This window comes from Eucyclogobius newberryi, unplaced genomic scaffold (genome assembly GCF_026437365.1).
Source record: "Eucyclogobius newberryi isolate DKJ021-1_F unplaced genomic scaffold, fEucNew1.0.hap1 SCAF_18, whole genome shotgun sequence".
In the NCBI taxonomy this organism is placed as follows: domain Eukaryota; kingdom Metazoa; phylum Chordata; class Actinopteri; order Gobiiformes; family Gobiidae; genus Eucyclogobius; species Eucyclogobius newberryi.
Genome location: NW_027315812.1, coordinates 31,227,303 through 31,299,391, shown reverse-complemented (window position 1 = coordinate 31,299,391; position 72,089 = coordinate 31,227,303). Strand labels below are relative to the sequence as shown.

Here is a 72,089-nt window from a genome sequence, read left to right as displayed (position 1 = left end):
ATTATAATTGTGCCATTAGTTTGTTTTTGCCATAACCACTCAATCGATGTGAATAATGTTAAAAAAACATTTAAACCAAGCCGCATACCTGCAACATGGTAACACTAACGCCAACATTTCATTACCATTAAACGCACATGTTTTTCTCCTTCCAGAACCAGAGTAACAGCTGCTCATATCTGCCTGACATAAACAACATTTCCATGACAATTAGAGTGGTGGTGCTAGGATTCATGTATGCGTGGACAGGTGGCTCTACGGTTGCAGCGCCACCTACCTCCTGCTCAGGAGAAGGAGGAGAGGGAAGAGGAGAGGCTGTGCTTTAGTGTATTATAACCTACAATGTTCAGAACCCGACGCCTGGTTATTGTGGAGAGAAAAAACCTGAGGTGTATCCTACATCTGAGTCATTAAGACTATAGGCGTTACCAGCTAGCCCCAAATCCAAATTGCTGCGTTAACCCAGCTGTAGAAGAGACCTGCAGCTGTAGAAGAGACCTGCAGCTGTAGAAGAGACCTGCAGCTGTAGAAGAGACCTGCAATTGAAGAAGAGACCTGCAGCTGTAGAAGAGACCTGCAGCTGTAGAAGAGACCTGCAGCTGTAGAAGAGACCTGCAGCTATTGAAGAAACCTGCAGCTGTAGAAGAGACCTGCAATTGAAGAAGAGACCTGCAGCTGTAGAAGAGACCTGCAGCTGTAGAAGAGACCTGCAATTGAAGAAGAGACCTGCAATTGAAGAAGAGACCTGCAGCTGTAGAAGAGACCTGCAGCTGTAGAAGAGACCTGCAGCTGTAGAAGAGACCTGCAGCTGTAGAAGAAACCTGCAGCTGTAGAAGAGACCTGCAGCTGTGGAAGAGACCTGCAGCTGTAGAAGAGACCTGCAATTGAAGAAGAGACCTGCAGCTGTAGAAGAGACCTGCAGCTGTAGAAGAGATCTGCAGCTGTAGAAGAGACCTGCAGCTGTAGAAGATACCTGCAGCTGTAGAAGAGACCTGCAGCTGTTGAAGAGACCTGCAGCTGTTGAAGAGACCTGCAGCTGTTGAAGAGACCTGCAGCTGTTGAAGAGACCTGCAGCTGTAGAAGAGACCTGCAGCTGTGGGACTGGCCTTAACACCTCGAGTCCCAGCCCATAAGATCATGTCCCACATGTCCCAAAACCATCAGATTGACCCTAAGCGCCGGTCTACAGGAAACAGTGGTGACACACAGAGCAGTGTTGTATGGATGTGTGCGTGTGTGAGAGCCTGTCCTCTCTCTGGAGGACAGTTGCCTGACCAGCCATTCCCAACACGTTTTGACAGACTACTTAACAAAACCTGAGGGTCTGGGATCCAACCCAGTCGCGCCAATTTCCAAAGGGAGTGATTGACAGGCGGATTAACCAATCAGACAAACGCATTGTCCGTTCGTGTCCAAACAAACATGGTGGATTAGAGGAAAGGATAAAAATAACACAACAAGCGACGCACTAAACTCTGTAAATCTCAAGCAAATAAAGTTATATATTTTGTTCTGAATGTCCCGAAAATATTTGAGAGATTTCTTCCGCATTTGAGACACGTGACACAAAGTCTTCTGCATTTGAGACACGTGACACAAAGTCTTCCGCATTTGAGAGACACGTGACACAAAGTCTTCCGCATTTGAGAGACACGTGACACAAAGTCTTCCGCATTTGAGAGACACGTGACACAAAGTCTTCCGCATTTGAGAGACACGTGACACAAATTAGCGGCGATGGTTGGAGCGGTAAATGCTGGAAAGTTTTTTTGACGCCCTCCAATGGTACGATTCCAGACCGAGACGCATTCGAACAGAATGTAGGCGGGGCTAGCGGGTCAGGCAAGGAGGACAAAGCACGTGAGACTGAGGAGGAGAGCTCTGAGCAGCATCAGGTGGATGTAGTCTATTATCACAGGTTTACTCTTTGAACTAGAGCTGTAATTGGGCCATAAAGATGATGCCTAAATCAGCTAAGATAAAACATTGTAAAAAATAACACATTTGGCTATTTTCAACAACTGTATGCAATTCAAGTTTTAAATAGGCTGAATAAACTGCCCTCTACTGTATTTAAATGGTATGTGACTTAATTTTGGGCCTAACCCACAATTTGGTGACCAGTGGCCTAAACCTCTGCATAAGCTCTTTAATGCAGGGGTCCCCAACCTTTTTTGCATCTCGGACCGGAAAAATTTAGGTTTTATTTTCACGGACCGGTGTGCCAGTTTATGTCGCGGTCAGGTTAACTTGCTCGGAAGTGGGCGGGGCTTCAGCTCAGAAGCGAAATGTTCTCAAAAGACGCGTTTGTACATTATTAAGTGTACCATAACAAAAGATCCAAATTGGAGTAACATAACGTACAGTTACACGTGTCCTCACTGTTCTTCTGACTGGTGGAAGCTCATCAGATAAATATGGCAAAAATAAGTGCATAAAAATTACGACTCACCACACGCTGAATCATTTCTGTGCAATGAGATGGTCCCATCTAGGACTGATGGGAGACAATGACACCAGCAGTGTGTTTGAATACAGTCTGCTTCGTAGTTTTGTCTTGTTACCGTCACGGCGCGGGAAGTAGCGCTCAAACTCTTGTAAAAGTAAAAACAGGTGATCGCGTAGCAGTTGCAGAATTAATAATAATAATAATAATAACTTTTATTTATATAGCGCTTTTCAGTGACCCAAAGACGCTGAACATATATAAAAAAGGGGGGGTATTTACAGACGGGGGGGACAACACGTACAATACACATTAATATGCAGATAAAATGAACAAGACAGAAGAAGTAGAGAGAAAAAGATGGGGATGTAACAGGGGGTAGAAGAGTAGGCAATGGGGTAGAGGAGGCTAGGGGTAGGAGAGGTCATAGGCTTGGGTGAAGAGGTATGTTTTTAGGCGGGATTTGAATGTTGTGAGTGAGGGAGAGTGGCGGACAGGTTGGGGGAGGGAGTTCCAGAGTCGGGGTGCTGTTCGGGAGAATGCTCTGTCGCCAAAAGTTTTGAGTTTGGATGTTGGTGCAGTCAGGGTGAGAGAGGAGGAGGATCGGAGAGCTCGGGAGGGGCGGTGGGGGATGAGGAGGTCAGACAGGTAGGGGGGGGCAAGGTGGTGAAGAGCTTTGAAGGTGAGGAGGAGTATTTTAAAGTTTATGCGCTGCTTGATGGGGAGCCAGTGGAGAGAGCGGAGAAAGGGAGTGATGTGATCACGGGACCGGGTGTGGGTGAGGAGGCGGGCAGCGGAGTTTTGGACCATTTGGAGTCTATGGAGGGAATGGGAGGAGATGCCAGTGAGGAGGGAGTTGCAGTAGTCGAGGCGGGAGGAGATGAAGGCATGGATGAGGGATTCAGCAGCGGGGAGGGTGAGGCAGTGTCGGATTTTGGCGATGCGGCGGAGGTGGAAGTATGAGGTCTTGACGATGTGGCTGACATGGGGAGTGAAGGAGAGGGTGGGGTCCATGATGACACCGAGATTGCGTACCAGGGTAGAGGGGGTGATGGTCGAGGTATCGATAGTGAGTGAAAAGGGACCAGTTTTATTGAGAGTGAATTTGGTGCCAATGAGGAGGAGCTCTGTTTTGTCACTGTTCAGTTTGAGGAAGTTGAGAGTGAGCCATGATTTTATTGTAGAGATGCAGGTTTCGATGTGGCTGAGGGGAGGGTTTTGGGTGGATTTGGTGGTGAGGTATATCTGGGTGTCGTCAGGGTAGCAGTGAAAGTCCAGGTTGAGTTGGCGGAGGATGTGACCAAGGGGGAAGATGTAGCAGATGAAGAGGAGGGGGCCGAGGACTGAGCCCTGGGGGACCCCCTGTGTTACTGGGGAGAGGGTGGATGAGTGACCGGAGAGGGAAATGAACTCTTGCCTGTTGGTGAGGTAGGATGTGAGCCAGTCAAGTGCAGAGCCCTCAACACCGAGTTGGCGCAGCCTTTGTAGAATTCTGGCCCAGGAGACGTGTCCTCCAAAATCCCCGCTGGCTCCTCATCTGCTCCTCATCTGCTCCTCGTCTGCTCCTCGTCTGCTCCTCACTTGGCCTTTTCCCCTTTGCAAAAACGCTCTCCAAAGACTTTTGTTTTTCACTTATTTTCACTGGCTTGTGGTTCTACTTTTGGGCAGCGTGTTTGATGCAACGCATCAACAATGACGGATCATGTATAATGCACCTATCAGTTATGTTCTCAGGCAGGACAAGAGCAGAGATATAATATACTTGCCATTATATTTAATGGATTTCATTGACCATTTCCTATAAGGCTTTTCATGATATATCCACAAACAAGCTTATTAGCATGTTATGAGTGACAGGCCAAAGTTACTTCAGAGAAGATGAAAGATTATTTGTACGGCCCAGTAGCAAACGCGTTGCGGACCGGTACCGGTCCCCGGCCCAGTGGTTGGGGACCCCTGCTTTAATGAACATTTCAATGCCACAACACTCACTGACCAAACAATGCAATAATACTGCGCATGCACACTACAGATCCAACAGTCTCTGCTTTAATCAGCAGCACCTCAGGACAAACACAAACTGTCCAAACTAGACCTCTGTGGGACACACACACATTTGTGACTGGCCACGGTAAAAACCGCCACAAGGTAAAAACACACACTGACCAAACTGAGATAAAGCCAAAATAAAATATTTTTTTTTTTCAAATGTGTGATTTTCGTTTTTTTGCAGAATGTGCTAGTTGAAGTTATGGAGCAGCCATTCCATGTGTCAGATAACAGTATTTGCAGCATTAAAAGCATAAATAAAGCCGTTAAAGTGTGGTAGTTTCTGTACAAGCTACGGATCGATTCTCTAGCAGCAGAAAGTGGTAAGATATGAGGATCATTGGACATATTGAGGCAAACAGATGGACTGTCGTCACTTCTGAGCTGACGACATCAACCAAAAAGTCCCATACAAAGCGAAAGTCTGCCCGGACCACCTATTTCATAGGAGGCAAAGAAGTCTGTAGAAATACTTTCCTGTTCCTCATGGCGTAAGTAATGATTAGCGTCACAAACTCGCTTGAAAGTACCTGTTTTGGTGTGATTTTCTGCTTGTATGTTTGTGTTTTTTACTATTATCTGTGAAGCGTGTTATCCCAAGCTAGCGCCGCTAGCCTCCGGCCGTTTCCTTCATTCCTCCGCGTTTTCATATTAAATACAACGTAAACGTCACAATGTGAATAATGCAGATTAATTGGCATCACAAACTCGCTTGAAAGTACCTGTTTAGGTGTGATGTTCTGCTTGTATGTTTGTGGTTTTTACTGTTATCTGTGAAGTGTGTTATTCCCATATTACTGTTAACCCTAACCCTTCTTTGTTTCCCTTTTCAGAATTGGCAAAGACACCCTGGCTGACATAATCAAACACAATGAGGCAAATGGAGCTAGACCACGGTTGAGGAAGAAGCGCGCACAGCCACATACAGCCAGCTTCCACAACCATCAAGTGATCCACACAGTTGTGGATTTTATCAACAACTATGCAGAAGTCCATTCCATCATGCTGCCGGGCCGACATCCGGGCCATGAGGACTGGCATGTGAAGTTGCTCCCAACCCATGTGACTAAGGCCTCAGTTTGGCGTCTCTACGTGAAGTCTGCTAAGGAGCTTGGTAAACGTAAAACATTATATTGGTGATTTTCATGTTTTAATGATTAGAGTATAATTAACCATAAGCAACATCTGTTTTTCAGGTGAGCCTGCAGTTTGTAAATCAAGCTTCAGATCACTGTGGAAACAGCTTCTCCCACACATCAGAAGCTGCAGGCCACGCACAGATCTCTGTTGGCAGTGTCAGAGCAACAACGAGCAGCTGATACGAAGTGCAAATGTCCCAGATGAAAGAAAATCTGAAATTGCCCAGAAGCAAGTGCATCATCTTGCCCTTGTGCAAAATGAGAGGACTTTTTACAACACTTTGATTGTTGCAGACAGACAACAGAATCTAATCTCTCTCTGTCTTTCGGACCCTCACCGCCAGCAAGCAAAGACATCAGGATGCATTACAGCTTCCACTTTGCACAGCAGGTACTATTTATCACACACCATTTACTTTATCTATAAAGTGCTTAGAGAATAAGTTGCCTAATAATAGTGCAAATGCAGAATAGCAATTATAGATAGTTACTGTATGAATGGACATAAATGTCTTAATCAAATGTCACATGTCTTAATCTAATCTCCTTTCCCTCTCTCTCTGTCTTCTACAGAAACACTTTCCCTCAAACCCTCTGCAGCCGAGGCCAATGTATTTCCTGACTCCACGAAAATGTGGCCTTTTTGGTGTCTCCTGTGAAGGGATGCAGAAGCAGGTCAATTTCCTGATCGATGAAGGCATGTCGTCAAGTAAGGGAAGCATTGAAGTCATGAGCTACATCCATCATTTCTTCAACAACTTCGGTGTAGGAGAAAAATACGTAGCTCTTCATTGTGACAACTGCAGTGGCCAAAACAAAAACTATTTCATGTTGTGGTATGCTGCCTGGCGTGTTGGACACAAGCTTCACCAGCTTCATTTAAGTCCAGGCTTAAAACGTTCCTCTTTGAAATGGCTTATGGTCAGACCAGTTAGGAACATAAGTATAAACCCACAGTTTCAGCTACGCAGCCCTAGGAGTAACTATGCTGGGGGAAGTATGGCAGCTTGAGCACTATCCTCTTTTTCTGACTACTTATTCTATCAAACAATATTACATTTTTAATTCCACTTGCAAACTGTTCACTGCCTTCTTTTTCTTTTTCTCACCCGTGAGGACTTGTGGACCCAGATGCCCCTCTCCTGGTGAAATGGTCCCTGCCCCGTGTGGACGGTCCCTCATCTGCCTGAAGAGTGGGTCCAGCTTGACTCAGACGGTCCCTCATCTGCCTGAAGAGTGGGTCCAGCTTGACTCAGACAGTCCCTCATCTGCCTGAAGAGTGGGTCCAGCTCGACTCAGATGGTCCCTCATCTGCCTGAAGAGTGGGTCCAGCTCGACTCTGATGGTCCCTCCAACTGCCTGAAGAGTGGGTCCATTTCGACTCTGATGGTCCCTCATCTGCCTGAAGAGTGGGTCCAGCTCCAGTCTCCCTCGCGTCCGTCTGTGAGAGTCAGATCTCTCCTTCACTCTGGAACTCTTCCAGGTTTCCACTTTTTCCCAAGGAGGTTTTTTTGTAGTTTTTCCTGGCCGAGAAGGAGAGTCTAAGGACAGAGAATGCTGAGACATCGTCCCTCGCCACCACAGACATTGCATGAAAAAATCAGGCCTTTCTGTGCTGACGAGGCAAAAGACATCACATGCCCAGCACCAAGAGTCACAGCACAGACAAATGTGCAGAAGAGGATGCGGATGTGATCTCTGATGTAATTGGACTCTTGGATTAATACATTTTTATTATGTACATATCACCACTTCCCATTGCACTGCATAACTTTATACCTTTATATTTTATTATGTACATATCATGCCGTTTAGTGCTCCGTGTTCAATGTTTTGTTGTTTATGTTGCACTGAATCACCTGTGAATTCTGTTTATCAACAAATGGCAATAAACCCTATTCTGATTCTTTGATGCTATTCAGGGCCTTCTGTAATCCAAGTATTTCCATTTTAATATAGTAACTTCTAATTCTGATTCAAGTCCAGTTCACATCAATAACAACACTCCTCTTGAGTCTTCAGTGACAGCTGTAGGGGAAGGTGGTGTCAGTGTGACAAGGGGGAGGGCTTATCTCAATGAGATGCAAATGAGCCCCCCTGTGACTCTGGGCTCACTCCGGTGAGAAACTTTGAGCCCCGTTTTCTCAGTGAAAGGTTTTGAGAGTTGTATACATTCAAATGACCACAACTTACTCAAATATTATCAGATCTACATGGGTGAGACATTATTGCATAGCTTTGAATTACTATTTGAATAACTCAAAATGTCTCCGGGGAGACTCCACGGTCAGTCACATTTAACGCCTCTATGGTGGGACACATGAGACATGACCTCTGGGGTGACACACATTTACTGCCCAAATTACTGGGCACAGAAAGGGGAGGGCACCAGGAGAATGAAACAAGCAGAAGTTACAGCTTCAGTCAGGTATATGCATATATTGATCATGACAAGTGCATGATCCCTACATGTAAGTGAATAGGAGTAATATTACTTAGGCTATAGCTCAGTCCTCTGAAGCTCAGCTCACCCTATTAGCCTGGCAGAAAATAAAGGTTTTATTAAGACTATTCCCATGTTGCACGCTTCATGTATCTTGGGTTTACGTACTGTTGTCATTTAGCCTCACGTTAGTAAAGACTCCTCTGTATCTCCTCAATGCGTGTCCTTGGTGTGTGTCAGGAGTCTGCTTCATCCCCGTATCCAACACTTTATATAAAAGTGATCACCCTTCATTTCGATTTTTTTCTTCATCATATCCACAATCCAAACCACAGGAGCTGAATCCGATACTGACAATGTTTAGTCATGCCTACTTTCTACAGCAGTCCAATCCTGCCGCCACGTCTTCCGATGAGGAGGCAGAGACTGAGGACTCAGAGGCAGACTCATCCATCACCCAAGCTGAAGTCACTGAGGTTGTTGGCAAGATCCTTGGTGGCAAGGCTCTGGGGGTGGATGACATCTGAGCATCTCAAGTATGAAATAAATACTTCATAATAAAAACTGCCATACCACAAATACAAATAGTATACTCTATGTCAACTGTTGACACAAAGCAGATATCTGATTTCAAACACTGCCAAGGTTAAATTTGTCTCAATGAAAACAAGAGCAGCGATGAGGGAGCAGCTGGCTGAGTGCATGGGCTTTTGAGACTTGGGGATGAGTTAATGGAGGAGCCGCCCGTGGGAGGGTGGGACTCACTGGGGAAAGACACTCAGACTGGCGTAGCATCAGGCAGTTCAGCCAGTGTGACCGGGGACCACAAACTGATCTCACAGATCTGCAGAAGGGCCCACTTGGGCCCTCAATACAGAAACGCTGACCAAGGCCCAACACATGGATGTATTAAATTATTTGGATAAGATGCGCCCCCTTTGCTCCGCAGTACTGCACACTCACAGTCGCCATAGAAGAATACGCAGTTCTTTTTAGTCTAAAAATAGAAGGAATTGGACATCTTTGGGGGGTGCTCCGGGAGTACGGGGTCCGGGGCCCTTTGCTCAGGGCTGTCCGGTCCCTGTATGACCGGAGCAGGAGCTGTGTTCATTGCCGGCAGTAAGTCAGACCTGTTTCCAGTGCGTGTTGGACTCCGCCAGGGCTGCCCTTTGTCACCGGTCGCCTAGAAATTAAATAAATAAAAACTATGGACAGAATTTCTAGGCGCAGTCAGGGGTCGGAGGGTGTCCGGTTTGGGGACAACAGGATCTCAACTCTGCTGTTTACGGACAATGTTCCATCAACGCTCCATCAAACCCGAACCTGCAACATGCACTGGGACGGTTTGAGCCGAGTGTGAAGCAGTTGGGATGAGAATCAGCACCTCCAAATCTGAGGAGTTGGAGATCTGGGAGTCTCTGCTTGGACTGCTGCCCCCGCGACCTGGCCCCTGAAGAAGATAGATGGATGGAATAGAAAGTAGCCCATTGATGTATTGTTTTTTCTTATTATTTTAAAACACCAGAGAGAGCATACCAAACATAAAAGAAAATCACGACAAAACACATTCAAAGAAAACAAAGGAACATAAACTCCAAAAGGAATGTCCCAGTTGGTTCAAAATTGGTCAAATTTGTCCAGTTTCACATAAGTCCAAATGTGATCTTCTCCATATTCCGTATGTCAATTATGTTGGTCCAGTCCTTGATCGTCAGTGCAATTTGTGTGTGATGAATTGAATTTTTTGTGATGGCTTTTTACCCTGCTGCTAGGAGTATCCAAATATATCCATTGATTGTTTTTAATGCTATTAGGCGGGTGGCTGCACAAATTGTTAATACATTTATACACTTTTGATAGTATTCCCCTTGAAAGCTCTGATTTATAAGCTTTAATAAATAATTCAGTCAAAGGGTCACAGCAGTCGTTGCTTGGTTTAATTTCTTGGTTAAAATAAATCCTTATTAGTAAATACCTTTTAAAAGTCATTTTTCTCCAAGTCAAAGGATTTTTTTCAACATATAGAAGCTTTTAATACTATCAATGCATTAACTGATCAATTTTCCCCGATTCACTTTAACAGCAGGAGTCTCTACAAAAAATGCCTAAAAAAGATTATTTAAAACATTTCAAGTTCAAATTTAGTGTTGCTGGACAATTAATTAGAAGGCTATGATTTATCTAATCAAAGCAGGGGGAAAAGGAGAGGAGGGGTTGGCCTATTTGTAAAAAGAGGTATCAAATGCAGAATTATTGAAGAAATTACAATATATATGACTATATATATATTGATTGGACTCTATAAGCTCATGCATTGATACATTTAATAAAAACAGTTCTGAGTTATATTCCAAGCAAAATAGTAAGGGTCTTTTAGTAAGCAGGAATTTACATTTTTATCTTTTAAATCATGTGAACACATGAGAACAGATTTTGTAAACAGTATGTTCGATTTGGGTTTATACCCATTAATATCAACACCTAGTAGAATAACTATCAACCTGTTCAGAGATAACAGATAGTACTAGGTTGTGGCTAAAATCTGGCATATTTATCATATGACAATTAATATGCACCGTCCCTTTTCTAAATAAATAAATAAAATAAACTAAGGATAGTGCTGCTTTGATTAATAATATTTTTGTTAACGTAAAGAATAGAAAAGTTAAAAGTGGATTATTTTTGACAGATCATGTCCGGTTTTTGTGGTGTTAGAAATTAAGTTAAAGATTTACAAAAAATGAGACTTCCGGTGATGGTGTCGAGCTAAACAGACGCACTTGCTCTGTAGCTGCAGAAAATTGCTTTAAAATCACCGGGTGACGCACATAATGTCAGAAAAGATGAACAAGAGATGAGTAAACCGGGTAAACACAACACAGGTAACGCTACAGGCCCCAAACAGTCAAAGCTGACAGTCCAGGCTCCAGTGGAATACAGCCCGCCTCACAAGTTAACGAGGCTAACATGGCTAACAGGTACTTAACCCACGGCAGGACGAGATTCAAGCGGCCCCGACGTGGAAATACACCCATGTCGGCTGGAGGAGAGCTGACGTTACAACAGTCATGACGTGTGAAATGAAACACGAAAGACAGCGTGACATGGCGTCACTGAGAGCAGAAATGAGAGCTGCAGGTGGCGCAGCCCGATTCAATCAATTTCAACATAAGGGAGCTGAAAACAGAAGGAGGAAACGGAGCGTGCATCATTAAGCTGAACAGCGTACTTCTGACAATACAGATGATCTGCTGACACTGAGGGCCGAGATGGTGGCACTGAAGGCTGATGAGGTGATGCTGCAGGCAGTCACCACATTGGTGACCCATGCAGTCCAGATCACGTAGGAACAATCTCAGACTTGTGAGGGTACCGGAGGGAGAGGAGGGAGACAACACTGAAAGTTTCCTGGAGAAGGTGGTCCCTGAGCTCATTTCAGGCTCTGGAGTTATGGTCCCCCCATCAAAACAAGTGATAAACTAATAAACCAGGACTGACAGTTTATCACGAGGACGGATAATGACATTTCTTAACAATAGTTTGAAGGAACGTGTCATGAAGGCTGCAAAGTTAAAGGAGACCTCCAGCCCAAAGGCAATCATGTCTTTTTTGCCCCAGACGAGGTTCGTCACAAAAAAAAAAGTTCCACCACATCAGAGGTGCTCCTCAGTAAGATGGGAAACACAGAGAACTAAAAAGTGAAAAGAGATGGAGCCACCATCATGGGGTATGTGAGTTCAGGTTGTGGTCACATAATAATACATTTCTGTTGATTTGAAGAGATTGATGATAATGATGTGATATATTTGTTTTATACATCAGACGTTATGCTCCATGTTGGCTGTCTGCTTTAGTACATAAAGTCTGTGTCTTGTTGCATCCACTCAGAGTGCCAAATGTGGGAGACTGGATTTGTGGGGGAAAAAAATAAATACATTAGAAGACGGCTGGGGAAGTAGTGTATCCAGTTTTTTATGAGGATTGTATTCATTTACACGATTAGGTTTGGGGTTCAGAGCATGTTTTTAGCAGGAACCCCTTTTGTTTTCTATGTTATCATTTCGTCTCTTTTCTGTTTTTTGCAGTTCTTGTATTTATATGTTGTGTTCGACCAGAGAGGTTAAAGCCAAAATTCTTAATGGCAAAATCAATACAATCAACCGAATTGGAAGTTTGACAAGTTTTAACAGCATATTGAACCCAATTAATGAATCAAAAATTTAAACCAAAAAGAGAAAAGAATGAATTGGCATTATGTAGTTACAAGAGACCCATTTGAACATCAAAAACTAACCAAATGTAGCTATGGAAAGTTGTGTTATTCATTATACAGGGGCAAACACAAGGGAAGAGTTGCTGGGTTGATCTCAAACCGAATAGCTTTTGAACACAGTTTTGAATGTAAAGACAAAGAAGGCAAAATATGTACTGGTTAAGAAAGGTTTTTGCTCTGTTGAATGTGTATGCTCCACCAGGGAGGGATATACTGAACTTCTATACCAATATTGTGGACCTGATTGTAAACCACACTTAGGGAACCCTAATCTGTGGCAGCGACGGAACTTTTGCATCAAACCTACATTGGACGTGTCGAACTTGAGAGGCCCTGGAGGAACAATGGGTAGGGAGTTCTGTAACTTGGTGGAGAATATAGGACTGATTGACATATGGAGGGAGATGAACCCTGGTGCACGCCGCTATAGGAAAAATGATGTTTACTTGTGTGTTCTTTTTTACATTTTTAATTCTTTGGTCATGGGAGGGTGGCTGTTTTGTTCCGTCTATTTGTTCATACAAATTAAAAAAAAAATGGACATAAAGAGCTCTTAACAAAGCAGCAATTTTGAAAGCAGAAAAAAACGTTTTCAAACATGCTCATAACTGACCTCATGAGGCATTTGTATATTTGGATGAACTGGAAATAATGATATTTTAATTAAATATTAATCTTTAAAAATGGTTATTTGTGCTGCCCGGTGGTTGGGTGGTAAATGCGGCAGCACACATGCCAGGCTCCATGTGCATCCTGTTGAGACTGTACAATAGCTATAAGGAAGGAGGCCGGGGACTAGTGAGCGTGAGAGCCACAGGACAAAACGTCCAAGATCCATAAGTTCATCAAGGACAAGGCTCCTACAGATGACGCGCTCAGTGGATGTCACAGGCAATGGGGAACAGTGGCTACAGCAGATCCAGAAAAGTGCAGTGCTAGGAACAGCAAAAGTACTGCACAGAACCGTCAAGCTCTCTGGTAGAGGACCCAAGGTTAGAAAAAGGGAGACCACCCGCAGAGGGTGAGAAAGGAATTGTTTTAAATATACTGTATATATATAGTGTGTATATATACACACATACGCGTATACACACATATATACATACAGAGTTCATCCCTAACGTTCACAATGAACAGTGTATAATTGCACAAAAAGGATACTTTTATAGGTTTTATAAATTGAGTAGAAATGTATTCAATAGTTCTTATGTGTCCTGCTTTATCATCAAACAGGGAGTTTTTTAGTAGGGGAGTGTCTGGAGAAACTGCTGGAGAAACGATGGCAGCTCACCACTATCCCATGTTTTGAGACTGACCTGTTGCTCAAAAATATTAGACTGGAATTACTATTAAAATTAAATGGGAAAGAGAAGGTCATTTTGTTTTGACTGATGAAGGATGGGAGTGGACTTGTTTCTTTTGTTCTGTTTTAAATTTTGAAAAATGAAAAATAATTCAATAATAGTAATAATTTAGCAATGTTATGAAACTCTCTGGTCGAGCAAAACACAAACACTGTGAGAACTGTGAGAACATGAAACGGAAGAAAAATAACAATTCATGCCAATAACATGCAATGAAACATGCAAAGTCCTGATCAAATAAAACATCCTTTGCTAATGACATTCATCACTTCTAGTCTGCGTCTCGGTTAGTGGAAAGACGGAACTGTCAATTTTATACTATTTAATGATACGTTTTATATTAAATACAGCCTATAATGGTGAATTATTAACAGGTTTTAACCACTGGATGTCTGGATTTTAATGTTTTGAACTACTACTACTACATTGGCCAGCGGGTTCCCGGCAGCAGATGCACAAATGGATATTTGGACTTCTTGTGTCTGTCTAAGAAGTCAAATAATGCTGTTTTGGAGACGTGAACTTAAGAATAGAATGTGTTATTTCAAGTAGAAGCTCCTTATTTGTTATTTGTATATTACGCTATACCATATGTTTTATTTTAAAAATATATTTAAGATGCTTTAAAATATAGTTATGCACAAAAAAAATCATATAATTCATATATTACTCAATTATAAAATAATTGATAGCTGCAGCCGTAGACTTCATACTTTATCGAAAGTGATTATTTTTCCCACAGAGAAGGTTACACAATGTGTCTGTGTAACCTCCTCTGTTATTGATTCTTCCTGTTCAGGAGGATAGGAAGATCTTCATACAGCTATGTGTCTGTGGACGTAAGATGAATCAGGGCTGGTCTACAGGGACTGGGCTTAGTCCAGGTTCAATCTGCACAGGATTAAGTCCTGAACAAATGGACTGAGCATTAACACACCCATCATACTTAACCAGCTGCTGAGTCATCTTACAGTTACACCAAAGGGGAACCATCTGGGACATCTAGACCTAAACATCTAGAAGGCTTAAACATTTCAACATTTAAATGTTAAATGTAATATTATCCATCTTCTGCTTATCTGGGGCCGGGTCACGGGGGCAGCAGTCTAAGCAGGGACTCCCAGACGTCCCTCACCCCAGACACTTCCTCCAGCTCCTCCGGGGAGACCCCCAAGCGTTCCGAGGAAAGCCGAGAGACATAAACCCTCCAGCGTGTCCTGGGTCTTCCAGCCACCCTACGAAGTAAAGACATTTACACCGCTGGTATCCGTGATTTTGTCCTTTCGGTCATTTCCCAAAGCTTATTACCAATTTGAGAGGATAGGACTGGTATATTGACCGGTAAATCGAGCTTTGCATTTCGACTCAGCTCCTTCTTTACCATGCCTGGGAAACTCAAGACCAGCATCTGATAAACTACGAGGTCTGATAATGAGGTTTCTTAACGATCGTGTGAAGGAACGTGTCATGAAGGCTGCAAAAGTTAAAGGAAACCTCCAGTACAAAAGTAGGCATCTTCTTTGCTCCAGATATCCTATGAGGTTTGTCAGCAAGGAGGAAGAGAAAACTGAGACATGGGTTCTCTTTCCCGGCGACTCCTCTGATGACTTATGAAGGTAAAAATCACATGCTCAGAACACCAGGAAAGGCAGAGGAATTACAAAACACAGAGAACTGAGTAGCGACAAGAGATGGAGCCACCAGCGTAGGGTATGTGAGATCACTCCCCTGACCTCTGCAACTCTTTCCTCCTTGCCTTCAATGACAAAGTTTCCAAAATCAACAGCTCCATGACTGCCGTCTCCATTAACTCCATCACCACCCCCACCCCTGCCCCCCCTCCGCTCCCTGACCACCCACCCTTCCCTGCCCTCACCACCTTCTCCTCTGTTAACTCCTCTCATATCATAGACCTCATCACCGCTTCCAAAACCACCACCTGCTCTCTCGACCCCCTCCCAACGAATCTAACCAAGGCCTGCCTCCCTGCTCTCATCCCCCATCTCACCACCCTCTTCAACCAGTCTTTATCCCTCGGCCATGTTCCTTCCATCTACAAACTGGCCTCCATCACCCCCATCCTCAAAAAACCCACCTTAGACTCCGCCAACCTCTCCAACTACCGCCCCATCTCCAACCTGCCGTTCCTCTCAAAAGCGCTGGAACGCATCGTCGCCGCCCAACTTCACACCCACCTCCAGTCAAACAACCTCTATGAACCCCTCCAATCTGGCTTCCGCCCACTTCACAGCACTGAAACAGCCCTGGTCAAAGTACTCAACGATCTCCTCACCTCTGCAGACTCCGGGGCCTCAACATCCTGTTACTACTAGACCTCAGCGCAGCCTTTGACACTATAAACCATTCCATCCTCCTACAAAGGCTGTGCCAACTGGGTGTTGAGGGCTCTGCACTTGACTGGCTCACATCCTACCTCACCAACAGGCAAGAGTTCATTTCCCTCTCCGGTCACTCATCCACCCTCTCCCCAGTAACGCAGGGGGTCCCCCAGGGCTCAGTCCTCGGCCCCCTCCTCTTCATCTGCTACATCTTCCCCCTTGGTCACATCCTCCGCCAACTCAACCTGGACTTTCACTGCTACGCTGACGACACCCAGATATACCTCACCACCAAATCCACCCAAAACCCTCCCCTCAGCCACATCGAAACCTGCATCTCTACAATAAAATCATGGCTCACTCTCAACTTCCTCAAACTGAACAGTGTCAAAACAGAGCTCCTCCTCATTGGCACCAAATCCACTCTCAATAAAACTGGTCCCTTTTCACTCAGCATCGACACCTCGACCATCACCCCCTCTACCCTGGTACGCAATCTCGGTGTCATCATGGACCCCACCCTCTCCTTCACTCCCCATGTCAGCCACATTGTCAAGACCTCATACTTCCACCTCCGCCGCATCGCCAAAATCCGACACTGCCTCACCCTCCCCGCTGCTGAATCCCTCATCCATGCCTTCATCTCCTCCCGCCTTGACTACTGCAACTCCCTCCTCACTGGCATCTCCTCCCATTCCCTCCACCGACTCCAAATGGTCCAAAACTCCGCTGCCCGCCTCCTCACCCACACCCGGTCCCGTGATCACATCACTCCCGTTCTCCCCTCTCTCCACTGGCTCCCCATCAAGCAGCGCATAAACTTTAAAATACTCCTTCTCACCTTCAAAGCTCTTCACCACCTTGCCCCCCCCTACCTGTCTGACCTCCTCATCCCCCACCGCCCCTCCCGAGCTCTCCGATCCTCCTCCTCTCTCACCCTGACTGCACCAACATCCCGACTCAAAAGTTTTGGCGACAGAGCATTCTCCCGAACAGCACCCCGACTCTGGAACTCCCTCCCCCAACCTGTCCGCCACTCTCCCTCACTCACAACATTCAAATCCCGCCTAAAAACATACCTCTTCACCCAAGCCTATGACCTCCCCTACCCCTAGCCTCCTCTACCCCATTGCCTACACTTCTACCCCCTGTTACATCCCCATCTTTTTCTCTCTACTTCTTCTGTCTTGTTCATTTTATCTGTATATTAATGTGTTCTGTACGTGTTGTCCCCCCTGTCTGTAAATACCCCCCCCCCTTTTTTATTATGTTCAGCGTCTTTGGGTCACTGAAAAGCGCTATATAAATAAAAGTTATTATTATTATTATTATTATTATCAGTTTGTGGTCACATGGTGATACATTTCTGTTGTTTTAAAGAGACTGATGATAGTGATGTGATTTAATTGTTTTTTTTTTTTCCATTAGACTTAATTCTCCATGTTGGCCGTCTACTTTTGTTCATAAACTCTGTGTCTGATTGCATCCACTTGTTGGAGTGCCAAGTGTGAGAGATTTGGATTTGTGGGAAAATGTAATGGTCAGCGGGAAGGCGTGGTGGACTGGGAAGGTGATGTGTGATTGGAGCAAGGAGCCGGGAAACCTGCTTCCTGCTTCCGAAGAGTGCAGATACTTCCCTGCTTGCTCCAGCTTGCTATAGCTGCTTTCTGCTAGCTGGTTTGTTTGTTTTTTGGTTTTGTTGACTTTTTTTTTTTTTTTTTTTAAATAACATTTTTACAGTTTTAACAACATAACTGCCAGCAACATGTCCGGGAGAAGATGGAAATGCTGTGAGAAATATCAACAAAAGATTCATGATCTACAAGCACGGATATTTGCTTTAGGGTCTGAAAAAGGACTCCAAGATACAGTTCCAGTGTCATTCTGTGGTCAGAAGTCACAATTTTTTAGGAAAAGAAAAGCGGAGTGACGGAGAGACCAAGCCAATATCTCAACATCAGCAGCACCACAACCACAGCCTCCACCAAAGGATACATCAGCAGCAGCACCACAACAATCTTCACCACCGCCAGCGCAGGAGTCATTAAAGTTATTTGCCACAGGGTCCTCATCAAAGGCCTTGGCCCCATCAGTGACAGGCCCGGCAGCATTCCTGTCAATGCACCAGCCCTCAGAGCAGCCCTGAGTCCCCCCCTGCAACATCTACTCCCACTAAAGAATCCTCACTCTCCTTCCCATCTCCACTCTCACCCAGGGGCCTTCGCAACCATCAACCAACCCAGGGCCCTGTACAAAAACAGCCTTCCCTAGTGCTTTTTCTGCAGTCACATCACACAGATGGGAAAACAAAATGTGAGCCAGGCTGTCCAATCTGAGAAATGTGATTCATATTCCCTGTGAAAAGATGACGCCCAGTCTCACTGAAACTAGTCTGAAACTTGCTGTGCTAAATGTCAGATCCTTATGGACCAAATCATTCTTATATAATCTTTATTATATGTTTTTAACTGAAACATGGCTTGACAAAAACACAGGAAATGTGGTTCTGATATAATCTGCTCCACCCAACTTTAAGTTTGAATCTGAAATACAAGAAAACAAAAAAGGTGGAGGTTTATGTGCAGTTTTTAGAGATGAAATAATTACCCACAGGTTGTCCTTTGGGGTGTTTTCATCATTTTAAATCCAAATTCCAAAGGGAGTTAATATTTCAAAAGGTCAATGTGGTTGATGCTGCTCTGTCTGATCATTTCTGTTTTTCCCAAACCACCGGCTGGTCCTGCAGTTGATTGGAGGAGACGCATGAATGACAGCACAGGTGTACTATTTATGGAAATGATATACTTTGAAAATGTCTCATGTTCGAATGTAAATGATTTGTTGAGCTCTGTTACATCTAGTGTTTTGAATCTTATGGACACCATTGCCCCTATGAAGGCTAAAATTGTTAAAAAATAAGCAGATGTCGCCATGGAGAAATGATGATTCGGTCAGGGCACAGAGAAGGGAGCTCAGCCGGGCTGAACGGAAATGGTGCAAATAAAAGCTCCAGGTTCAAAAGGAGATTTATTGAGAGAAGTTGTATATGCACAACCTCATTTTATGTAAAACTAGGGAAGGACATTTTTTTGAAATAATTGGAAGCTGCAGTAACAACTTGCGTGATCTGTTTGCCACAATAAACAGATGCTATAAAAATGCTATGAAATCCACAATGCATAAAATTACCCTAAAACGACTTAGAAACTCAGGGCTGACTCACCTGTAACTGACAAAACTGTCCATGAGATCATCACCAGTCTGAGTTCATCTACATGCTGCCTCAATGTGTTACCCACCAGATTTCTAAAGTCTGTGCTGAACAGTTTGTTAGCACCATCACTCACATAGTTAACATGTCGCTTCAATCTGGAACCTTCCCAATGTCTTTGAAAACTGCGGTCATAAAGCCTCTCCTAAAGAAGAGCCGTCTTGATGCCGCAGTACTGAGTCATTACCGGCCCATCTCTAATCTGATATTTTGGGGCTTGGGGGTTTACCAACAGCTCACAGATTTCCTCTTAATAAACAACTCATTTGATGTTTTTCAGTCAGGTTTTAGACCTCAGCACAGCACTGAGACTGCTGTTGTCAAGGTGACAAAGAACATCCGCCTGACACGGGCAAAGCCTCAGTCTTAATTCTGTTAGATCTGAGTGCTGCTTTTGACACTGTCGATCATGGGATCCTCTTACAGAGACTAGCGGACTGGGTGGGCATCATTGGCACTGCCCTAAATTGGTTAAGGTCCTCTCTGGAAGACAGGAAGTACTTTGTTGAAATTGGTAACTTTGTCTCAGACCACATGCCCCTAACCTGTGGGATGCCCCAAGGGTCAATTCTGGGACCCCTTCTCTTCAACCTTCTGTATTAGCAGTCACATCCAGAGTCTTGCTCTAAAACCTACAAATCAAGTTAGAAATCTGGGGGTAATAATGGACTCAGACTTGAATTTTAACAGTCACATCAAATCAATAACAATCAGCAGCTTTTTACCATCTAAAAAACATTGCCAAAATCAAAAGCATAGTGTCCAAACCAGATTTGGAGAGACTTATCCATGCGAAGTACCATCACATTAGTCCTGTTCTCAGGTCTCTGCACTGGCCCCCTGTGGCTCAGAGAATAGACTTTATAGCAGCTCTGCTTGTGTAGAAGTCTCTCCATGGCCTAGCACCAAAGTACATCTTCACGTACATCATATAAACCATCTTGGACTCTGAGGACCTCAGGGACTGGCCTCCTGCTGGTGCCCAGAGTCAGGACTAAACATGGGGAATCTGCGTTTCAGTTTTATGCAGATACAATCAGAACAGAACAGTCTTCCTTCAGATGTGAGACAAGCCTCTCCTCTGGCAAGGTTCAAATCCAAGCTAAAAACAGTTTTGTTTAGCTGTGCATATGACTGAAAGAATTCTCTTTTCTTCTTAAACTGTTTTTTATTTTTATTCCTCTCATGTCTTTGTGATTTTAATGCATTTATTCCCTGTTGTGTGAAATACTTTGAATTGCCTTGTGTACAAATTGTGCTCTACAAATAAACTTAATAATTATTATTACATGGTCATGTTTTGGGTTCGGTGCATGTTTTCAGCATAAACCCTTTTGTTTTCTATGTTATCATTTCATCTGTGTCCTGTTTATCTAGTTCTTGTGTTTTTTAGTTGTTGTAAGTAGCATCCTTTAGGGATCATCGCAAAATGGGTTGAAGCTGAAAAGACTTAATTTTTTTCGTCTCTCTCTGGACGCCAAGAGCGCAGCGCTCGCGGCAGCGGTCGCCGTGAGCGCTCGCCGTGCTCCGCGCACACACTCGCTGCCTAATGTTGGCCTAATGCTCGTTGCTGATAGTTTTTTAGCATTTCAAAACAATTACTGCCACAATGATGTATTGAAGCTTCAAAGCAACAAAAAGACGAAATGTAGCTTCAACCCATTTTGAAATGATCCCTTAACATTAATGGTATATTGAACCCAATTAAACAATCAAAGATTTGAACAAAAATGAGTAATAAATAAATAATATATATTATATATTTACAAGAGACCCATTTGAACGACATTGAACATAAAAAAACTAACAAAATCTTACTATTCATCATCTGGAGGCAAATACAGAAGAGGAGTTGCAGTATTAAGTTCAAGGGGAATAGCTTTTTAACACAGTTTTGCATGTTAAGACAAGGAGGGCAGACATGTACTGATTAACGGGACTATTAATGGAAAGGTTTTTACTCTGCTGAATGTGTAGGTAATATCACCTTCTATACTGATATTATGGACCTGATTGTAAACCACTCTGATGGAACTCTAATCTGTGGCGGCGATTGGAACTTTTAAATCCAACTGTCGAACTCAAGAGGCACCGGAGGAACAATAAATATGAAGTTCTGTGAATTAATGAAGAATATAGAAATGATGGGACGCAGATGAACCCTAGTATACCAAATTTTCTAATCCGCATGCAGTTTCCAGAAAATACTATTTATTTCTCTTCAATAAAGACAGATCTGAAATCACTAAGACAGATATAGGCACAATAGACCTAAGGGATCATGCTCCTATATACATTTCTGAAGAGATGGACAAAAGACAAAAAAACACACCATTTGGAGGTTCAATGTCTGCTTAATGACCCTTTGTTTAAGGAAAAAATGTCAAACAACATTAAGACTTTTCTGGAGGAAAATGATACTGGAGAAACATCCCGGCTCCTCCCTGGGATGCTTCTGAAGCAGTTTTAAGTGGAATAGCCATAGCCTCGGCAAAAAAGAAAGAGGGAGAAAAAGCTAAATGATCTGCAAGAAATACTAAAATTGCTAGAGGTAGATCATGCCAAGAAGGGGAGTCCTCAAAAGCTACAGGGAATTCAAAAGAAAAGAGGAGAAATGAATGACCTGACCTCTTTACCAAAGATATTATGAGAGTGGATCAAAATCATCAACATTTTTATCCTGGAAACTTAGAAAAAAAACAACTGAAAGAAATGTTTTTGAAATAAGGGAGAGCCAAAGTAATGCAATCTTAACCAAACAAGACCACATTCAATCAGCATTTGAATCCTTCTGTAAAAAACGTAAATAGTGCTTGGAGGGCAGTAGTTTAGGCTTTTGTTTGTTTTTTATGAGAAACGACGCTGCCTTTTTCATGTCTTGTGTTTCATATTGGTTTAAAGCGGATTGACTTTTTGAGCTTTTAACCATGTTCTAAAGTTGTTATGTCATCAAAAACATACCTGGAGTAGAATTTAGCTTCATTGACACTTGTTTGATGAATTCTGGTTAGAAAGCATAAAAAACACTCCTCGACAACTGACCTTTTCTCCATCTGCGACGTTTTTTTTGTCCATAAATCATCTGCAGACTTCTTCTCCATTGTATCAAGACTAGCTCTCCACCCAGTTACATATGTCACCAAAGATATGTCAAACAAAAACATTTAACATCCTTATGTAAATCAAATCAAATCAAATCAATTTATTTTTGTAAGGCCCAAAATCACAACAACAGTTGCCTCTGAGGGCCACAGGGAGAAATGAATCAACAATGTCGACGATATGTATACGTATGTAGACGATGCTTGGGACTTCCTATACACTGAGCTCATCGGTGTCGTAGACAAACATGGACCACAATTAGGTTAGTTACGGTCAAAGGAACGCACTTATCTTGTGTAAATGGCAACTTTATTAATACGTACATAGTTCCCTCGTGATTATGAAAAAATTTACTATTTTAGAAATCCAAGACAATTGTGGAAACAAATAATGACCTACTTGGAAAATCTGGTAGGACAATGATCCAACATGAAAAAACACTACAACCTACTACAAAGGCTGAGCAAAATAATATGTCTGTTTGCCGTAACCCGACCGACCCGGTGTGAAACTTGCCGACTGAAATTCTTTTATCAGAATTTTCTTGAAAAAACGTCATATTCTTTTATTTTTCAATTATTTCACCGACTCACCGACCGGACTTCCCTAAACCACCGTGTCAAATATATTTATCACTCTTTTTATCCTATCTTGCATCCTTATAGCAAAGAAAACGCACTGCGCAACGCATGTGCGTCTTCATAGGCAGTCCCCCACATGCATCTGTAACGAAACAGACCGCAGGTAGATGACGACAAATTGCCTTCAACAAGTTGCAGTGCCTGTTGTTGTTGTTGTTGTTGTTGTTTTATGGCGGTTGACATCCGAGTGTTGCATTACCGCCAGACTTTATTCCTTAGACTTTGTGTTGCAGTGCCTCTGTCGGTGCCACTGAAGTGTCCATAGGACATGCCATGCTCTGTCAGGGTGTTTTACGCAATGCATTCTGGGATTGACACACGCCCAGTAGCGTCATCACAGCCCAGTAGCGTCATCACAACAAACATGTCCCCCGCATGTTCCCCCCGCTCGCCTTCGCTACCAAAATAAAGGATAGCGGCATACAAAAGGTCGATTGAAATGTCTTAAATCGTGAGATTTAGTCTCCTGATCGGGTTGATAGAGACGTTTTCCGTCATTGACTGTTGTAGCCTGACCCCTGGTGGTCACTCCGACTCAAAAAATGCCAAAATTTAGTTCTTTTTTTAGCCATCCATCCATCCATTTTCTACCGCTTGGTCCCTTTCGGGGTCACGGGTGACTGGAGCCTATCCCAGTGACTTCGGGCCTTAGGCGGGGTACACCCTGGACAGTGGCCAACTTGTCGCAGGGTCAACAAAGCCTTTTTAGCCTTCAAAGTAAAAAAAATACGAATTTGCCTACCGACCGAGCCACTTGAAAAATGTTGACTCGGGTTACAGCAAACAGACAATTTATTTGGTGCAGCCTAATGCTGATGCTTTTAGTTTGCATTTTTCCCAAACACCTCAAGAAACTTCTTTTCCACCTCTTTTCTGTGATCCGTCCTGGTCATGTCCAAAGAACAATAGGTTCTAATAATAATAATATAATGAGAAGAAGCACTATTCCCTTAATAGTGGTCCAGGACCAGATCGTATCAAAAGTATGTTTAATTAACTAGGAGCCCATATCGTCTCACCCCCTTTGGCTGCACTTTTTCATTTATCTTTTGCTACTTGTGAAGTTCACACTGGAAATGTGCGAAAGTTATTCCATTGCATAAAGCTGGGGACCCTGAAAATATGACTAACTACAGACCCATTTCTACCATCAATAGCATGTTGAAGGTTTTTGAGAATTATTTTTATTCAACAATCAAATTACTGATAAAGAATGGTCATCACCATGCCAGTCTGGGTTCAGAAAACATTTTTCTACCACTACAACCCTTCTCAAATTGACAAATGACGTGTTCTCTAGTTTTGATAATAGTATGTCTATTGGCACAATTTTCATTGATCTCGCTATAGCTTTCAACTAGATAATATTTTAGTTCTGAACAAACGGTATAAAATTGTTCTGTCTAAATCAGCTCTACAATGGTTCAACTCTAACATGAACTTGTCCTTTGGAGGCAGCTGTAGACGAAGGCAAGGTTTAGTCGCTTTCTTTTTTCTACATTCATCAATGACCTTCCGAGTAGCTGCACTGACTGTATGCAGATAACAGTTATTTATTGTTCTAAACCAAACATTTCCGACATTTCCAATTCTCCTCAGTTCAGCACTGGCCCTTGGCTCTTAAGCTACTCTTCAAAAAATCAGCTTTGTCAGCTCAAAAAAATGTCTTAGATCAGTCTCCTGTTAAATTTGCAGAACAGTTAAAGTACCTTGACCTTTGGCTGGATTCAGGACTCTCTTTTACTACTCATTTACATTATAGTGCAAATAAGCGCAACTACTCCCCAAAAATATTGTACTAATCTATTGACTGCTTTAACTTTACAATCAGAAAAATAATTATGTCTCAACTACAATTTGAATACTGATATTTAATACAAAAATACTACATCCTCTTGTCTCCAACTTCTCAATATTGTCTGTAATAGCCTGTGCAGATTCATCATTTGCTGCTCTTAAAGGACTCCTCCTGTAATCTTCGTCAAACTAATCACCTCTACTTTCACACTCCCAGAATAAAAAAAAAGGAATGGGTAAACATGCATTTCAATATAAAGCTTTGACTGACTGGAACCGCCTCCTAATCACCATCCGCTCCCTGACCTCCCTCCCACTGGTTAATAATCCTCTTCTAGTGTGGCCCTGCACCTGACTGTTGCAAAAGCACTAATTAAAAAAAAACATATGAAAGAAAAATATCTGGTTTGTTTGTTAATTTTATTTTTAAATATGATTTTTTTTGTAACACATCCAGATGAATGCGCACTCAATATCTGCCAGTCGTTCCAAGTGGATTTGTCGGAATGAGTCCCATGTTTTCACAGCAAATCCATATCAATATTTTCATGTCTCATGGTCATCTCCATCCTCGCTCCACGCCGTCGTCACACCTGCCCACAAACACCTCATCTGCCTCCATTTGGCCAAATCCATTCCACCAAGGCGGCCTGCATAATAGTCTATTTACCAGCGCATTACCATTATGTGAGCTTGTAAGCTGCGGATAAAAACAATACAATGCTTCAGGGCTGGGAGGGGGAAGCAGGAAGCTCTTCTGGCCCACACGAATGCTAATTAGACACCACTGCTTTTTGACGCTAAATTGATTTTTAATTGTTGAGCCGCAGCATTCATCCAGGTGGCAGAGACGACCGTGTGTTCTCAGCGTGCCTGTCTGCCGGGCTTAAGTGCAGTGAGCTGCTTGCCATGGTTAACGGCAATTTCCCGAAACAGAGCGATTGGTGGGCATTACGGGCGGATGGGAGAGGGAAGCCAGTGCACGAGCCTCAGAATTGGACCATAATTGTCAGTAATGCTTTTCTACTTTAGTCATTTGGGAGCATGGAGCCAGCCAAACAGCTAGCCCTGGTGACTTCCATTTGGGTTGATTTCGGCTTGTGTGAATTAGGGTGTGGCGGTGTACCGAGGTGGTCCAGGCAGCTAATGCACTGAAAAAGCAGTTTGTTGGTGGTTCTGATCAGGTTTGGTTTAGTGAGGGCTGGAGGGCTAAACAGCTGGAGAAGGCTGTGTGATTGTAGTGTATTTGAGTGACACATTTAGAGGTGGAAAGAGACTAAACAGAAAGCTCAACACAAAAGGTCAAAGTAGAGTGTGGCAGTAATAGTAGTAGAAAATTGTTGTAGAAAATGGGTAGTATTAACTTTCTCTTTGACTAGGTTTCAACATGGAAACACGCAAATGCGCAAAATGACTGAACTTTATGCCTTCATAACTGCTGTTTTAGTCCTTCCTTAAACAGGTGTTGTCATGATGCTAAAATTATAAATGCAAAAAGGATAAATACACAATACCAATTTCAATACCATCATGAGAAAACATCAAATTATATTTTTTAGGACTATTTAATGCAAATTTCAACACAAAAATACATGATAGTACTTTCTTTAAAGATGCACTATGTAACCTTTCTGGTACCTGCTTGTCTCCATCTATCCATCTTGCATTTAGTTCATTCAGGTTCATTATTTTCCATTATGATGACATTTTATTGTGCTGCTGCGGAGGTATAGAATCTTGAAATATTTAATTAATGTCGGTGTGACCAGTTAAAAAGGTAAAAGGTGTGTTTTTTTTTCTTTAAACAAATAACTGCTTTCTTTTTGTATTATAATCATAACCAAAGATAATTCATTCATTTATTTGCCAATACGGACGTAATATATTTATTTAAGGAGTGATTTATTAATCCACTTAGAACTTTATAGATTTGTTGCATTATTATGTACATTATATAAACATGTTGATGTATTCTTTCAGATTAAGGTTCCAATGTCTGGATACAAATTTACAAAAACAATTTCTCATTCTGGCAACCCCATTTGACCAATGGTTAAGCTGCTGTATAGACTTACACAGTGATTCCTGATGGATGATACAGTGAAGGAAAATAACATCCTGCTCAAGGTTTTCCTCTTTCACTTGTCCCGGATTCTTTTCAGCAGCCCAAAGTTTTTCCTGTTAAATTTGGTGATCCATTTGACGTGACATTGGCATGTTTTTACAGAAAGGCTAGTTGGGAAAAGCTTAACAGAGAAGAAGAGGGGGACGCCAAAAATGTCAAAAAGCGCTATCTCTTGGGGAAAGGTAAAATGAACGGCCGACCGCAGTGAGTTTGAATCCCGACCGACATTTACTGCATGTCCACCCTTCTCTCTCCCTTCATTCTTTCATCTCCTGTCTAAAGCCTTGTTCACACCACGGCGTCAAATTCCCGCCCGACGTAGGAGTTGGACGCCTGTACATTTGCAGGCAGACACGCGTCCGAGGTGTCTAGCGGTGGACAGAGCAGTGGAGGAGTTGTGCTGTGTTGCTTTTCTCTAGGTGTAATGGCGGACCAGGTTGAGAGAGTGGCTTTGGTGTATTAACTTTACAAAGTCCAAAAATGGAGGCAATCGGCTCCAAGGCTTGTCTGGGACCCGCATATACTTCAGAGGTGAGCAGTGTTTAGTCAATTGGACCTACAGTATGGGGGACCTGCAGTGTGGGGTCGCCCCAGGGCACCGTCCTTGCGTCGTCGTCAGAGAACTTCTGCAGGACACAACTGTCCGTGTCGTGTCTGAAGTCTGCAGTGTAAAGGGTGAAGAGAAAGGGCGCGAGGACAGTGCCCTGGGGCGCCCCCACACTGCAGGTCCGAGTGTCAGACACACAGTCCGGGCTCTCACAAACTGGGGTCGGTCTGTGAGGTAGTCCAGGATCCACTCTGCCAGGTCATACTCCACACCAGCCGTCTCCAGCGTGTCCCTCAGGAGCAGCGGCTGGATGGTGTTGAAGGCGCTGGAGAGATCAAAAAACAGAATCCTCACAGCACTGCCAGGCTTCTTCAGGTGAAAGAGAGTGGTGCAGCATAGATGACGGCAAAAAACTAAAGAAAATCTCATAATTACGGAAATTATCTCGTTATTACGAGATATATATATATATATATATATATATATATATATATATATATATATATATATATATATATATATATATATATATATATATATATATTTAAATGAATACAATGAGCTTCCATAGTATTTAGGTTTAGTTTTCCATAAAAATGTACCTTTTCTCGAATATAAAAAAGACCTTGATGAATGGACTCTGATCCTATGCTTAAGTCAAAGTCAAAGGATTGGATCTATAAATATGTATGTTTTGCCCAGATTTCTCAATTTATTCCACTCTTCCAATCTATAGCCCCAACAGACTGTTCTATGAATAGAATAAATCAATCGCAAGATATGTATGGCAAATCCGATTTAAAACTATAACTATCAAAAGGAAAAAGACGTTCGGCTTTACCTTGTCTGAAAAACTACTTTATGTCAGCGTAAATCATAGGGTTGATGTGCTCAATGAGTGTAATGCAATGCCAGAAGTTCCTGTCCAGGCCTTATTGGTAGATGACAAATGGAGAATCCCTGGGTAAAATACCTCGAGAGAGTAAATCAAAACATATAAACTAAACAAAGATGTCACAATCTTATCACTAGAAATCTCAAGGTGTGTTGGAATTTGACATCTAATTACTCCAGTTATTTTGCTCTTTCAGGTTCCTTAGGCTCTTGAATTTGCGGTTATGTGGAGCGATGGTCACGTTATAAGCTGCGCGGCTCCAGACGTGGAACCAGGAAGTGCGGAGGCTGGCGGAAAGTGTATATTTATCATCGTAGGTCTGAAAGAAGTCCCCCTTTGACTTCGGCCCGCTAGAGGCCGGCCGCGGTCTGGTCTCTGATGTCTGTCTGTGTGGATGTGCGCGCGGAAGCGCCGCACAGAGCGCACAGAGCGCACGGCGCACATGCCGATGCCTTAGCGGGAACTGTGGTGCGAGCTGAGGCCATACAGCAGCCGGTTGAATGAGGGGAAGAAGCGAGAAGCAGAGCGCATGGGTCTCGTTGCTGTGGAGTATAGGCCATTTTGCCGTGAGTGTTCGCGGCGGAGAACGGACCTGCATTGGCAAATCCTCTGGAAAGTGTGGCTACTGGAGACACAACCAACTTAAAGTTCAGACTGGGAACAGGTCAGAATCTGATAGAAAACGGCTGATGATTTTTGTTCAAGCGAATGCTCTGGCTGACGGCAGAGAGGACAAGAGATGTTGTGGCCTTATAAATAGGGCTTCTGGGTAATTAGGTGTGGTTAAGAGTGGGGCGTGGTTACAGGAGGAGTAGAGGTTGAGGCATGGTCCTGAACCAGTGACGTGCGGTGAGGTTCAGGGCTAGTGAGGCACCAACTCTTTCAGAGTCAGATTTACAAACGCAAATGAACCCTAAAGAGCTCCTTAAACAGGTCGTTCTGGACCAAAAAGAGGAGAAGCTGCAGGAGACTTGCATTCCTTCCTCACCGTTTGTGTGTTATGCAGTCCCACTAGATCCGCCCTTAGTCTCACAAAGTCAAAAAATCTTGCATATTTTGACAGGTTCTGCAGTTTTGTGTCATCAAAATGTTGGGACATTTCACAAAATTTTGTGCAATTTTGTGCACTAAAGTTTAAACCAAGGAAAGCTAGCTCACCAAAATGATCAAACCTGACTTTAATCTGATCATTGATGAACCATTGCCATCTTTGACTGATATAACTCATCCCAAAACAAACTAGACTGAGTAATCTATAAGTTTAAAAAGTTTGAACACGAAGACATTTTGGGGCAAGCGGGAGTCAATCCCATGACCTCTTGACCTTCAGGCCGCGTCGCTAGCCACTAGACTAAGTCTAAATGCATGCAGCATTTTTAGAGATATCACTGTGTCTGAAGAAACCTGTTCAACTCCGGTGTAGGTCTTTCTATAGTTATAACCTCTTACTTTGATTAAAAATACATATTTGCGAAACGTTTTAACTTGGAAATGTAATCGTCCGGATTCTACATACGAAATAATAACGAAGAAGATAGTGAAACCTGTCCACACACGGCCGGGCTCAGGAGCGCCCTCTTCCATGAGGCACAAGTACTGTTGCCTCGCTGCGGTTTTATAATGAATCTGTGAGCCTAAAACACGATTCAGAAATACATGCACGTTCGCATGGAGCGAACCCCAGGAACGCAGGCTGTCATGCACCGCTATCATAGCTCCGGATATATCACAAGTTTATTGTGTTCTGAGCATGCTGTAGAATAAACATCAGTTTTATTTAGGCGCGTAGACCCTTACAAATCATAATGTCAGAAATTCGGACTAGTGAACCTTCGGACTTGTGAACCTTGGGACCAGTGGACTTGAATCCGTCATGTTTGATCCGTCTCCTTGCGCTACTAACACCAGCCCAGCTCTACTTAAATTGTCGTTAGCTCTAGAGTATCTTTATTTGGGTTATCTCATGTTTTAGAACTACTTTTCCACAGAACTACCAGAGTTTTGGCACCATTGCAGTAGAATTACACACAAACAAACATTGAGCTATTGATTTCAACGCATTTCAAACTGACCTCTCACTTCTCAGCAAGCAGTTATGATAGTGATTAGATGGATGGATCACAGAACAAGTCTGGCAATGATTTATTGAGATACAAATCAGCAGAAAAATTCTTAGAGCCACGTCACAGATTGAGACAATTTCAGTTGTCGAGGAGATTCACGGTCGGAATAATTCTTACTAGGATTCATCAAAATAGTGCGAATGAAGCTAAATGCAATTTTGCATAATATTTGTCCTTTACGTGATTCTGTCATCCTTTTTATTTAAAATGTATCCAACAACAATAGTAAAATAATTGATTACATGTTATTTTAACAAATGAATAACTTTAAACTTAAAGGTTGAATAGAGGAGTTTTTGCCGATTTGAAAAATCAGCGACTGTTAGTCCCTCCTGTTCTTTCCAAGAGGCCGCCTACCATCAAACCTCGTGCATGAGCATGCAAAAGCCCCACTGCTCCAAGTGCGTTTGTTTATTAGCGCAACGGATCGCATCATCTCTCGTCTTCGCAGATTTCCGTCTCTTCTGAACCAGCTCAAACACAGTCTTTCTCTGTCGTCCCTCACTCATTTTTGTACTTCGCGGTCCGAAGTGTGGAGCTACACTGTAGGAACTCACTGCTAGCTTTCGCTAAACACACACCGGCATATCAAGCACGCATGCGCAGCCAGGGGAACGTGCTGCTATCCTGGGAACGAGGCTGCAGGTGTGCAGTAGAACACAGGGAATGATTGACATGAAGGAGAACTACTCAGCTGTCCACAATGGGCAATGCATATTTAACAGCCGGGTCAAATCATTCTTGGTAAAACAAGCCCAAATTTACAACCAGCCACTTCTCCACCCCTTTCCTCCCACCCCCTTCCTCCCACCCCCTTCCTCCCACCCGCTCCTCCCAAGAAAGAGCAGGCGGGCTTTATTTTGAAAAATCAATCAGACAGACAAACTGTTCTGAAATGGCACAGAGATAATGTGATAGTGTGGCGCGGTAGCGGTGACCTTTAAGCGCGGCACAAGTTACATCCTGCCCCCCAAATCCTAACCTTTGTGGAGCCATTACTGCAGACTCCATCTGCAGCATCTGTGCATATGGAGATACGTGAATGCGCCAAAACACGGGTGGAACGGAGGCAGGGAACGCATAAATATGGAGCAATTAGCGTATCAAAATGCTGATGTCTTGTCTATTCTGTTTGTTGTTTGACTAATGTATATATTTTTTTAAACTGGTGTTTTATAGTTTAACACGGTGATAACGAAACAAAGAGGACACATTTGTTTTTGTTGAATAAATTGTCCAATTTTCCCAACGATCCTCACATGTTGCTTATAATGTATATTAGTCTCTCCATGGTGTGTATTTCTTCCACAATGTACTGCAGTTGTTAAGTGTAGGTGGGTCAAGCCTTTCCCTGTTGAATGTCCCAAGTACAGTGGCTTGATAAATCATTCATACCCTGGATCTTTTCCACATTTTGTCATGTCATGACCACAAACTTCAACAAATGTTACTGGCATTTTTTGTGAAAGAGTGCTGAAGTATCCAGGCGCCCGGAATCATTACTTTGTGGAACCGCTTTTGCTGCAGTCACAGCTGAAAGTCTTTTGGAGTATATCTCTACCAGCATTGCGCACCTACAGAGTCAAGTTTTTGCCCATTCTGCTTTACAAAATAGCTCAAGCTCAGTCAGGTTTGATGGAGAGCTTTTGTGAACAGCAAATTTTCAGATCTTCGATTGGATTTAGGTCTAGACTTCAGGGTCTGGACCTACAACACATATTTTGCAGATGCTAAAATGTTTTCTTCCAAAATTGCTCTGTATTTGGCTCCATCCATCTTCCCATCTTCTGAGCCGCTTCGCTGTCCCTGCTGAAGAACAGCAGCCCCAAAGCCTCCTGACAGAGGGCGCTCCTGAGCCTCCTGACAGAGGACGCTCCTGAGCCTCCTGACAGAGGGCTCTCCTGAGCTCCTGACAGAGGGCGCTCCTGAGCCTCCTGAGCTCCTGACAGAGGGCGCTCCTGAGCTCCTGACAGAGGGCGCTCCTGAGCCTCCTGACAGAGGGCGCTCCTGAGCTCCTGACAGAGGGCGCTCCTGAGCCTCCTGACAGAGGACGCTCCTGAGCTCCTGACAGAGGGCGCTCCTGAGCCCTGAGCCTCCTGAGCCTCCTGACAGAGGGCGCTCCTGAGCTCCTGACAGAGGGCTCTCCTGAGCTCCTGACAGAGGGCTCTCCTGAGCCTCCTGACAGAGGGCTCTCCTGAGCTCCTGACAGAGGGCGCTCCTGAGCTCCTGACAGAGGGCTCTCCTGAGCTCCTGACAGAGGGCTCTCCTGAGCTCCTGACAGAGGGCTCTCCTGAGCTCCTGACAGAGGGCTCTCCTGAGCTCCTGACAGAGGGCGCTCCTGAGCCCGTGGACTCTTGAATCGTCTTCATTGTTTAACTTGTTTATTTCTTATTTTACAATCCGGCTTATCAAAATGTAAAGGTCAGAAACTTTTATTTATTTTGGCTTGAAATAGGCTCAATTGAAATTAATTTTGACCTTCTATAAAATATGTGTCATATATATAAAATAACTCATTGTCTATTGTCAATTAAATTATGTTTAAGGTGCTCTTTTAGGTTCATTCGCATTTGTAAATGTGACTCTGAAAGAGTCAATGCCTCACTAACCTTCAACCTCACCACACGTCACTGGTTACACATGACTTTTGCCTCCATTCTGCAGTTGTGTTAAAGGGTCTATATGAATATGTTGATTGTTTCTATACAGCAAAAAATATATATACATTTCCCAACTGGATGAGGCTGAAACATCCAACCAACCAACCATACATACATGCATCTGACACTACCAAACCTTGTACACTGTTGATTATTTGGAGAGTGCAGGCCAGGGCATTTACATGCACACACAAAGACCTGAACCTCCTGCATTCTGTGTCTGAGCCGTTTTGAATTGCAAAATACCAAAAGTGGAACGACAGGCAATGCATTGTTTGTAAATGCTACAGCACATTCAGAGAAAAAAGATCATGAAGAATGACAGTAAATAATGAGCGTGCGCGTGTGTGAGCGTGCACGTGCGGTATGGATTATGGGCTGTCCAGGTTGTCCGGGGTAACGCTGATGTGCTGGTGAAACATTGACAATATTATCTGACTGTAACATGTGGATGGAGGGAGACTTATTGACAATATTGATGTAGATTTGGCATAGTTAGTCCATCATTTGGACTAACTATGTCCATTATTGAGTTTATTTATGTACTCTATCTTCCCACCATAAACCATAATAGAAAAACGTGTTCTGTTTTTATCTTCTACAAATATAAATGATCGTAGCATATGCTCATGTATCTGTCCCCCATAAGCACTCCAATCAAATGTCTTGAGAGAGGATAAATGACCTCACAAGTTCACCCAACTCCTTTTGAGCACCACTCTATTGTATCTTTTCATTGCTTTTGGAATGCATTGTTTACAGTTCTTTAAACTGATATTGCTCAAATAAAAATAAATGTATTATTTTTTTAAATGGTGAAACTTACATCACTGTTGCAGAACAAAGCCAAAAGGTTGGGATGGAATGTGAACCATCACGAGACAGCAACACTCTGTTACGACCCGCCCCTGGGGAAACAGCTGATGATAGAAATGTATTTGAATGTCTTTTCTATGCCTTTTATATCAATCTGGGACGGGACTTGGAAATGAGCACTGGCTATAAACTTTGTATGCATTGCAACGGCCACAAGCTTTGTTTTGTATCTATGTATGATGCTTTGTCCCTTTCAAATAAATACATTATAACAACACAGAGGACAATTAAGTCTTTCTTATCTCAGCAAATGGCTCCAAGGACTTGCTACCTTTAAGGAAGTAGTAACTTAATTCTGCAGCCAAAATGTCTTTGTTCTTCAGTTGGGACCTGCTCCTGGTCCCATCAGGGCCTCTGCCCTTCAGACTGGCTCTTTCTAACCATTGGTAGGATTTCGTGATATCAGCCACTTCAGTTATGTTCCGGTGGTACATCCCATGTAGGAGCCTTGTCCTTGATGTACTTATGGATCTTGGACGTTTCATCCTGGAGATATATACATACCTGAATATTACCTGTAGGAGCTTGGTCAATTGAATTGTTCTGCTCCACGGAGGAGGAAAGGTGGTGACAGCGCAAAATGCTCCACCGCTGACAGACAACGCTTCTTACCTTTTACGCACAGACTCGCAGCGCGCCGGGACAACGAGCATGATGCACTTGTAGACTTTCGCAGCTCTTGATTCACGCACGTTTCTTTTGTAAAAGGCCTTGACCGACTGCGATCGCGGCGCAGAGCTGAATCCAAACGCAGAGACATCCAACAACTGTACCAGCGCTGCGGAAGAAAGTCAAACTATTCCGTGCAAGTGAGCCTACCCTCAGCGTTTTAATGTGGGGAGTCAACCACACGGTAAATATACTCTGAAATGCACGATGCAAAAACCACAATCTTTTTTTTTCAAGCTGGTGGAATCTTTTTGGCAAGCATGGCGACCCAGTAACTGAGACTGGAGTAACTGAGGCTGGAGTAACTGAGACTGGAGTAACTGGAGCTGGAGTAACTGAGGCTGGAGTAACTGAGACTGGAGTAACTGGAGCTGGAGTAACCGAGACTGGAGTAACTGAGGCTGGAGTAATGAGGCTGGAGTAACTGGAGCTGGAGTAACTGTAGCAGGAGTAACTGAGACTGGAGTAACTGAGGCTGAAGTAATGAGGCTGGAGTAACTGGAGCTGGAGTAACTGGAGCTGGAGTAACTGGAGCTGGAGTAACTGGAGCTGGAGTAACTGTAGCAGGAGTAACTGAGACTGGAGTAACTGAGACTGGAGTAACTGAGGCTGGAGTAACTGAGGCTGGAGTAACTGGAGCAGGAGTAACTGAGGCTGGAGTAACTGGAGCTGGAGTAACTGGAGCTGGAGTAACTGAGACTGGAGTACCTGAGACTGGAGTAACTGAGGCTGGAGTAACTGAGGCAGGAGTAACTGGAGCTGGAGTAACTGAGAGTGGAGTACCTGAGACTGGAGTAACTGGAACTGGAGTAACTGGAGCTGGAGTAACTGAGACTGGAGTACCTGAGACTAGAGTAACTGGAGTTGGAGTAACTGAGACTGGAGTAACTGAGGCTGGAGTAACTGAGACTGGAGTAACTGAGGCTGAAGTAACTGGAACTGGAGTACCTGAGGCTGAAGTAACTGGAGCTGGAGTACCTGAGACTGGAGCAACTGAGGCTGGAGTAACTGAGACTGGAGTAACTGGAGCTGGAGTACCTGAGACTGGAGCAACTGAGGCTGGAGTAACTAAGACTGGAGTAACTGGAGCTGGAGTACCTGAGACTGGAGCAACTGAGGCTGGAGTAACTGAGACTGGAGTAACTGGAGCTGGAGTAAATGAGACTGGAGTAACTGAGGCTGGAGTAACTGAGACTGGAGTAACTGGAGCTGGAGTACCTGAGACTGGAGTAACTGAGGCTGGAGTAACTGGAGCTGGAGTAAATGAGACTGGAGTAACTGAGGCTGGAGTAACTGAGACTGGAGTAACTGGAGCTGGAGTACCTGAGACTGGAGTAACTGAGGCTGGAGTAACTGGAGCTGGAGTAACTGAGACTGGAGTAACTGGAGCTGGAGTACCTGAGACTGGAGTAACTGAGGCTGGAGTAACTGAGACTGGAGTACCTGAGACTGGAGTACCTGGAGCTGGAGTAACTGAGGCTGGAGTAACTGGAGCTGGAGTAAATGAGACTGGAGTAACTGAGGCTGGAGTAACAGGAGCTGGAGTAACTGAGACTGGAGTAACTGGAGCTGGAGTACCTGAGACTGGAGCAACTGAGGCTGGAGTAACTAAGACTGGAGTAACTGGAGCTGGAGTACCTGAGACTGGAGCAACTGAGGCTGGAGTAACTGAGACTGGAGTAACTGGAGCTGGAGTAAATGAGACTGGAGTAACTGAGGCTGGAGTAACTGAGACTGGAGTAACTGGAGCTGGAGTACCTGAGACTGGAGTAACTGAGGCTGGAGTAACTGGAGCTGGAGTAAATGAGACTGGAGTAACTGAGGCTGGAGTAACTGAGACTGGAGTAACTGGAGCTGGAGTACCTGAGACTGGAGTAACTGAGGCTGGAGTAACTGGAGCTGGAGTAACTGAGACTGGAGTAACTGGAGCTGGAGTACCTGAGACTGGAGTAACTGAGGCTGGAGTAACTGAGACTGGAGTACCTGAGACTGGAGTACCTGGAGCTGGAGTAACTGAGGCTGGAGTAACTGGAGCTGGAGTAACTGAGGCTGGAGTAACTGAGACTGGAGTAACTGAGACTGGAGTAACTGAGGCTGGAGTAACAGGAGCTGGAGTACCTGAGACTGGAGTAACTGAGGCTGGAGTAACTGGAGCTGGAGTAACTGGAGCTGGAGTAACTGAGGCTGGAGTAACTGGAGCTGGAGTAACTGAGGCTGGAGTAACTGGAGCTGGAGTAACTGAGACTGGAGTAACTGAGACTGGAGTAACTGGAGCTGGAGTAACTGAGGCTGGAGTAACTGGAGCTGGAGTAACTGGAGCTGGAGTAACTGAGGCTGGAGTAACTGGAGCTGGAGTAACTGGAGCTGGAGTAAATGAGACTGGAGTAACTGAGGCTGGAGTAACTGAGACTGGAGTAACTGGAGCTGGAGTACCTGAGACTGGAGTAACTGAGGCTGGAGTAACTGGAGCTGGAGTAAATGAGACTGGAGTAACTGAGGCTGGAGTAACAGGAGCTGGAGTAACTGAGACTGGAGTAACTGGAGCTGGAGTACCTGAGACTGGAGTAACTGAGGCTGGAGTAACTGAGACTGGAGTACCTGAGACTGGAGTACCTGGAGCTGGAGTAACTGAGGCTGGAGTAACTGGAGCTGGAGTAACTGAGGCTGGAGTAACTGAGACTGGAGTAACTGAGACTGGAGTAACTGAGGCTGGAGTAACAGGAGCTGGAGTACCTGAGACTGGAGTAACTGAGGCTGGAGTAACTGGAGCTGGAGTAACTGGAGCTGGAGTAACTGAGGCTGGAGTAACTGGAGCTGGAGTAACTGAGGCTGGAGTAACTGGAGCTGGAGTAACTGAGACTGGAGTAACTGAGACTGGAGTAACTGGAGCTGGAGTAACTGAGGCTGGAGTAACTGGAGCTGGAGTAACTGGAGCTGGAGTAACTGAGGCTGGAGTAACTGGAGCTGGAGTAACTGGAGCTGGAGTAACTGAGGCTGGAGTAACTGGAGCTGGAGTAACTGAGGCTGGAGTAACTGGAGCTGGAGTAACTGAGGCTGGAGTAACTGGAGCTGGAGTACCTGAGACTGAAGTAACGGCCCTTGTCGTCTCGCCGTCCACACTCCGGAGCAGCAGAGGGCGCTCACGGCCCTGTGGAGTCGCTGTGGAGTCGCGGTGCAGCGCGTGGGGGACGCGTCAGAGCGCACCGTTTCCGTCCCGCTTGCCTCCTCTCCTGCCGCTGCCGCTGCGATCCGCGGGGCGCTCTGATTCCCATGGCCGCACACGGGACCGTCACCCTCGGGTCCAACACCCCCGCGGACATGTCTACGCCTGTGCTGGACCTGGACGAGGACGAGGATCTGGAAGTTTTCTCCAAGGTACGCGTCCTGAGAGAAGTGACCAAAGTGCGCGCGCGCCTACGTGGACACGTCCAAACTTCTCACAGTAAATGTACAATGTCCCGCTGGAAACACGGGAGGGAAAAGAGCAGTTTAAAGCCGTTTTGTGGTGGTTATTCCTCGTGTTCTCCGGGCACTCCTTCTTTACACTGGTGGAACTGTGGACATGTGACCGCTGAAGTGAAGAGGAGGAAGTGTCCGGTCACATCATGGAACAAACATGGATCTATTCTATTATCATAGGTAGAAGGGACTCTTCCAAGGCCATGAACCGAAGATATTTTGATTAAGTAAACTAAAAGTCAGTTTGTGTAACGGGGAAAGGAAAAGCTGCACTTCCTCATGGCATTCATCTAATTCACTTGGATTTGGTACATCAGAAAAACATTGAAAAGGGTCAGATTTGCTATTGATTTACACCATCAGGGTCAATAAGTCAATTATTCCAAAAAACAAGTGATATATTTAGGTTTTAGGAGTGTTAAACTGAGGCAAAAGTGTCACATTTCAGCCAAAAATTGCTGTGCAGGGGAGCGATCACCTGTGCGGGTACAACCATCAGGAGAGCGGTCACCTGTGCGGATACAACCATCAGGGGAGCGGTCACCTGTGTGGATACAACCATCAGGGGAGCGGTCACCTGTGTGGATACAACCATCAGGGGAGCGGTCACCTGTGTGGATACAACCATCAGGGGAGCGGTCACCTGTGCGGATACAACCATCAGGGGAGCGGTCACCTGTGCGGATACAACCATCAGGGGAGCGGTCACCTGTGTGGATACAACCATCAGGGGAGCGGTCACCTGTGTGGATACAACCATCAGGGGAGCGGTCACCTGTGTGGATACAACCATCAGGGGAGCGGTCACCTGTGTGGATACAACCATCAGGGGATACAACCATCAGGGGAGCGGTCACCTGTGCGGATACAACCGTCAGGGGAGCGGTCACCTGTGTGGATACAACCGTCAGGGGAGCGGTCACCTGTGCGGATACAACCATCAGGGGAGCGGTCACCTGTGCGGATACAACCATCAGGGGAGCAGTCACCTGTGTGGATACAACCGTCAGGGGAGCAGTCAGTGTTACTGGATCCACATCATATTATTTTCTGAGATGTCTAAAAGTTAGTGAAGGGGTTTTTCTGACCCGATGTGAACCTCCCGGAGCAGAACCTCCCCTTGACTGGACAAGCAATATTGTGACCGCTAAAAAAAACACACTTCGCCTTGATCAATTTTCATGTTTGTTGAATTCGATCACAAATCTTCTGTAGTTAATGGTTCATTTGAAACATTAGGGTGACAAATGATCTTATATGTATATTTTCAGCATTTCCTTGAAGTAAATTTTCAAAACTTTCTCCTACTTTTATATTGACGTGAATCATCATGGGCGTGGTTTAGGTAGTGATTGACAGTTGTAGCATAATTTCAATTGATGGTTTTGGTTTGTGTTGTGAGAGGAGCAATTTCTGTAAAAGTTGTCAGACCCAGCCCAGCAGAAGACTGTCACAGCACTCCTGCAGGACTGGAGTGGCATTGCACCTCTATACAAGAAATAGTTCTTTGTGATTTCCATTTCATAAGGCCTGCCCTAACCTTTTACTGAAGAGTCAAGTCTAGGGCTGGAGGGCAATTTTTCCACAGATACTCTAAAATGCATCTTCATCAGGCATCCCAAAAAAATATGCCTGTTTGCCGTAACCCAACCGACTTGGTAAAAAAATAGCCGACTGAAAAAAAAAACTATCAGCAACTTTGTCAAAGTGATGCCAAATATTTGTGTTTGTCTTATATCTCGCCGACTCATCGACTGTTTTTCAAAAAAGCGCTGTGTTGAATAATTTTGTATCACTGGAACTCGCTAGAAATATTTTAAAGCCGTAAATGTCGCGACAACAAATCGAGAAATGTAACCAACAGGAACGTCTCATTGAATGTTAAATTAGAATCATGACGCTTGGCGGTCACTGCGGGTCACTGGCAGAATAAATTAAAATGGCGACGACAACAACATGTGTGTTCAGTGTGTCGGTGACAGATCGGTCGAAGCGATGAAACAGAGTGAGAATTAAGAATAAGTTGATGGTTTTAAGACAGACTGATGCGTGGCGTGATGTGCTAGTGGACTTGGAGGTGAAAAAGATGATATTGATCGCTATTTTGTGACGCTGAGTGCTAACCGAGCGTCCGAGAATTCAAACAAAGTGGAGTTGAACCAACAAAATTTGGTTGCAATGGGATTTGACTTGGGCTTTAAATATGCAGCATTTGTCATATGATGACCAAGACGTTGAGAATGAGGATTCTACTAGAGGAAAATGCCATGACGTTGATGTGTATTTTGTTTTATTGTTCCCTGGATGTAAAGTTGATTTACTGTAAAAATTGACAAAAAATAAAATAATTTGTCCTGTCCAAAAATAGTTAATTGGCTGGACTTATTATTTTTTTTGTTTTGTAAATTTACGGTAGCATTCCTTCTGATAAATGATAATATTAACCTAATTTCATTGGCAAATTATCATAAAATGGGTGGATTTTATATCCGAATTTGGAATTTTTTATGCCTTCAAAGAAAAAAATTAAAGAGAGAAATTACCTACCGACCCACTTGAAAAATGGTGGGTCAGGTTACAGCAAACATACAATTTATTTGGGGCAGCCTCAGGAGGTCCCAGGAGGCAGGGCCTACTCAGAGTAGGATAAATATCGGAGTTCCCGGTCTTGATTTGCAGATTGAGAATGACCCTCGGTCGAGTGTTGAAACATTTTGTTTTTTCCGAGTTCAGATGACTACAACTGAATCTTTTTCTACAATGAACAGTTCGCCCTGAATGTGTGTCATTCAGCTTTTCATAATTCATGTGCAATACTCATGTGCAATGCTGTGACATAATTTCGATCATCCTTTGTGCAATATTTTCTGTCAATATAACAGCTAAGTGTTGTTATTATTATCATTATAATTATTATGTGATCTGTTTTTATTATTATACTTCTGAGCCTAATCTGTGTTGCAACACTGGCATTTCCCCATTGTGGGACAAATAAAGTTTTTATCTTATATCTAGGTACTGGATAAACATACATTCTTGGTACAAATAACATGTATACTGTTCAATCAATGTTTCATTGTATTTTTACCTGTGCGTCGTCATCCTCAGGTGCCCGCTGCAGTCAGAGGACAGCTGCATGAAAAGCAGGGTTTAAAGTATGACTTTAAACGCATTTTCTGGTAGAACCACCACACACTTATTAAGCCAGCCAGTGTTAAGGCTCTTGGATATAAACATTTTAACAAAAGGTTATAATGTCATGTCTTAACTTGGATCACTGCTCTGTGCTGTTTCAGAACATGTCTCTGCCCACCTCGCCAAGCTCAATGACCAATCAGTATCATCTGGACCAGGATCCTGAGGAGAAACTGGAGGATATCCAAGAGGAGGGTGAGCGAGACCTGTTCATCACTGTGGACAACCCTGAGAGTCAAGTGACCGCCATCGAGACCTTCATCATGTACAGAGTGCTCACCCGGGTAAGACCACTGACCACCATGACACTCATGATTATGTAGCTACCTTCATCTTGCTATTATTTGTCGTTTGTGTATACCTTGGGCTACTGCGAGTTCAGGGTCTTTTGTTTCAACTCAGCCTTGTTCAGTCCAGGGACCCCAATACCCCTATTTGAACCAAGTCTGTAATGGAATTTTGTGAATGATAAAGTGATGTTCAATTTAATAATCACTTTATTTTTTTCATAATTGCTTGGGGGCCCCTAACTTTGAAAAGTTAGGGGCCCCCAAGCAATTTCAAGGGGGGGGCCACAAGCGCGCGCGGCATCGCGGCGTCATAAGAACAAGATAAATGTGTTGTTTTAAACCTGGTTATTAGCATGTAAAACAATTTAAAGTACTTTTATCTGTTATTTGATATGAAGAGCACACATACTGAATCATATAAACCAGAGATCATGATCTTTAAAACTGTTTAATTCAATATAATAATATTTCTTAGATACAAAATAAATACTGTTTACAGCATTTGACACAAGGAGATCTTGTGGAATATATGAAATCACAGCCTACAAAAGAAACCACTAACATAATATACATTTGCCCCAAAAATTAGACCGGGCATTTCCAAGGACATGTGAACGCAACACGAACGCAGCGGCCAATCAGATGCCCGCTTTCATCGATACTATGTCACGGAGACCGCTCTGCCAATGAGAAGCGAGAAGACGTGCGAAGTGGGCATGTCTGTCAAAACGAAACTTAAGCGATGAAAATGCCCCGAATATGGCCAAATTACTAGTTAAATCTTGATTTTTTTTTCGAGGAGGGGCCCCCTCCTATTTCAAACCGCCGGCCCGCCGGAGATTCAACTGCTTGCAGGCCCCGGGCCCCCGTCTAATTCATAGCCTGTCATGGCTAACCTTAACCCTAACCTTAACCCTAACTTAACCTTAACCCGGCGCGGTCTAAAACGGCGCGGTCAAATAGCGCAGCAGTTTCAGGAGCCGCGGCACAAAATAACATGGCAGTTTCGGCGGCGCACTGCGGCTCTGTAGACACTCCCTCAAATTAAACCCAAGATGAGCTCTATAGCTCAGTGTTTCTGTATCCTCACCTGCTTCATCAGAATTCATATTTCATACCACATATATATACATGTAGAATTCTCATACATTTGTCACGAGTTATGCCGTGCCGGACGCCGAAAGCGTTAGGGATGGTATCAGTCTGGGTTGGCGTGCTCACTCTGCTTTTGGATGCCCACTCGAGATCAATGTGTCCTGCAATTCACATTAGTTCTCGCTGCGTTCTTCATCGACGCTCGAGCCGAGTGATCCACCGCTTAGAGTTGTTCAGGTTTGGTTTTCACTTTGGGAGCAACAAACTCGGAGACGGGCTGTGCCGGGCTTACAACGAGTCGAGCTCCCTGGGCTGAGGGGAGGCTCTAAGGCAGGGTTCAGGAAAACGTGTCCGTCATTGAAAGCCAATGGGACCATTCAATGGAAGAGCTAGAGTTCATGGATTTGCTTCAAACTTACATATAATCTGAGTGAAATTTTAGTCAGGTATCCATGGTCCAGCTGTTCCTTTGGTCACAAACATTGGACTGTTTTATGTATATGTACTGTATATATATATGTATATATACAAAACCGCAGTGTAAAGATTTGATGTAATTACTTGTTTCCATTTAAATAAGATGTTCTTCTGTAGTTTATCACCACTTTGGGCTCTGTCTGTTTTTCCGCCTCTTTAGCTCGTCTGTGCATGTTTCAGCCCAAAGGTCTGAACCATCTCATTCACAGCACACAGAACCAGAGCTTGGTCCAGAGCAAGACCACTTCAAAGGTCTGGACCAAAGGACCAGCTCTTTAGTCACACCTGACTTCTGTTTGGTCTTTTTGATATGATATAAATGTGGTTCAGCTATGACTTGAGCTGTGTTCTCCTCTTTGTGCAGACCACACGGGGGGACTTTGACTCCAGCGAGGTGGAGGTCCGAAGAAGATACCAGGAGTTCTCATGGCTCCGGAGCAGACTGGAGGAGAGCCACCCCACACTCATCATCCCTGTGAGTCACACTGCTTGAACTGCCCCTGCTGCTGGACTTTGCTCATGTTCCTTAATGTTCCAAAACTCTTAATGCTTGTTGCCGGTTATTCGTCCAGTTTTATTAAAAAGTTCCTGTGAATGTTTTTATAGCCTTCATGTCCCATGGGACAGGTTTCAGCTGCAGAATGCTGAAAAAAGATAAACTATATGTGAATTCCCAACATGAGGAACGTTAACTTACTCTAGATAACTTACAAAAATGTTTGGCATTACTGATCCCTCGCTATAACGCGGTTCACTTTTCACGGTCTCGCTGCTTCACGGATTTGCATCATGCATTGTGTTCTGCATTCTGATTGGCTAAACAGTCTCTCTGCGTCTTCTCTACCTGTGTGTCAATAACGTTATGGATTAATATGTACACGTACGTAAAACCGCTTGCCAAATTGAAGTTTGCGAGGCCGGTGAGAGCGGTGCGCGTGTGAGCTTCAATGTTTTATGGAGTATTTCATTGTATAATAACTGTAAAAAAATATAGGTTTCTACTTCACGGATTTCGCCTATCGCGGGTTCTTTTTGGAACGTAACCCCCGCGATAAACGAGGGGTCACTGTATAGGTTATTTGAGTATTTGTGTTTCACGCAAATACACAACTCAATAAATTAACCAATGAAGTGTGTTCCAATGGGTCTGCTTTCAGATTCAGATGGCGCCTCCTGTCCCCGTGCTTGATTAAATATTGCCACCTGTTTTGTTATTTTGTCATAACTTTTGTAGATAGTTTGGTAAAAAAAAGTGTTTCTGAATTGAATTTTGAACCAGTAGCTAGCCTATAGCTTTGGAATAGTGCACTCCCAGTCACTCTCGGTCACTCACAGTCACTACACTGTCACTCACAGTCACTACACAGTCACTCACAGTCACTCACAGTCACTCACAGTCACTCACAGTCACTACACAGTCACTACACAGTCCCTACACAGTCACTACACAGTCACTCACGGTCACTACACAGTCACTCACAGTCACTCAGTCACTACACAGTCACTACACAGTCACTACACAGTCACTCACAGTCACTCACAGTCACTCAGTCACTCACAGTCACTCAGTCACTCACAGTCACTCAGTCACTCAGTCACACAGTCACTCACAGTCACTCACAGTCACTCACAGTCACTCACAGTCACTCACAGTCACTCACAGTCACTCCCTCACTCCCAGTCACTCAGTCACTCCCAGTCACTACACAGTCACTCCCAGTCACTCCCAGTCACTCCCAGTCACTCCCAGTCACTACACAGTCACTACACAGCCACTACACAGTCACTCACGGTCACTCACGGTCACTCACGGTCACTCACGGTCACTCACGGTCACTCACGGTCACTCCCAGTCACTACACAGTCACTCAGTCACTCACAGTCACTCACAGTCACTCAGTCACTACACAGTCACTACACAGTCACTCACAGTCACTCACAGTCACTCACAGTCACTCACAGTCACTCACACTCACTCTCTCACTCACAGTCACTCAGTCACTCACTACACAGTCACTCACAGTCACTCAGTCACTCACTACACAGTCACTCACAGTCACTCACAGTCACTCACAGTCACTCACAGTCACACACAGTCACTACACAGTCACTACACAGTCACTCCACAGTCACTCCCAGTCACTCCACAGTCACTACACAGTCACTACACAGTCACTACACAGTCACTACACAGTCACTACACAGTCACTACACAGTCACTCTCTCTCACTCTCTCACTCCCAGTCACTCAGTCACTCTCAGTCACTCACTACACAGTCACTACACAGTCACTCTGTCACTTTCAGTCACTCCCAGTCACTACACAAATCAAATCAAATCAATTTATTTTTGTAAGGCCCAAAATCACAACAACAGTTGCCTCTGAGGGCCACAGGGAGAAATGAATCAACAATGTCTGTGGTGGCGATGGAGTCAGACAATGTCTGACTCCACAGTCACTACACAGTCACTCACAGTCAGTTCTTGTTGAAGTCGGTCACAGTTGCTTCAGTCTCGACCAGTTACGACTGGACTCGCATTCGAATTGCAAAGTGTGAGACACAGAAAACATGTTTGAGTTACAAACTTGATTTTGGCTGTGCTCTAGTGCAGAGGCATGTTTACTGACACGTCCACACACACAGAGCCAAGCGGCCAATGAGAATCAGCAGAGGGAATGCTGGAAACGGCGTTTGGGGGTAAAACTTTGTGAAACCAGAATCTCTACAACCTGGGGCTTGTTCTATGCAGCTGGCTGAATTTACCCTTGATATGTTTGTTTTACCTTTTAATCATAAGGCAGGTCTCAGTGGTTTGCAAAAAAGACGTTAAATCAATTCCACATTTGTGTGAGACGTGGCAAAGGCAAGGCAAGTTTATTTGTAGAGCACAATTTGTACACAAGGTTTGGAGAGGCCAGTGAGCAGGCCGTTACAGTTGTCTAATCTACTGAAGACAAATGCATGAATAAGTCTCTCCAAGTTTGTGTTCACTAAACTCTGCTCAGCTCTAAAGTATCGGACTATGATCTTCCATGATCCTGACTATGTCCAATGGATGAAAAGGCCAAGAAGAGTTGATGTGTCTAAATGATTTCAGCATTATAATACTGCCTTCATCCATTAGCTAAAACTGTACCAATTTCCGTTACATACCAAAATTGTGAATACAATTGTGTATTATGATACAGTACTCACTGGTAATACATTTAAATGACTATGTGTTAGCGGGGTCCTTTTAGTACTGCATTCGACGTGAGTATTAAATAAAACAGCAGAATACGTTGTCTTCGTTTTTGTGTGATCACCGCTTCCACACGGGCACACTTCATTTATTGATCACAGGTGCAGGCCATTCATAATTTCAGGTCAAACCACGTGACAACATAAACGCCATGTCATTGGCTGTCAACAACAATCAATAATATATGGGCGGACACTAAATGAGAGCACATCTCAACACTGTCTTTATGTTTTATTTATTATTTGTATGATTACATTAAGTTTTGGGTAGCCAATATTCAAACTTCTTGATGGTGGATAGGTCTATCACCATGTAATAGTGTGTTTAGACTTATACACATGTAATAGTATGTTTAGACTTATACACCATGTAATAGTATGTTTAGACTTATACACCATGTAATAGTATGTTTAGACTTATACACCATGTAATAGTGTGTTTAGACTTATACACCATGTAATAGTGTGTTTAGACTTATACACCATGTAATAGTGTGTTTAGACTTATACACATGTAATAGTGTGTTTAGACTTATACACCATGTAATAGTGTGTTTAGACTTATACACCATGTAATAGTGTGTTTAGACTTATACACATGTAATAGTGTGTTTAGACTTATACACCATGTAATAGTGTGTTTAGACTTATACACCATGTAATAGTGTGTTTAGACTTATACACCATGTAATAGTATGTTTAGACTTATACACCATGTAATAGTGTGTTTAGGCTTATACACCATGTAATAGTGTGTTTAGACTTATACACCATGTAATAGTATGTTTAGACTTATACACCATGTAATAGTGTGTTTAGACTTATACACCATGTAATAGTATGTTTAGGCTTAAACACCATGTAATAGTATGTTTAGGCTTGTATCGTTTAGGCCAGGAGTGTCGAACTCATTTTGGGCCGCGGGCCGAATTTCGACGCTCAGGCTGGGTCACGGGCCGAACATATCGTAAAACATAAAACAATTTAAAAAAAAAAAGCTATATATAAAGCTTTATACAGCCTACGCTGTTTTTGAAGCAATTACTGGATCAATTAAAAGAAATTACAAAACATTTGTTCTCAAACTGAAATGTATGAAGAAAAACAAGTGTAATTTCACCAATAATGTGCATCACAACTTCAGAGTTGATCTACAGAGCAAAATATTTAGTCTATTGTTAAATATTGTTAAATAGGTATTTGGAACAGAAAAATATTGTATTTGACTTAACAAAATAAACTTCTCAAGATCTAAAAAACATTTTAAATGTACTAACATTTCTATAGTTATCTGTGCACCTGAACTGACTGCACTAAATACAAACACACGTGGAGCGTTTAAGGAGGTTAAGTTACGCCTCTTGCCTTGAAAATATAGAATAAGTGCACGAGCCACAGTGTTCCATCAAACCAAACTCTTTTGTCAAATCGTGGGCCAAATATTATGTAAAAAATAAAAAATATATAAGAAATAAATAGCTTTTTTACAGCTTAGTAATAGTTGTGGCGACTGTTGCACAAATGTGCAGCAGGTGAAAGACTGAGTCCATATTCATGCAGCAGCAGGAACAGGAACATGAACTTTTGATGTGATTTCTGATGTGAAATGTTCATATCACAGACATGTTTCTGCTCGAAGTCAATATGATCAGTGACAAAATGATTCATGTAGTGACTCAAATGAGTGCATTGTGTTTGTGTTCACAGTCACATTAGTGTGGACACAGTCAAAGTATGAACATGAGTTCATACTTATTATACTCTGACCTGTGTTTTTACCTGTGGCTGCTGATCTGTCCAGGTTTGTAGAGGATGTTTTCCTCAGAGCATCATCACAGAAGTTAGTTCTCTTGTTGTTAGCTCCACATTAGCTCCACTTATAGCACAACTCTAACATCCACAAAACCGTCTTCTTTCTTTCTTCCACGTGTTTTCCAAACCATACATCTCTGTCCTCGCTCAGACCTCTGCTCTGAGGTGCGTAAGTGCTGTAGAGTGCGCAAACGTGCATCTTACTTCCCTCCGCACTTCTCCCTGGGCAGTACACACAGCAGTGAAAAGCCGCGTGGGAGTGGCGGCCACCAGCGGCATTGTGGGACGTGTAGTTTTAGCGCTAAAAACGGTTACGGATGTAACTACGGTTCTATGAACGGGACAAAATATATATATTTTTTTTATTTGTATTAAATATTAATTCAAAATGTTCGGCGGGCCGCATTAAAACGTTTGGTGGGCCGGATGTTTGACACCCCTGGTTTAGTATTTGCACCAACTTTTTTCCAAAATCCCCCCCAGTGGGGTTTAAAGGCCGTGGCTACAGAGCGCGGCGAGGTCAAATAGCCCAGCTGTTTCAGGAGCCGCGGCACATCAATTAATTAGACCCCAAATTATGTAATGGATATGAAGAGCCTTATTTACACTTAGTTACAAAGAAAAAAGGTCATATACCTGTATATTTATTCAGAAAATTCCTTCAAGTTACACCAATATATTTATTTGTCAAATAAAATAAAATTACAGATGAGATTAGATGAGTTTTGGCCCAATGTTTTCGCCCAAACAAATATACATTAAACATATATCAACGTTTCATGACACCGCCCACCGCTATTACTTTGAATCCCACAACAAACTAAACTGTCGACAAGAGGCTGGTGCTACTCGTCTGCCCCCGAGCCTCCGTCCCAGCACCTGTTACCGCCTCTTTACCACCTGTTACCGCCCATTAGCGCCTGTTACCACCCCATTAGCACCTGTTGCTGCCTTTTATCCCCCCATTACCCCCCGTTAGCTCCCTTTAGCGCCCCATTAGCTCCCTTTAGTACCCCGTTAGCTCCCTATAGCACACCGTTAGCTCCCTTTAGTGCCCTTTAGTGCCCCATTAGCACCCTTTAGTGCCCCGTTAGCTCCCTTTAGTTACCCGTTAGCTCCCTTTAGTTACCCATTAGCTCCCTTTAGCACCCCGTTAGCTCCCTATAGCACCCCGTTAGCTCCCTTTAGTGCCCTTTAGTGCCCCATTAGCACCCTTTAGTGCCCCGTTAGCTCACTTTAGTTACCCGTTAGCTCCCTTTAGCGCCCCTGTTAGGATCGTCACAGGAGATTTGGCTCGAGGACGATGCCAGGATCCGTGCAATAGTGAATCTGTTCAGGTCCTGGGTGTTCACGTTGGCTCCATGTGAGACCAACAGGTTGATGACTTAGAATATCTGTCTCTGGACGCCAACATCAGGCACGACATGTGGGACCTGTCCAGCATGTTGGGGTCTGCGTTCCTGGACAACAGCGGGTCCAAACAGCTGCAAATCTTGTCCTTTTGGAGTGGAGGCCATGCAGCAGGCCATCAGCACCATCCTGTGATCTTTGCTGAAGTTGGCGCTGGCTCCTTTATCCAGGAGCATCTTGGTGAGGGCGTGGTTGGTCACACTGATGGCGCACATCAGAGGCGTCTACTCAGAGTCCAGTCTGCTGTCCACATCCAGGCCATCGTCCAGAAGCTTTTCCACTGTTTCGGGCGCAGTATCAGCCTCTTTCTTGTAAGTCGAAGGCTTTTTCACCGGCAGGCCGATGTCCCACTCATCACTGCTGACCTCGCTTTCGTCTCCAGCGGGAAAGGCGAACTCTATGGAGTCCATCGGGCCTCCTTGGAGCTAATGCTAAGCTAGGGTTAGCTAACACACCAGCTAACAGTGGCTAACAATATGATTATATCTCATAATTTTGAGCTGTTTTAATGTAGCTTCAGTCTTTTTTCTTTTTAAAAAACTAATTTCAGTCATTTTTTTATGTGCATTAACTAGTCTTAATAAAGGTTTGGACCTGGTTTAGTTCTACCTTGGGCTTTATCCAGTTCTGGTTTGGACCTGTTTTGACCGGGTTTTATCTTGGTTTAGTCTGGACACTAACAACAAACACATAACAATCAAATCAAGAGGTTATTAGTTACATTTATTTTAAGTGCCCTTGAAAAGATTTCAACACAACCTTTCTTATATAAAATATGATAGGGAATATGGAATAATTAAATGAATGAAGGAAAAATTACTGGCTGGCCTGGGAACGCCTCGGGATCCCCCCGGAGGAGTTAGGGGAAGTGTCTGGGGAGGAGGAAGTCTGGGAGTCCCTGCTCAGACTGCTGCCCCCGCGACCCGGCCCCGGATAAAGCGGCAGAAGATGGATGGATGGATGGAAGGAAAAATTACACTTTTCTAGTGAAGGGCCTGTCTCCTGCTTTTCTCCATGGAGATGTTAGTGCTTTGCCTAAAATATTCCACAGTATGGAATTAAACGTAGTTACATGAATAAATCTAATAAATAAATAAATCAGGAACAGTCAAATCAAATCAATTTATTTTTGTAAGGCCCAAAATCACAACAACAGTCGCCTCTGAGGGCCAGTCTCCATCTGAAAACGGTCCCAATGCCACTAAGAAAGCTGCATTTATTTATCCTTTGTGTGTTTTAGCCTCTGCCTGAGAAGTTTGTGATGAAGGGAATGGTGGATCGATTCAACGAGGATTTCATCGAGACCAGGAAGAGAGCGCTGCACCGCTTCCTCCAGAAGATCTCAGTCCACCCAGTTCTGTCCCACAGTCCGCACCTCAAGGCCTTCCTCAGCGCTCAGGTACAGGGGACGGGGCACACGTGCAGTTAGTGGGGTTCACGTTCTAGAAATAAAAATGTCGTTGGCCTACTCTCAGACTAAGGACTTTGTATTACTGCATAGATGAAGTACAATCACGTCAACCAATCAGGAGCATCCTGATTGGTTGACGTGGGAGGGCGTCGGAGGGTCCAACTGGAGGCGTTTGGCCCCGCCTGACTGTAGCATTAGAGCCTAAAACATAAACACATAGTAAATATCATGGTTAACCTTAGAAGGCTGATACATACTATTGAATTTACATTTTTCAGGCTTTATTGGACAAGACAATGTAGCATGAAATGGGGATGAGAGGGAGAAGGACAATGCTGGAAATTGTCTCATCCAGATTATAAATCACGGCCCTGCGGTCGGCTGCACATGGAACCCGCCATCTACTCAACCTCTGAGCGCCACTGAGATCCATACTATTTGAAGCAGTTATCATTTCAAACTAACATAATATGTCAGCTTTAAAGAATGCTTCTAATATGTTTAATGTGGTAAACACCGCAAAGAAACACGTTTCTGATAGGACAACAGCTTTGTTTTTGTGGCTAAAAGTAATGCAAACTACTACTACTAGTACTTTTAAAATATAGAACAGCATAAATACTCTTCAATACAGCTCTGAAAACGTTAAAAGCTTCAACGGATAAAATACCATATTTTGCGCACAAAAAGGCGCATCGGATTATAAAGCGCACCATCAATAAATGGTCTATTGTGGTTATTTGTTCAAATATAAAGCGCATTAAGCTAAACAAAACAGACAGATACGTCAGTCAGTTGAGCTTTATTAAACATGTTCTACTCATTCAGATCAACATTGTTCAACATCAAAACACACTCTGCTACCGCTAACAGACACGTTAGCGTATTCACAACAACTCCCAAGACGAGCTCACTAATAACACGTAAAATACAACAGAATACACTCACTTTTTCAGTTCATCTCTCGTCCACAAATCCCTCAAATTCTTCATCTTCAGTGTCTGAGTTTAACCGTTGGGCTGAATGCTGTTCATCCCGCATCCCGGGTCCATCTCTGAGTCACGGGGCAGTTCAGTGATGATTCCGGCCTTCGTGAAAGCTCTGACCACAGTTGGGACTGATTCTTTAGCTCAGAGTTTAAAGTCTGCTTCGTAAGCGCGTCTCTTGCAATAATATAATAGATCCACGGTCTCTTGACAGGAGCCATCTTGGGGTCCTTAATTTCAGGTCCTTGATTTAGGTGTCCGGGTGTTCCTGACGTATAATGTAGTTTACATTTTGACAGAGCGCCGCGAGCGCCGTGTGTAGCGGTGGACTACTGTTCCCAGAATGCTTTGCATACATGACAGGGCTCAGAATAAGCGGAATAGCGGAACGCAATTTCACTCAAATGCAATGCATTCGTCAGAAAAAAGTGTTATATCGCAGCTTTTGCGATACAAAAATGTGTGTTCAATCGTATAACCAAAGCGCCTAAAAAGCACTGATCATTCGTCAATTGATAGTCAACAACGGCATGACGCAATTTAGGACGCTGTATTGACTTGACGAGGTCCCGCTGCTGCTGGCGTCTGAAAGCGGGAGGAACCACTGGGAGAGCGGAGGCGATGAGGGGCTTTGACGAGCGCCACGTCTCGCTAATCTCACGACAATAACTAGGTGTAACACAATAACTATGTGTAACAGTTATTGTGTAATCTCGTCGCCCTCCGCACGCTCTCAGGTTTTCACCCGGAGGATGTCGAATTCAAAGGGGTCAAACTCACTCATGTCCAGGACAAAACCAAGACGTGTTGTGCGTTTAAAAATCCAGAGCACTAAGAGAAGTCATTCTGACACAAACAGCTCATCGTCATGACGACTCTGGTGGTGATATGTTACTTGTGAGTGTTAAGACAATTAATATGTAAATGAGACTCATGCAAATAGTCATCTGATGATGATGATGATATGGAAGAAAGTTGTAAATAAGGCCATCTGACTTGGTGTTAATTAATGTGTTCAACAACTAATTTTATTTGTAATTTTTCTGCTTTATTTTGAAACATTTTAGGTGTTTTCAAGTTAATTTTCAATTTCAAGTTTATTTTTTTTTTTAACTAGAATACATTTGAAATTATTAAATGAATATATAATTTTTGTGTTTTACTGTGCAACTTATCAAATTGCAATACAAATTTGAAAAAAATTAAAGGATTGTTTAGCAGCACTGCTATACAATCCTTAATCTGAGCCCTGTATTTTGTTGGGACTTCCGGTTCCGGAGTACCGTAAATGTGCTTCTAGACGTGCATCTGAGGCTCTTGTGTACACCGTGTACCACACAAAATCGATTCGAGGTCAGTAAACACAACCAGAATTAATCCATATATTAAGCGCACCGGATTATAAAGCGCACTGGCGGTTTTTGAGGGCATTAAAGGATTTTAAGTGCGCCTTATAGTGCGGAAAAACGGTACCCAACACAGAGCAAAGAAACACAATTCTGACATTATATATTATATTGTATGTATATATATTTATATTATATATATAATTATATTTTTTATATATATATACGTACGTACGTGTGTGTGTATATATATATATATATATATATATATATATATATATACACACGTACGTACGTACGTACGTGTGTATATATATATATATATATATATATATACACACGTACGTACGTACGTACGTGTGTACGTACGTACGTGTGTATATATATATATATATATATATATATATATATATATATATATACACATACACATACACATACACATACACATACACATACACACACACACGTGTGTATATAGTAGGCTTAAAGTCAGAAAATTACAGTATCAGTATTTTAAATCTTCTCTGTGTTGGACCAGGAGATATTCCTGAGGCTTCTAGGCTTCGAAAAATGTTCTTTGTTGAATGAAGTGGTCTGTTTTCAGGACCTGACTCCCCATAAGAAGCAGGGCCCGGGGCTGTTCAGTCGGATGGGGGAGACTGTGCGCTCCATGGCTCAGTCTGTGAGGGGCACCAGGGGCCGAGCAGAAGAGTTCTTCTTGCTCCAGGACTACGTGGACAAGTTCAGTTCCAACATCAGCTCTGTGGACAAGGTGACTCAGAGGATCATCCGGGAGCAAAGAGGTGAGCAAACACACAAAACACACATGTTCATGGATCTCCGGATCAAGATGACATTTTGAGGAGTTTTGACCATTCAAAAGAGTCTTAATTTTGTTTTTAGCAATTTTTATGGAAACATTGCTATGTCCTCTTCACTCTGAATGATGTAAAGCATCCCCTGTCTTTAAAACTTCGGCAAGAAAAACTACAAAAAAAAAAAAACTGTGGGAGAAAGTAGAAACCTCGAAAAGAACCACAATGAAGAAGAGATCTTACTCCCACTGTAGGAGTTTGCTTTAACTGTCTAATTACTATGTGGCCTGCCTAAAGAGGGCTGTGTAAGTCAAGGCTCTACCTGGAGGGGCGGGACCTCACCTGTCTTTCTTCTTGTTCATCTTTATTCATCCACTGAACACTTTGTTTTATCAATTGTTTGAACATTTATTTTTACACATTTTGGTTTGTTAAATAAATAGTATTTTCATTTGGGAAGGATCTTGTTTGTGGACAATAATTAGTTTAAAGTGGAGTGTCAGGGCTATTTTCTGCTCAGTCACCAAGAAGCACAGGATTAAAAACTGACTCTACAGCCACAGACGGACAGGATGGTCCAGGACTGACGCTCATGACTGTAGAGCCACAGACAGTAAAGACAGAGGGCCTGAGGGCGTGAGGAGAGGTCATCCAGGAGGGTGAGGAGAGGTCATCCAGGAGGGTGAGGAGAGGTCATCCAGGCTGGTGAGGAGAGAAGTCATCCAGGCTGGTGAGGAGAGGAAAGGTCATCCAGGCTGGTGAGGAGAGGAAAGGTCATCCAGGCTGGTGAGGAGAGGAGAGGTCATCCAGACAGGTGAAGAGAGGTCATCCAGACAGGTGAAGAGAGGTCATCCAGACAGGTGAAGAGAGGTCATCCAGACAGGTGAAGATAGGTCATCCAGGCAGGAGAGGAGGGTCATCCAGGCAGGTGAAGAGAGGAGAGGTCATCCAGACAGGTGAAGAGGTCATCCAGACAGGTGAAGAGAGGTCATCCAGACAGGTGAAGAGAGGTCATCCAGACAGGTGAAGAGAGGTCATCCAGACAGGTGAAGAGAGGTCATCCAGGCAGGAGAGGAGAGGTCATCCAGGCAGGTGAAGAGAGGTCATCCAGGCAGGAGAGGAGAGGTCATCCAGGCTGGTGAGGAGAGGTCATCAAGGCAGGTAAGGAGCGAGGAGAGGTCATCCAGGCTGGTGAGGAGAGGAGATCCAGGCAGGTGAGGAGAGAGGAGAGGTCATCCAGGCAGGTGAGGAGAGAGGAGAGGTCATCCAGGCAGGTGAGGAGAGAGGAGAGGTCATCCAGGCAGGTGAGGAGAGAGGAGAGGTCATCCAGGCAGATGGAGAGAGGAGAGGTCATCCAGGCAGGTGAAGAGAGGTCATCCAGGCTGGTGAGGAGAGAGGAGAGGTCATCCAGTCAGGTGAAGAGAGGTCATCCAGGCTGGTGAGAAGAGAGGAGAGGTCATCCAGGCTGGTGAAGAGAGGTCATCCAGGATGGTGAGGAGAGAGGAGAGGTCATCCAGGCAGGTGAAGAGAGGTCATCCAGGCAGGTGAAGAGAGGTCATCCAGACAGGTGAGGAGAGGTCATCCAGGCTGGTGAGGAGAGAGAAGAGGTCATCCAGGCTGGTGAAGAGAGGTCATCCAGGCTGGTGAGGAGAGAGGAGAGGTCATCCAGGCTGGTGAAGAGAGGTCATCCAGGCTGGTGAAGAGAGGTCATCCAGGATGGTGAGGAGAGAGGAGAGGTCATCCAGGCAGGTGAAGAGAGGTCATCCAGACAGGTGAGGAGAGGTCATCCAGGCAGGTGAAGAGGGGTCATCCAGGCTGGTGAGGAGAGAGGAGAGGTTATCCAGGCTGGTGAAGAGAGGTCATCCAGGATGGTGAGGAGAGGTCATCCAGGCTGGTGAGAGAGAAGAGGTCATCCAGGCTGGTGAGAGAGAAGAGGTCATCCAGGCAAGTGAGGAGAGGAGAGGTCATCCAGGCAGGTGAAGAGAGGTCATCCAGGCAGGAGAGGAGAGGTCATCCAGGCTGGTGAGGAGAAGTCATCCAGGCTGGTGAGGAGAGGTCATCCAGGCTGGTGAGGAGAGGTCATCCAGGCTGGTGAGGAGAGGTCATCCAGGCAGGTGAGGAGAGAGGAGAGGTCATCCAAGCAGGTGAGGAGAGGTCATCCAGGCTGGTGAGGAGAGGTCATCCAGGCAAGAGAAGAGAGAGGAGAGGTCATCCAGGCTGGTGAGGAGAGGTCATCCAGGCTGGTGAGGAGAGGTCATCCAGGCTGGTGAGGAGAGGTCATCCAGGCTGGTGAGGAGAGGTCATCCAGGCAGGTGAGGAGAGGTCATCCAGGCTGGTGAGGAGAGAGGAGAGGTCACCCATGCAAGTGAAGAGAGAGGAGAGGTCATACAGGGAGGTGAAGAGAGAGAAGAGGTCATCCAGGCAGGTGAGGAGAGGTCATCCAGGCAGGTGAGGAGAGGTCATCCAAGCAGGTGAGGAGAGGGGAGAGGTCATCCAGGCAGGTGAAGAGAGGGGAGAGGTCATCCAGGCAGTTGAAGAGAGAGGAGAGGTCATCCAGGCAGGTGAAGAGAGAGGAGAGGTCATCCAGGCTGGTGAAGAGAGAGGAGAGGTCATCCAGGCTGTTGAGGAGAGGGGAGAGGTCATCCAGGCTGGTGAAGAGAGAGGAGAGGTCATCTAGGCTGGTGAAGAGAGAGGAGAGGTCATCCAGGCTGGTGAAGAGAATAAAATATATTTCAGACATCTAAAAATGCATCAAAATTTGCATCGCCAAAATCCGACACTGCCTCACCCTCCCCGCTGCTGAATCCCTCATCCATGCCTTCATCTCCTCCCGCCTTGACTACTGCAACTCCCTCCTCACTGGCATCTCCTCCCATTCCCTCCATAGACTCCAAATGGTCCAAAACTCCGCTGCCCGCCTCCTCACCCACACCCGGTCCCGTGATCACATCACTCCCGTTCTCCGCTCTCTCCACTGGCTCCCCATCAAGCAGCGCATAAACTTTAAAATACTCCTCCTCACCTTCAAAGCTCTTCACCACCTTGCCCCCCCCCTACCTGTCTGACCTCCTCATCCCCCACCGCCCCACCCGAGCTCTCCGATCCTCCTCCTCTCTCACCCTGACTGCACCAACATCCCGACTCAAAACTTTTGGCGACAGAGCATTCTCCCGAACAGCACCCCGACTCTGGAACTCCTTCCCCCAACCTGTCCGCCACTCTCCCTCACTCACAACATTCAAATCCCGCCTAAAAACATACCTCTTCACCCAAGCCTATGACCTCCCCTACCCCTAGCCTCCTCTACCCCATTGCCTACACTTCTACCCTCTGTTACATCCCCATCTTTTTCTCTCTACTTCTTCTGTCTTGTTCATTTTATCTGTATATTAATGTGTATTGTACGTGTTGTCCCCCCTGTCTGTAAATACCCCCCCCTTTTTTATTATGTTCAGCGTCTTTGGGTCACTGAAAAGCGCTATATAAATAAAAGTTATTATTATTATTATTATTATTATTAAAAATGCCCTGACGAGTCTTAAGTGCAATTCTCATTTTCATATTTGGGACAATTGTCTTGTTTGCGGTTCAATCAGCATTTCAACTGTGGTTCAACCCCTAAAGAGCCATCCATATGTGTGCAGAGTGCCTGGATGAACTGCGGCAGTACAGCCCCACCTACAGCCAGTGGGCAGAGCTGGAGGAGGACCTTTCGGAGCCTGTGAAGGGCGTGGCCAGGAGCCTAGAGCTGTGCGGTCAAGAGACAGAGAAGCAGGCGCAGGAGCTGTCCGAGGTGCTGCTGCCCGTGCTGCACGAGTATGTGCTGTGTGCCGACACACTCAAGGTACATCTACTTCCAGCTTTGACTCATAACTGGACACGACAGACCAAACTATAGTAATTTAAATGTATTTGAGGGGGCTGTTTACTCTCACAACACATATGTTGGCAGGCTCCATGTGCAGGCGGCCTCAGGGCCGTGAGTTCGAATGCCGGCTCTGACAGTTAACTGCATGTCCTCCCTTTTCTCTCATCCCCATTTCACACTCAGCTGTCCTGTCTAATAAAGCCTACGGGCCAAAACATTTTTTTCTAAATGATGATGATAATAATTTGACTGTATGTCTACATTGGCATCCCACTTGATTTCAGAACCATTTTTTTGGGCCTCTTGTTTATCAATGTTTGGCAAAATCTGTGTCTAAATGTGACAAAAACGAAGTGCTCTGGAGTACCATGTACACACAGTAAAAGTACTTAAACTGCACAAAACGTACTGCCCCTTAATCTATTGTACATTAGGGTAAGCATTAACAGAAATGCAGTTAAATGATTATAACGAAGCAATCGTATGAAAATGTTTCCTTTTGCTTCACCTTTGTGGCTAATAAAGCCTGCTTTATTAGCCAGGAAAGAACAGAGTGAAATGGGGGATGAGAGAGAAGAGAGGACATACAGTAACATGCACTTGGAGCCTGGCATATGTGTGCTGTGCCTTAACTAGTCCACCACCGGGCAGCACTGGAGGCTGCTGCTTTTCAAGGTTTTAAACTCATCCCAGGTTATTGTCAGGAGCTTATTGCAGTAACCATAAAACTACAGCATTACTCAACTTACAATGAGCAGTTAGAAACACCTCGTGGCATACGGCCCTTCGTCCTGACATGGGGGTCCCTCGTCTGCAGCGCCGTACTGTGCACTGATTATGGGATTATGGGGAAAGTAAGACTGTTAAGTGCACTCTGGTCCGGATGGTTCCAGTGACGTCCTCGTGCTGTGCCTGGTGCCCTGCCACAGCAGTCTGGGCAGATCCGGTCCTGTCCACCTCACGTGTGTGCCTGATTCAGATGTGGAGCAAAGTATCCAGACTTTAGTGAGGAGAGGTCCGTGCAGGTTAACCAGATTGGCGTCCTGTCCTTCGTGCTCACGGGCCGTAGGCCTCTACGCGCCTCCAGGAAGCCTTTTCAGGGCAAAGATGTCTTGTACTACTGATGTTGTTGTTGTTTCTCTCTTTTCTCAAGTTCTTTGTTTTTGTTCTGTGTAGTTATATTCTATTAAAAAAAAGAAACATATAGGCTAAACCTATTGTGTGCATATATTTGAGAACCTGAAAAGACAACAAAAGAAGCCTTGGCCCTTTGAGGCGACCTTACAAATGAAACCAGATTTATGAAACGGCTCCGTCTCGTTCAAACAAATCTCCAGTGTGGATGTTAAATACTGTTGTAAAATGTTCTTTCAACATCCACATTGGAGCATCCATAATGACAAATAATATTCCAATGTTTCTATCCCGACTTCTTCCTGCAGACTGTTCTGAGACGCAGAGACAACATCCAGGCCGACTTTGAGGTGAAAAATGAGGCTCTGGCGACCAAAAAAGTGGACCAAGACTCGGTGAGTTTAAACAAAAAACAATCTAATGTTACGTTTACTGCAGCCGCCTTCAATCCGAGCATCACTGAGATTTTTCTTTTGCTGTATCCATAAAATTGTCTGTTACTACTTACTTACTACTGGATAAGGAGATTTAAACGGTACAGAACAAACCAATAAGAGAAAGGACCAGCGTGACATGTGCCCCGTGTTCTTCACTGAGAGGAGAAAGTGCTGAAGATTAGACTTTTCACTAACTCTGAAGGCCCCGCCCTCCATGTGTAGTGTTTGGTCCAGGTCATTTCTTGGTTTGAAGTAATTGTACTCTTACCCAAATCAAATGTTTGCCACTGAACCCACCTCTGATGATCACAATACTAAAGGTTTTGAACTTGATTTCAATTTCAATAATGTTATAAAGGTCTTTTGTATTGTTTTAGAGTTGATATAGTCCAGAAAACCATCATTTATTCTTGGAGAAAGGCTCAATATCAAAGTTTCATATTTGAAGTCAGACTTTAATCGTCATGATCTTTTTTTCAGACAGTTTATTTTCCAAGTGTAAATTTGATCAGTTACTATAGCAACTTCAGCTCCAGCGCCCAAGTATCTGGGCATGTGCAATTCAACTCCATTCAATTTATTTTTGCAACGCCCAGATTCACAACAGTAATTGCCTCGGTGGGTGTCCCAGAATAGCTGATGTGCAGTTTGAGAAACCGTGCCAAATTGAGGAGGGTTCTAAAACGGGCAATAACAATATTCATTTCAATACCACGTTGAGAAAATATCACCCTTAACAATACAGTATCGTTACGCATGGTCGCACTGATACTTCGCCCGGTTCACTTTGGAGCGGATTGGTTGGTTCACTGCCATAAGTGAACCGTACCGGCTCATTTAAGCGGCCCAAAGTGGCCCTTGAGAAGTACTAGCCCAAAGCAGTCTGGCTCGCTTTCGGCTCCCACAATGCTTCAACACGAGATGATTGGACTAGAAACACCGACTTAATCCTGTGAAAAAACCTTTACACTGATGCAAACTTATATCTTTAGAAAAAAAGACGTGCACTTTAGTGTTTCCTGTTTATTGACGCACGGCGCTCATGTCAAAACCAAAAATACGATATTTCCAGTGCATAATGCAGTTAATATGATCCAAAGCCAATGCATTACAGAAAGAGAGGTTAAAACACGGCGTAGAGAAGTGAAATGAACGCAGAATAAGACGATGATAAACTGGAAGTAGTTTCCTGTTTACTCTCGCTTTAGCCACGTCTCAGCGCTACAAACTACGAATTACTAGATATCTTTTTGTGAAGCGCTGAGATTGGCCTTATGATTTCAAATGTATATTTCAGGTACAATTTATCAAGAAAACGTGTAATGTGTGATATAGTGGTGAGCGGTGCCGAGTATTGCAAAGGAATGAGTGAAAATGTCTTTAAACGCTGAGTTCTTTCAGTCCCAATCTCTTCTTTTCACCCTCGCCCCCGATGATCAGTCCCCGTGTGCGCGCGTGTTCAGCAGTCGTCCTCCTGGAGCTCAGCCTTAATAACGCACACACCCCTCGCGCTCCTCTCAGCCAACAAAAGCTTCCCGACAGATTATCCAAACATCCAAGTCCCCCAGCTGCGCTCCTCTTGCCCTGCTCCACGGGAATCCCAGCGTCAATACTCCTCCCAATGTAAACCCACACGCTAATCGCAGCTAATGAAAATTCCCATATCCTCCGCAGGGGCTCGGTGGATTCAAAATGTCAGGAGACGAAGAGTGCAGAATGAAAAGTTAGCCGAGTAAAGGACATGGCTATATTTGGAACGAGTGGCGTTCAGGTGCAGATCATATGTGGATCTATAACAGGGTTTAATTAAGGAGAAGGCCGCGGAACGATAATGCAGTCACTTTTAATTAGTGCTGTGCCGGTTATGTGGGGGAGGAGACGAGCAGGAGGTACAGTGTGGTTTGGGTAACCTTTGGATGGATAAAGCAATACTTGGTAATACAAACATCAGTTGCACTATTCAAATATACTGCAAGAAGACAGAAGTTTGAAAATCTCTTTGGAATAACAAGATTTAAGGTTTACTTTGAGTCACTTTTGAGATAATGGAGCAAAAGTAAATGTTCTCTGATAATATAAATATGTGATTTAAAAGACACGTGTTCTGCGTTATTAGGACTATTAGCTATATTTCTCCATCTCGACAAAGACAGCACCTATGTCCACTGTTTGTGATGGTTAGTTCAGTCTTTAATACAGTCATCGCTCATAAACTAGTCCACAACAGTCTAATTTGGGCCTGGGCAGGTCACTGTGCCCCTGGATCATGGATGTCTTTAGTAATAGACCACAGAGAATCAGGATGGGACCTCTCATTTGAAACACTGGTACGCTGCAGGGCTGTGTCCTGGGCCCACTCCTTTATTCCCATTTCACTCATGACTGCTCCCTCATTCACAGCAGATGACACCACTGCCGTAGGTCTGAAAACAGAGTCAGTCTACAGAGTGCGGGTCCTGCATCTTTTCTATGGTGTGCTGACAATAATCTGAACCTAAACGCCTCTGAGACCTCTGAAAGTCCAGACTCACTCAGCCGCCTGCCCTCTGTATACAGAGAGAGGAGGTCTCAGCTGACTTCACCTGGACCAGTCACTTCCGTCACAAGGCCATCAAGGCCAAACAGACTCCAGGAACGCTCCTCTCACTCAGCGCCTCCTCATGAGCGTCTAGATGTCAGCCATAGAGCGCATCCTGAGAAAAAAAGGAGAAACTAAATGATCTGGTCTGATGAAAGAAAGAATCCAAAATAGAGGTACAAAAGCAAGTTTAAAGGACAACACCTATAATAATATGTATCATACTTTTCAGACTTTAAGACGCAACTTTTTCCCCACACTTTGAACCCTGCAATTGTGCGTCTAATTTATAGATTTTTACTGCTAACAGCCACCAGGGGACACTCTAGCAGAAACCACAAGCATTTGACACACTGTAGAAGAAGACGTCAGTGGACAGTGGTCACTGTCCATGGGACACGTTGTGTTTTCTGTATTTTAACCTGTTACCATCCACCTGCGCGCCGGTGCGCATTTTCCAAATGACAAAAGTTCTCTTACATCACTTTTATTTCCGTGGTCAATACCAGCAAGTTATACATCATTTTAAAGGTTATTTTCTCAACAAAACAAATATGTCATTGATTTACATTGAATAATATGCCCCAATAAGCAATTGCCAATAGTTTGTGAGAAAGTCTCAACTTTTACAAACGCATGTCCTGTTTGCTGTTTATGACGGACGAAACGGCTTTCAATCTGTATATTCTTGTACTCAGTCTGTCCATAAGGATCCATAGAACAACAATATCCACTTGTGTTTTTCCTGAAGTTTTCCGATTTCGAGATCTTGTCAGGTAAACAAAGTTTTCTTCTCTTACGATATTCAGGATTAAGGCTCGTCCGGCGCATTTCTCCGTCCATAACAAATGACCCGTTTGACTCATAAGATGTTGTTTGGCATCGATCTTTTCTTCAGACTGTTTCCTACAGAATGAGACCATTTTTTCTGTCCAGGGGTTTGTTTTCTACATTCTCCGGGGGGAAAAAATGCGCCGCTTCCGACGCGCGCATGTATCTTGCTTTTAGCCACATAGCTCACGCTAAGTGTGACGTAGCAGACTTTGATTGACATATTATTCTAGCCAATAAGAATAGCTTTAGAATGGTGGGACTAAGGCCTTATTCACACAGAATCGTCTGTATTCTCGTGCGTAAGGCTGTCAGAGCTTAGATTTTTCTGCATTTGGCGACTAGATTTTACGCATCACGTTTTCTGATTTTATTAGCCTTTTGGACGCGCGTTTTGTTATGTATTATTCTACCAATACAAAAAATAAAAAATATATATATATTTTTTTTTTTCACCTCTATATGGGAAATTCATGGGTAAACTCATATTTACACATTTTCATATACATTGTTTTTAGCAGTTATAATGGGTATTAGAGGCCGACAAAACATCAAAATGTATGTTTTATGATCATAGGAGTTAAAATTGTAATAAAACAGTTTGGCACAGTTGGCACATATTTGGATCACTTGTTTTCCGAATATACTTTTTGATACAAAAAGGTCAACAGCACCAAAATGCCTGTTCCTAGAGATCTGAAACTTTACACAGTTGTTGTCAACAAGATAAACATAATGTACAGTGAACAGCATAAGCACACAATGAAGTATGTCATGCTCAGGACCATTACAAATTGACAATATTCAGACGAGACTAAAAAATGATGTTTTGTTTATGTTTGGGCTTCTGGTGACCATCGTGGATGGTCTCATTCTGTAGGTAACAGTCTAAGGAAGAGATCGATGTCAAACACTATCGTATAAGTCAAACAGGTCATTTGTTATGGACGGAGAAATGCGGCGGACAAGCGCATTCTCGTCCGGCGAGAAACGAAGAAAAGTTTGTTTACTTGACAATATCTCGAAATCGCATAACTTCAGGAAAAATACAAGTGGATATTGTTTTTCAATGGTTCCTTACGGACAGACTGAGTACAAGGATGTACAGAATTAAAGCCGTTTCGTCCGTCATAAACAGCAAACAGGATTTTGTAAAAGTTGAGACTTTCTCACAAACTATTGGCAATTGCTTCTTGGGGCATATTATTCAATGTAAATCAATGACATATTCGTTTTGTTGAGAAAATAAGCTTTAAAATGATGTATGGCTTGCTGGTATTGACCACGGAAATAAAAGTGATGATGTAAGAGAATATTTGAGATATAGAAAATGTTCGCCGGCGGACAGGTGGGTGGTAACAGGTTAAGGAACCAGTTAGCCATGAAATAGAATGAAATAAAATCTTGTTTTTTTTTGTTTTTTGTTTTTATGCCTCTAAAAAAACAGAAAAGCGATGTCCTTACTGTGAGTGGGCTTACATCTCCACAAACCTGACTCGTATCTGGCCTTGAGGAGCCTCCTACGGCTGTTCCTTTGGTTGTAATATTCCACAGTATGAAACAGCTCTATCTCCATGACAATGTCCTGAAGAATGCTTTTAACTTTCCGTTTCCATGGAATCATGTCAGAAAGTGACTGTCGCTTTAACATTGTTGATGATCTGTTCCTTCTGCTTCTGTTCTGTCTCATACAGGCCTGTTGTGGTGGCGTGTTGTGCCACTACACTGCACATATGCTTATTCTACCTGTGTTTGTGAGGTGCAGGTGCAGGAGGAGGTGACCGCTCTGGCTGACCGCTTGGAGCAGGCGAACACGGCTTTAAGAGAAGACTGGGCCCGATGGAGGAGCAGCCTGAGGTCAGACGTGAGAGCAGCGCTGACCTCCACGGCTGACGCCAACCTGCAGTACTACGACAAGGTGCTGCGCTACAACACACAACACACACAACCTGCAGTACTACGACAAGGTGCTGCGCTACAACACACAACACACACAACCTGCAGTACTACGACAAGGTGCTGCGCTACAACACACAACACACACAACCTGCAGTACTACGACAAGGTGCTGCGCTACAACACACAACACACACAACCTGCAGTACTACGACAAGGTGCTGCGCTACAACACACACAACCTGCAGTACTACGACAAGGTGCTGCGCTACAACACACAACACACACAACCTGCAGTACTACGACAAGGTGCTGAGCTACAACACACAACACACACAACCTGCAGTACTACGACAAGGTGCTGCGCTACAACACACAACACACACAACCTGCAGAACTACGACAAGGTGCTGCGCTACAACACACAACACACACAACCTGCAGTACTACGACAAGGTGCTGCGCTACAACACACAACACACACAGCCTGCAGTACTACGACAAGGTGCTGCGCTACAACACACACAACCTGCAGTACTACGACAAGGTGCTGCACTACAACACACAACACACACAACCTGCAGTACTACGACAAGGTGCTGCGCTACAACACACAACACACACATCCTGCAGTACTACGACAAGGTGCTGCGCTACAACACACACAACCTGCAGTACTACGACAAGGTGCTGCGCTACAACACACAACACACACAACCTGCAGTACTACGACAAGGTGCTGCGCTACAACACACAACACACACAACCTGCAGTACTACGACAAGGTGCTGCGCTACAACACACACAACCTGCAGTACTACGACAAGGTGCTGCGCTACAACACACAACACACACAACCTGCAGTACTACGACAAGGTGCTGCGCTACAACACACAACACACACAACCTGCAGTACTACGACAAGGTGCTGCGCTACAACACACACAACCTGCTGTACTACGACAAGGTGCTGAGCTACAACACACACACAACATAGGACACACACAACATAAAACACACACAACATAGAACACACACAACATAGGACACACACAACATAGGACACACACAGCATAGGACACACACAGCATAGGACACACACAACATAAAACACACACAACATAGAACACACACAACATAGAACACACACAACATAGAACACACAAGACAAGTTGCAAAAAGTGATACAATCATCAAAGTTAAGCATTTTGTATTCGTCACGTATATATATATATATTTTATATATATTATATATAATTACAAGGGTGATATTCCGAGCTGCAAGATCTGTTGCCATCAAATCCAAATTTGAATGTTTGCAGTGACCAAATCACAAAGACTGCAAATGTTTAAGTAACATAACTATCTTTTAGTTAATGCTCCTCTCTCTCTCTCTCTCTCTCTCTCTCTCTCTCTCTCTCTCTCTCTCTCTCTCTCTCTCTCTCTCTCTCTCTCTCTCTCTCTCTCTCTCTCTCTCTCTCTCTCTCTCTCTCTCTCTCTCTCTCTCTCTCTCTCTCTCTCTCTCTCTCTCTCTCTCTCTCTCTCTCTCTCTCTCTCTCTCTCTCTCTCTCTCGACCTATTTAATCTTTTGTTCTTCCAATTTTATTAACTTCAAATTATAGATCAAACACCTGTTTCCGTGACATTATTTTGATATGGTACTTTACAGTGTCTGAAGTGCAAATCTCTAGTGCTGCTTCAGTTGTACCACTAGAGGGCAGCAGCGCATCGGAAATGTCTCTTTGGACCTTGTCAATAATATAAATGATCAAGTGAAACATTTATTATAAAGAATAAAAAGACATGAATACTTACACTGATTTTATCATAATATTTAAGCTACAAACGTCACTGAATTAAAATAGAAAATGCAGCTCTTGTGGTGCAAGGGTGCAATCTTTCCTAAGAATCTAGTGAGAGGAAACATCCTCTTTACATGTTACTGGAGAGAAATGACACAAATATCATGGAATAAACATGTTATATACTGTGGGCATTGGCTTCACCCTTTATTTGAAGGACGTTTGATTTGATGAAATACACGTTTAGTCCTTCAGAATAAAAGTGTCTGTGAACTGGATGCAGCTCATCCCTAATCTCGTGTGTCTGCGAGTGTAAACCGAGTGATCCGAGAATCAATGCAATACCAATTAACGACATACGGGTAATTAGCTGGAACGTGCAGTGCTGAGAGCATTTACCCCTTAACTACTCACAATCCCTGGTTCGATACATTTATAAAGAGATAAAGCTTGCATATGTTTGTTTTCTATTCGAGAGCACAGCTGGAGTACATCCCAGATATGGATTTGTTCTGCCCAGTGGTCGAGCGGTAAAGTCCTGTTCTCGTCCTCTATTAAGAATGTGTTCACACTTGTCATCATCTGTTCCTACATTCAGTACATTTTAGACCTGATGCAGACTTGGTTTGGTCCTGTTCTAGTCCTGGTTTGGTCTAGTCCAGATTTAGTTTTGGGTTTCGTCCCAATTTTGATGTGCTAATGTGACACGCCCTTAGTGTCATCCATGCAAAATACTTGAAATACTTGATCCTTTGTATAATCTGCACTGTTAGATTTTAGACAGCACAGAATCCCGTTTTCTTGTGAACTCACAGGTTAAGACTAGATACAGCTACAAACTGGTCTTAACTCGGTCCTGAGTTAAGACTGACTTAAACTAAGAGCAGCTGGAAGAATCGGCTCTTGGATCTGAGGAAGCCCTGGTCAGCTCCAGTTTATGAATCTGCACGATGATTGTTATGACTGTGCTTCTGCTGAGGCTGGACTCCTCTGACTCCATGGCAACCTCATAGCAACCAGCCGGACAGACGATGGTCATTAGACTCGCAGAAGAAGAAGATTAGCAGAAGAGGCCTTGCTGTTATGAATGGAAACTACTTTTTGATTGAAGAAACAATAAGTAGATGTTTGGACTTTAATCGGGTAAAGTGTGTGCTCCCTCCACTTGCTATTCAAATTTGCACATATCAAAATATTGTAAGTTAGCGGTTTGTGATTCAGGCCACAGAATGCCGTTATACTATAGAGAAAGAACAGATTTGTTGCACCAAGATGGTTTATACCCAACTTGGGAGTTCCGGTATGGAGCAATCAAGTTGCAGCGCTTTCGTCTTTCCGCGGATTTTGCTCTAAAAATCTCCATTTTTTCCCCCTGCGAAACCCCCAAAAAAACAAGGAACCAAAGTGATGTGTGATCTGGAAATACTTTGATCATCTAAACTGACGTCTGAAGCCAATGCAAAAATGGCGGCTACAACAGCAATCTCTAAAATGTGGCCCCTGGAGGTCCTGGGTTTTGAGGACATTAAAGGATTTTAAGTGCGCCTTATAGTGCGGAAAATACGGTAGTTGGGCAAACGGAATCTCTCAAATATTTAGTTGTAGTTTGCCGAAAAAAAATCATAAAAGAATGTGTCAATAATGTTTGTAGTGTCTCAAAAGGGAAATATGTAATTTATTGATTTGGAAGTTATTTAGCACTATAACTATAAAACGAGCGCCTGAAAAAAGCTAAACGAACGTTCCAATATCACTGCTGGTTAAGTCTGAATGAAGAGTGTGGTTCCTATTCCTTCAAAGTTTTAACTTTTACTTTAATGGCAAAACCAAAGCATAAGACTTAAGACATAAGACTCACAGCTTTATGTTTGTTCTCTAATGAAGCTCAGAGAGACGATTGTACCTAAAGTGAGGTGTTTGTGTTGCAGTGTCTGGCTGTGTGGGAGTCCTTCTTACTCTCTCAGAAGGTGGATCCAGCTCAGCACCAGAACCACAACGTCTCCACCTGAAGAAGAGCCAAACATCCCACCACCCGAGGGCCCGCCCACGCTCCTGCCGGACACAAATGACCAAAGACGGAGTATTCCAGAACACTGATCGTAGAACCAGAGGGAGGAGGATCTGAAGAGCCTGAGGGACATTCGAAGAACTCTACACTTTGATTTGTGTTTAATAAAATATTTGTCCCCAAAGTTAGCTCTTGTTACCATTAGTAATGTTAGTAACTTTTTTATGACAAAAGTGGGCATTAGTTTGACACTTTGAGCGTACGCTTGAGCAATATGCAAGTCACTGCACTTTAGCAAATACTCTGCGTGTATTTGAAGAATTCATTTGCAAAAACATAGTGAATTTGAGGCTCTAGAGCAGGCATGTCCAAACTAGGGCCCGGGGGCCAAATGCGGCCCTCAAACCAATTTTTGTTGGCCCTCCAGCTTCCTGCTGTCGGCCCAAACAACAAAAAGTAGTACTTTTTACGGTGAAATTAGGAAAATTCAGGAATATTGATGTCATACCAACCTAATATTAATGTTCTAGGTCTAATTAAAGGTGTGGAGGTTCATCGCAATTACGTCAAATGCAAAAATTCGAATGATTCACTTTGTCATTCAACAAATTCAACATTGTCAATTTGTTTGTGGCCCTCTGCCCCGTTTAAGTTTCAAAATGCGGCCCTTAGTGAAAAAAAGTTTGGACACCCTTGCTCTAGAGGCTTGAAACTTAATATTGGGACTGTTGTTTTGAAGATATGCAAGAGTTGAATATTGAGTATTGTATGATGTTAAAAAAAATAATCATGAAAAAAGTTGAGGTATAAACTATATCGGGACAAAGTCACACAATTCTCTCCAGCCAATTTAAGCTAATCACGGCTGGAGTTAGAGCTGAAAATCAGACTTTGGGTTTCACGGCTCTGTAATAAAACACCAGATTCATAAGTCTAGAATGTTGAGTCTGACCGCAGCAGTTATGGAGAAAGTGAAGGAGCTGTGGTCACTTCCTGTCTGGAACGCGGGGGCCGGCGGGCTAACGCTGTCCACTCCTATGTCCAGTCCAGCAGTGTTTTCAAAAACCACGTCTAATTTAGATGCTCGGAAGATGGTCTCAAAAAGAAACAACGACAAAACACTTTCAAAAGCCGAGTTATCTGAGTTATCTGTTTTTGCAAATTAACTCTTCATTTGTAAACTTTACATTGGACATATAATAAGTTGTGGTTTATAAGGGACTAATGGGGTGAGATTCTACTGCAGTGAAACGGATTTGACTCTTGACAATTCCGTGCCTTTTTTTAATAAGGCTGAGCAAAATATGTCTGTTTGCCGTAACCCGACCGACCCGCTATGAAACTAGCCGACTGAAAAAAATTATCAGCATTTTGTTGAAAAAACGTCAATCTTTTATTTTTCTATTATTTCGCCGACTCACCGACCGGTCTTTCCCAAACCGCTGTGTCGAATATTTTGATCACGTTGGTAAACCTGTCATCCCAAGGACTGATGACGCACTGCGCAACGCATGTGCAACTTCATATTCATCCATCCACATGCTTCTGTAACAAAACAGAACGCACATGGATGTCTTTATATTGTCTTTTACAAGTTGGTTTGCCACTGTCGGCGCCACTGACCTCTCCATAGTAATGTCACACTCTATCACGGTGTGAAATTTGACTTGCGCAATGCATTCTGGGATTGAAACATGCCCAGCAGCGTCATCACAACAAATATGGCGGCGCCCGTTCCCCCCGCTCGCCTTCGCTACCAAAATAAAGGATAACGGCGTACAAAAGGTCAATTAAAATATCTTAAAATCATGAGATTTAGTCTCGATCTGGTTGATCGAGACGTTTTCCGTCATTAACTGTGGAAGCCTGACCCCTGGACTGTTGAAGCCTGACCCCTGGACTGTGGAAGCCTGACCCCTGGACTGTTGTAGCCCGACCCCTGGACTGTTGAAGCTTGACCCCTGGACTGTTGAAGCCTGACCCCTGTACTGTTGAAGCCTGACACCTGGACTGTTGAAGCCTGACCCCTGGACTGTTGAAGCCTGACCCCTGGACTGTTGAAGCCTGACCCCTGGACTGTTGAAGCTTGACCCCTGGACTGTTGAAGCCTGACCCCTGGACTGTTGAAGCTTGACCCCTGGACTGTTGAAGCCTGACCCCTGGACTGTTGAAGCCTGACCCCTGGACTGTTGCAGCCTGACCCCTGGACTGTTGAAGCCTGACCCCTGGACTGTTGAAGCTTGACCCCTGGACTGTTGAAGCCTGACCCCTGGACTGTTGAAGCCTGACCCCTGGACTGTTGAAGCCTGACCCCTGGACTGTTGAAGCTTGACCCCTGGACTGTTGAAGCCTGACCCCTGGACTGTTGAAGCCTGACCCCTGGACTGTTGAAGCTTGACCCCTGGACTGTTGAAGCCTGACCCCTGGACTGTTGAAGCCTGACCCCTGGACTGTTGAAGCTTGACCCCTGGACTGTTGAAGCCTGACCCCTGGACTGTTGAAGCCTGACCCCTGGACTGTTGAAGCTTGACCGCTGGACTGTTGAAGCCTGACCCCTGGACTGTTGAAGCCTGACCCCTGGACTGTTGAAGCCTGACCCCTGGACTGTTGAAGCCTGACCCCTGGACTGTTGAAGCCTGACCCCTGGACTGTGGAAGCCTGACCCCTGGACTGTTGAAGCCTGACCCCTGGACTGTTGAAGCCTGACCCCTGGACTGTTGAAGTCTGACCCCTGGACTGTTGAAGCCTGACCCCTGGACTGTTGAAGCTTGACCCCTGGACTGTTGAAGCCTGACCCCTGGACTGTTGAAGCCTGACCCCTGGACTGTTGAAGCCTGACCCCTGGACTGTTGAAGCCTGACCCCTGGACTGTGGAAGCCTGACCCCTGGACTGTTGAAGCCTGACCCCTGGACTGTTGAAGCCTGACCCCTGGACTGTTGCAGCCTGACCCCTGGACTGTTGAAGCCTGACCCCTGGACTGTTGAAGCTTGACCCCTGGACTGTTGAAGCCTGACCCCTGGACTGTTGAAGCCTGACCCCTGGACTGTTGAAGCCTGACCCTGGACTGTTGAAGCTTGACCCCTGGACTGTTGAAGCCTGACCCCTGGACTGTTGAAGCCTGACCCCTGGACTGTTGAAGCTTGACCCCTGGACTGTTGAAGCCTGACCCCTGGACTGTTGAAGCTTGACCCCTGGACTGTTGAAGCTTGACCCCTGGACTGTTGAAGCCTGACC

General features: G+C 44.1%; 1 protein-coding gene across 2 annotated transcripts; it reads left to right on the top strand.

Annotated features, from left to right (window-relative positions):
- Positions 1–38,007: 38,007 nt before the first annotated feature.
- On the top strand, positions 38,008–68,910 carry snx7 (sorting nexin 7). Of its 2 annotated transcripts, none has more exons than XM_072451220.1 (9): positions 38,008–38,134; positions 41,515–41,697; positions 43,640–43,750; positions 50,980–51,138; positions 54,090–54,288; positions 57,945–58,144; positions 59,611–59,697; positions 64,914–65,066; positions 68,775–68,910. In XM_072451220.1, the coding sequence occupies exons 1-9, from the start codon at positions 38,030–38,032 to the stop codon at positions 68,853–68,855; spliced, it is 1,278 nt and encodes a 425-aa protein (XP_072307321.1). In that variant the 5' UTR covers positions 38,008–38,029; the 3' UTR covers positions 68,856–68,910. The 2 variants fall into 2 exon arrangements, with proteins under 2 accessions (XP_072307321.1, XP_072307320.1); XM_072451219.1 differs by having other exon boundaries at positions 38,008–38,152.
- The last annotated feature ends 3,179 nt before the right edge of the window (positions 68,911–72,089 follow it).

Coding starts and splice junctions, on each gene's coding strand:
- snx7 (XM_072451219.1), top strand. CDS start 38,030: ATGGCCGCACACGGGACCGTCACCCTCGGGTCCAACACCCCCGCGGAC. Junction 38,153..41,514: donor AGGTACGCGTCCTGAGAGAA/GTGACCAAAGTG, acceptor GTGCTGTTTCAG/AACATGTCTCTGCCCACCTC. Junction 54,289..57,944: donor GATCATCCGGGAGCAAAGAG/GTGAGCAAACAC, acceptor ATATGTGTGCAG/AGTGCCTGGATGAACTGCGG.